Raw genomic sequence first — 69,421 nt, forward strand, 5'->3', positions numbered from 1 at the left:
TTGCAGACGTGTGTAGATAGAGCTGTTATGTGTAGACATGCTCTGTCCGTACATGCAGCAGCATCAGATTTGTTCTGCCAGAGAGGAGTGGAACGTCTGTGTGGGGCACGGTAGCTGGAGGGAACTGGTTTATTTCGGGCCTTTGGGGGTTGGCTGGAATGCCTGTGAGCAGAGAATTCCTTAAGGCTGTGCACTGAGACTGTTAGATGAGATGCCCTCCACATCCTCTTTGGGTTCTGAGCCTGGATGGCCGGAATGGGTGGCTAATGGGAGTTTTCAGCTTTTCCCTGGGGCATTCAGATTTCCTACTGCTTGTTTTCTCTTAGTGACCTTTTCCTCCCAAGGAAGGAAGTTTATATCTAGCGGAGTTGAGGCTCTTCACTTTGGCAATGCTCATGAATAGAAGATGGAAAAATCAAGGAGTTAGTGGCAGGTTGGTGGGATCCTGGGGCTGGAAGTAGTCTTGAAAGGTTATATCCATATCCTTGAGTTACGGACCTATGAATGTCTGAATTAGAGGGAAGCTGAACTAGTACTGGGGCCCCTACAGCCAGGGCGAGAGGGTCTTGGGCAGGCCTGAAGCTTAACCAGATCCTGGCCATTTTTCATCAGGCCTGGCCCTTCAGTTCACTGGAAGCCAGTTGGCTCTCACAGTGTCCGATCTTATGTCTCTGTCACCTTTTCTTAACCTGTGTGTGAGCCTCTCCTTGTATCCAGCGTGGTATCAAGCACAGAGTTCAGATGTTTGAACAGAAGAAAGTCAGGGAGAGGAAGGGGGAGCCAGGAATGCTAAAGAAACCAACAGGGGAAGAAACATGTATGGGGTCATAATATCATCTATTTGTAAGGCTGTTGATAAAACACTTTCACGTTCATCTTCAGAAAAGCCTGTGAGGCAAGCAGACCAGGTATTTACTTTACAGAATGAGAAAACTGGTGTAGGGTTGGGCTTCTGAGAGGTTGACAGACTGAGGCAGAGTCTTCTGGCTCCGAGTCCGGTGCTCCCTCTCCTCAAGCCCCCGCGTCCGCGTAGATGATGCCCCCTCTCCGCTCAGTGGCTCCTGCGGTCAGGAAAGCTGGGGCTGGCATCCCACTAGTGCACACAGTGGGTGGGGCTCATCCTCAGCACCTCTCACGTCCCTTTTTCCTCGTGAAGCCGCCTTCCCCTGGGATAGGTGGTGGTTGTCACTTGGTCAGATTGATGTAGAAATGACTCAGGGGGAACCAGGCTGGCAGCTGCTGTGTTGGCTTCCAGATTCAGCAGTCTGGGTTTTTCTTCCTTCATGAGTTTTTTCCCTTCAGATGTTAAAGGGTAAACAACCTTGCTTTGAGACTGGGAAACTGGACATTAGGAAAGAAGGAGCATTAAAAGTGTTGCAGGATGGTTTTTAAATTAACATGGGGGCTGCAGGCATTGGAGTAAAACAGATCTAGGTTTCAAACCATCTGCTATTGAATACCTGTGACTTTGGACAGGCCCGTTAGGCCCCTCTCAGCTTCAGTTTCCTCTTCCTTAAAATTGACTAGTGCCCTCGTTAGAGGACTGGGGAGTATCAGAGATGGGGCACGGGGAATGGCCTGCGTGCTACCCTGGGATGGATCCTGGGTTGTCTTCTGCTCTGGGGTGCTGGGAGCAGGAATCCCAGGCCTGGTTCTTGGGAAGCTCACCCCAGGGGCTATAGAATCTGATGCATTTGTCCTTTCCCAGGAGAAGGGGGAGGATGTCTTTAAACTTCTTGCTGGCTGCTGGGCCCTGGGACAAAGGGGAGACAAGCCCCAGGGCTGAGACAATCATGTCTTTATTATCTCAGATGTCTCAGGCCTGTCCCCCGCCTGGAGATATATGGCCAGGAAGGCTAGCTGCATGGCCTCGGCGCGATTCCAGGTTCTCGGAATGTCTGGCTGTTTTATAGCAAACAAGATCACGCACAACAGCCCAGCATCCAGACTTCTCCACCCCAGCAAGTTCTTTCTCTTCGCCAGCTTGTAAAACAGTGGGACCTACAGCAGTGTGACACAGACCCCATGCCTCTTGGGGTCCCAGCAGCCTGGTACAGGCAGTGGTGAACCCATCTAAGGCTCCAGGCACAGGGCCAGCAGTGCAGGCCTGGCCGTACCCAGGGACAGTCTTTCAGGCCAGACCCCGCCTGGCTCACTCCTCACTTGTAAACTCTGGGCTGCCCTGATTCTAGCCCACTTCTCTCCCTTTTGACCCCTGGGGAGCAGCTGTAGGGAGCCACTGAGAAGGCTTGTTTACAGATGCATTTGGCACGGGCTGGGGAGACCAGCAGTGATGAGTCCTTGAGTTCCAGCTTCCAGCTGCTCCCAGGTGCTGGGGAGCCTTGCGCTCTGGGCCCTGAAGAAAGAGTCCTCACTGTTGTGTTTGGCTGAGGCTTCGGGAACTTGGAGATGAGTAGACCAGGAGACAGTGGGTCAGATGGCCGTCAGGGCGTCATTTATAACAAAGCCATGTGGGCTGGCCCTTCGGGAGGCCTTGTGCAAGAACCAGGGCTTGGGGGGCCAGGCCGGGGCTTTTCTTGGGGGCCCTGAAAGGGGAGTGGGCTCCTGCAGTCCTGGGTACTGGTGGATGGAGATGCTTTAATCTGCTCTCTTGACTCCTTTGTGCTGGAGAAGGAATCGAGAGGAACAGCCATAAGTCTGTAGCTTTTCGGAGCTTCCAGGGGTTCAAACCCACTGCTCTGCTGCTGTTTATCAGGCCGGCAGCCCACTGTGCGACCTTCTAGGGCTTGGCAGATGTTTGCGTTGCATTTTCTTCTGGAATGCATGCCTCGGGTCACTTGACATTTATTCAGTGCTATCTGAAACCCTCCTGACCCATGCCACGTAAAATAGAAGATCCAGATTTCGGCCTGAATCAGGAGCTCACAGTCCGAGGGGGAGAATGTGAGCATTAGAAGCAACAGCGTGTGTGGCTCAGTGGATCTGCCAAAGGGGCACCCACCCGTTCTCTCCTGCAGTGTGTCCCCTGCCAGCTGAAGTCTGGGGTGTGCACCCTGATGCACCCCGCCCAGTGAGTCTCCACTGGGCGAGCACTCTCTGCCGTTGACAGCAGTCATGATGGCTCCTGGCTGAGCACCCGCTGTGTTGTGTGGCAAGCAACACACTAAGTGCTCCCCATGCTTCACCTTCCCAGTAGCTCAGTGGATACCTGAGGGGACAGGTGAAACGACTTACACAAGGCACACAGCTTTGACATGGTGGAGCTGGGCTTTATTTGACTCCATAGCTTTCGACCAGTAGACTTCCCTGGAGAGGAAGTATTAGAATAGCCAGGGGACAAGTGGTGTATGTAATGTGAAGTGCTTACTTAAGTCACAAGATTTATTTTGAAATGTCAGATAGAACTAACAAAGCAAGGGTGTTTTGTCGCTCAGAGGCAGGGGGTATAGGTTAAAGGTTGGGAGCCCCTTTCTTGCTAATGAGCTGAGCCCTCTCCTGGGTGAACTGGACAGAGCTCTTAGCCTTGAGGGCAAGTTGGAGGGGAGTCGCCTACCTTTCCTCTCGCCATGCTGGAGTCCTGCTATCAAGTGAAGCCTGTCAGGCTTGCAGACGGGTGCCTGAGCAGCCTGGAGCCCAGGAATCATATTCCGTATTGAGCTTCCCCTGGTGCGTAGAGGTGTGTGTGTGTGTGTGTGTGTGTGTGTGTGTGTGTGTAGAGGAGTGTGTGTGTGTGTGTGTAGAGGAGTGTGTGTGCGTAGAGGAGTGTGTGTGTGTGTGTGTAGAGGAGTGTGTGTGTGTGTGTAGAGGAGTGTGTGTGCGTAGAGGAGTGTGTGTGTGTGTGTGTAGAGGAGTGTGTGTGTGTGTGTAGAGGAGTGTGTGTGCGTAGAGGAGTGTGTGTGTGTGTGTGTGTGTGGCGGGGGGGAGGGTGACACCATCAACTATATGGCTTTGGTATTCCGTATTGAGCTTCCCCTGGTGCTGAGAGGAGAGGACTGTGTGTGTGTGTGTGTGTGTGGCGGGGGGAGGGTGACACCATCAACTATATGGCTTTGGAGTGTGGCAGAGAGCTCACTCACTGGACCCCCCACCTCCATCACGGTCCAGTTCAATAGGCTCTGAGACGGCACCCATGGGGAAGCTGAGACTCTGGGGCTAGCGCTCTGAGGCCACCCAGCTAGCGAGAGGGCTCGAAGACAGTCAGTCCCAGGCCCCGTCCACTGTGCCGTGCCTGTTCTCTTGAAGCATGATTCTAAAATCACCCTTCCTTACCCAATTCTGATTTGAATGAGCGCTCTGCCCCCCGTATCCTGGACCGAAGCAGCCTCAGTTCATCGCAGCAGCCCTGGGTCCTCCTGGTCACGTCTCTGGACCCAGTCCAGTTCTGTGATGAATCGGAGGCGCAGCAGCGCACCCTGTCCTGGCTGTGATAGCCATCAGCTATTCCTGAAACTTCCCAGGTGGCTCCAGCAGCAGTCCCAAGAAGTAAGGGGAGGAGGCCCAGGCTGCAGGAAGGTGCTGAAAGGCGGGAGGAGGAGGGATGGGGCGACTTCTCAGGAGAAGAGACACCCAGAGGATTCTTGTGTCATCTGAACCTGATGGCATCAGGAACCCACAATGCCATCCCCTGCACCCCAGCGAACGCCCTTCCTCATTCTTGAAGAAACAGCCAGGTTGCTGGCTGAGGAAGACCCTCAGTGTCCCTTGCTGCCCTTCCCAGTCCACAAAGTACTTCCCCACTCACTGCTTCCGAGAGCCACAGTGGTGTGGGCAGGGGGCGGGAGGCTGTGCAGGAAAGAGGCTTTGGAGTTGGCTGTGAGTTCAGTCCTGCTCTCTGCTACAGGTGAGATGGAGAGGTTACTAACTTGCTTCAGGTGCCACAGGCAGCCAGCCATGGAGCTGGAATGAGAGCCCCGTGTCCCAGGATCTAGAAGGAGGCTTCACGAGACTGGAAGGGAGAAGCAGCATCTATAGGACTCTGGTTCCGTGCTGGTTAAAGTCCTGTTTACGAATCTGCTCGTTTCTGTGTGCTTGTAATCTGTTTGTTTTCCTTCCATTTCCTAGTAAAAGATCTTTCTGAAAAATTCCTCCCTTTTTGGCTGAACTGAAGGAGGAAAGGGCTCATCTGTTCGTCTCTACCTTGGTGCAGGCCAGAAGCTCTAGAGCCAGGTGTTGGAGCAGCCCAAAGAGTTTAGCGCTGTTTGTGGTGGGCAGGATGCTGACAGCCTCTCTGGCAGGCCTGGAGCTGGGCCTAAAGTCTTCTGCCACACATGCCAGGGCAGGGGGTACTGGGCCAGGCTGCTGTTTCCAGCTGTGGCTTTGTCAGCCCTCGCAGAGTGACACCATTCTGTCCCCAGAGTGACACTTCATTGCAGAGAAATCGGTCTACAGAGCAAAGTGTAGGTTCCCAGCAGAGCAGCTGGGCTGAGCCCAGCTAGAGATGGATAGTGCTGTTTTGTGGGGAGGGGTCGCGCCAAAGGTGGATCTGGGCCAGCAGCGGGGTGAGGAAAGATGCAGAGGCTTGCGGGCGGAACCGGAGTGGGCCCGGTGACACACTGTGTCCTGCCTGGGAGCCTGGAGGTCTGGGCTCTGGCTGTGGGCACGTCTTCCCTTCTGTGGGCCTCAGTGTCCTTGTGTGTAAAGTGGGGGTAGATCCTGCACTTGCCTCCCCTCTGGCTTGTCCAACAGGAGGTATTCCTGTTCCGTTATTCGCTTGTGACTGTGACACGGTAGTGCCCGTAGGCTGTGTTAGGGGGGCCTGGCTCCGCAGCCGGTCAGTGTTCAGTCAGTGGCGACGGCGTTGGGTATTGGTGATAACGCAGAGTGTCCCAAGGGGCCTGGCCAGGCGGGAAGCCATGTCACTTCCCCAGGCTCTGAGGAGGCTGTGCTTTCTTGATGCTGCAAAGTCCCTGGGTTGCTGGGGGATGCAGAACCAAACTGAGGATAGAGGGGTTAGCTCAGAAAGGAGATGCTCCCAGGCTGCAGGATGGTGAAGGTGGGACTGGGCTGGAAAGAAGCAAGGCTGCAGGAGTAGGGGCTTGACTCCGGGCTCGCCCAGTGGCTGCTGGCTTGAACCAGGACCAGTCTGTGCCAAAACTTGTTCTGGATCCCTCCTGCCTCTCTTGGCGCCATCTCCCCATCTATCAATCTCTGGGCCTCAGGTGGCTTCTTCTGGGTCCCCATTTGCTTTTTCGGTTGTGGGGTTTTGCCATGGCCTTGCCAGGCTGGGGGAGTGGCCGATGGGGCTGGAGACTGGCCCTGCTCCAAGGTCACATGCAGTCTGTTCTCTAGCTAGACTGGGAGTCCCCTGAAGGCAGGGACCTGTGAATTGCCTCTGGGTGCCCATGTCCAGCGTGGAGCCTGTAATCCTCGCGTCCCGACCAGAGGGCCCAGCCCCTCCTGGCCTTGGTTGTTGGGCTGGCAGAGTTGGCCCTCCTCACAGGTGGCATGGGTGGGGTGGGGGTGGGCGCCGAATCAGAGTATATGGCTCCTTGTGTCCAGCTTCCTCTTCCTGGCTGGCCTAAGGCTTGGGAACAGTGGCTGCCTTTCTGGGGCAGCTGGGGCACCTGGCCAGAGTATGCTCTGTTGGGCACTGTCAGCTCTTCAGCAAGCCCCGGTCCTCCTCTTAACCTAGAGAAGGCCCCGGGTTATTGGTGTTGTTCTTGGCGGACCACTGGGCCCCTCAGCAAACAGGGAGGCGAGTGTGCACCCGGCCTGGGCCTGTTTGTGTTGGCCTCGCCAGGCGGGGGATTAGCTCAGCTGGGCTGCTAATTGCCTCCGAAGTGCCGGCCGGGATGCTGACAAGGGCTGGGCCTCCAGGCCCCTCCTCCCCAGCAGGCACGATGCCAGGCCTGGGGGCCTGGCCCAGAAGGGCCCCCTTCTCTCCCCTGTCAGCGCCTGCTTGGCCTGGACCCTTGGGATGCGGGCAGGGGGTCAGCAGGGCTGGCGGCTCAGGAAGGGATGGGGAGATGCCTATGAAGTCATCGCCTGGGCCAGGCCACCCTGCCCCCTCCCCCACATCCCGTAGACCTTGAGGCAGACGCCTCCTGGAGCTCAGCGTTTCCTCCTCTCCCGGGAAGCTGCTGGAGCCCTCTACGCAGATGCCTTCTGGCCGCTCAGCGCCCTCCGTGCTCCAGTGCCTTCTGTTCTCTGTGTCTGCCCTCCTGCCCGCTGCATTTTCCTCTCTCAGCCTCTCTTGGCTCCTCTCAGTTGCTCAGAACTCGACTTCCGTCTCCTCTTCATCTTCCTGTGTTCTCTGGCTCTTTCTTGACCCAAGATCCACTGTAAACCCTGCCTCTGGTCTCCCCAAGACTTTCTTGGGCCACTGGCCGTCGAGAAAGAGCTGAGACGGAAGTCTGCTTTAATCACAAGCTTTCCAGAACCCTTCAGGCCTGAGTCTGAGGACATCGTCAAGGATGGATCTGGACACAGCCTCTCTGCGAGCTGACCGGGCCTAGGCGTCCTGGAAAGCTTCCATCCTCACAGGCGGAGCTGCTGGGCCCCACTGCCTGAGCTTCTCGCAGCTCTGACATGCCCTGCTCCACTCCTGACTGCCCTCCTTCCCCCCGCTCCCCGTTCTAGTCCCGCGTCTCACCCTCGTTGGGACCTCGATCCAGCCTCTTTTCCTGGGGTCCAGGGGCAGCTTTGCCACTGCTTGGCTGCTCCAGGGTGTGTCGACCCCGCTTTCCTGCCTGGGGGTCTCTGACCTGAGCTGGCCGCCGGCTTCTGAGCTCTGAGCTCAGTCAGGGGTGGGGCCAAAGCAGGACCACGGCCATGGGACACCTGCCTTCAGTGCCTGGTCTGATCCACGGTCTGCTCTCCTCCTCGCCTCATCCTCTGACCCCCTCAATCTTAGAGCTACCTTAACTGCCCATGGCATTCCTGAAAAGGGAATGATGATATTTATAGTAGTCGCTGCCATTTGTTTAAATTCACATGGTTTATTTGACATCCCCAAGAAATAGGTTCTATCGTTATTTAGTCCTATATGATGAATGAAGTTGGGGCAGGGGGAACGCCCCATATTACAAATGAAGAAAATGAGTTCCAGAGAGGGACAGTGCGTTGTTGAAGGTTCCATGTAGTGAAAAAGTGGCAGTGCTGGGATTCCAACCCAGGTCACTTGGATGGCAAAACCTGGGTCCTTTTCCCACTACTAGAGAGTGGTTGGGCAGGGACATCTCCACCGCTTTGCTCCACCATCTTAGACCCTCTGTGTCACCAAGGATTTGACCCTGATTTGAGGATGTGTCCTGTTCTGGACCCAATCCCTTCCCCTAGTCCTTCACCAATTTGTGTGTAGCCCTTCTATCCTGAAAACACTTTGCTTTGGCCCTTTTATGCCCCACTAAATGTTTGGAAAGCCAAGCACATAGTAGCCTCACTGTTTTCCAGGCTGGTGTGGATTTGCTGCACAAATCCACACCAGGGTGGGATGGGGGTGGAGGACCATGGCCCCCTTGGTAAGGGTGAGAACTTCATCCACTGGACTTGGGCTCCTGAGAGGCCACCCTGGGCCTCGCCCACAGCTGTGACAGAGTTCTGTGGAGTTTTCCATCCAGACTCCTCATCCTGACTGGGCTCCACTCTTGGAATGTACTTTTAACTGCCGGCCTTGCATAATTGTGTCCTTAGGCAGGAACTAACTTCTTCTCCATTTGTCCCCCCGCTCCGCAATCCCCACCGCTTTACCAAACCCTCCTCTGTCCCTCGTATCTGTCCCTCCTTTTCACATCAATGCCCAAGAAGGGTTCTGAGACCTTGGACCAGGCCAAGGTTTGAACAGTTGACCATGGCTCAGTGAAATGCAGATACAGCCTCTGGGTGTTAAAGGTGAGTTCCAGATAGCAGGCAGGTAGGTCCTTAGAGCCATCCAACCACTTACTCAGGAGAGGGAGCAAAGAGGGCCGCCGTATCTAGAATTAGCTGCTGTGTATCTGCTTTTCCCACGCCCTTCCCCAAGTCTCTCTGTTCCCTCTTCTACAAAAAAAAAAAAAAAGTCACTGCCACAATTGCAAGATAAAGAAATAATCATTTTATCGTGCACCAGACTATTTCATGAGGATGTCACAAAGGCAAGGAGCCTAGTATAAAAGTCAGGGCATGGGGTGGGGACAGCAAGGGGTAGCAGCATCCAGAGCTGGGACTAGTCCAGCCCGAGGCCTCAGAGGACACCGTGCCTTGTGATCAGACTAGTGGGGAGGGCTTCGGGCAGGGCTGTACCCTCTGGCCAGCCTCTAGAGTGGGTGACTGTGTCAGTCCTGTGCTGATTCCTCTTTATTTGGATAGTTTGGAGCTGGGTGTGTCCAAGGAAGCTCCATTTTCCTGCAGCCGTGGAGCCCTTTGGGGTGCTGGTGGCAGCAGTGGTAGGGCTGGGCAGAAGTTGCTAGACTCTAGTCTGCTTCACTGAGGCTACACCCTTCCAGAGCACAGGAGGATCGGCTTTGAGGACCCCTGGTAGGTAGAAAGGTGAAGCCCGTGAACAAGCACAGACCCTGTGACTTCTTCCTGGGGCAGTGCCCCTCATACCAGCATCCAACCGGAATCTACGATTCCCCTGCCTCTGGGGACAGGACCTGGGGTGGGGGAGGGGTCTCCATCGCTTCCTTTGTGTGGGTCTGGCCCGTGCCAGTGAGGGATAGTGTTTTTCCCTGGCGCTGAGCAGACAGCTGAACAGAGCCCGCCAGAGGAGCAGTGAGCCCAGCTGGGCAGCTAACCATGGGGACACTGAATTGGCTCAGCTTTCATCCACATCAGAGCCGGCCTGCCCCAAGATCATCCCTACGTTTGAATGTGGGTCCAGCATCTCACTTGGTTTTGGCCTTCTTCTCGGATGGACACTGAGCAGAGAGCTTGGCTAGGGGCCAAGGGTGTTGACCTTGTCTTCGTGAGGGAGCCAAAACCAGGAGGCACAAACCTCAAGGCCCGGAGAATCGAGTCTAACAGGCCGGAGCCTGTATTGTGGATCTGGGGCTTTGAATTCAGATACTGTATCTTGGAGCCAACAACTGGGAGTCTGAGAACCTGCACGGGGGAATCCTGAACCTTAAGACGTCAAACCAGGAGCAGAAAGCCTCAGTGTAGGGGCAGCTTGGAGAGCAGGCTGGGACTGAGGTCCTTGGGGAGTCAGGAGCCCACCTGAGAAGCAGCTGGGTCAGGCCGGGGCTTGATGTGTGCAGGTCCTGCCCACAGAAGTCTGGGCTGGGCTCCTGATGGTCTGATGGGTGTACAGGGCCAGGCCTAGGCTGTGGGGCTGGCTCTGGGGGCGCTGCTTCAGTCCCCGCGGTACCTGGGGGCAGGGGTACCTCCATGCTGAGACCTCGCTTTGTTAGCCTGGCTGCTGGCCCCCACTTCCCTCCGAGCCGGCTCTGCCCTCCCTGGGGAACCACGTGGGCTCCAGCTCTGCCTGTGGTCTGCGGCTCCCGCTGCTGGAGTCCCGTCCCTGAGGCTCCGACCCAAGGGGGCCCTACAGTCTCTGGGACTTTGGGAACAGGCTCCCAGGAGGAGACTTGGCTGGAGGGCTCTTCTGGCTCCGTGTCCGCATCTATGGGTCCTGGACCCAGCCAAACTTTGCCCTTCGTCCTGTGAAACGAGCACAAGCGTGCGTCCCTGTCTGGTTGGCCTCCCAGGACTGCCGCGGTCATCCAGTGAGACGGCCCAGGACAGGGCCTAGAACAGTGTTTGCTCAACAGATTTGGTTAACAGAGTGAAATGAAAGCCGGGTGAGGGCTTTTGCACATGGCACTTTCCCGTGTATGACATTAACGTTCTTAGTTTCACGGAGGAGCAGCCCCGTGAAGAGTCACCGTGAAGGCCGAGCTGGGGTCTCTGATTCAGGCTGCAGCCACATTCCTGCCTGGGAGGGACCGGGAACTGGGGGGAAGGAGGACGTCTCCCTCTCTGAGGGTCGGGGTGCTGCAGCCTGCACTGGTCCTGGCCTCATCTACTGCTCTTGCCTAGAGGGTCCTACAGAGATTGAACCGCGGCTGCCCATGGAGACCTGGTGTGTCTACCCACTCCTTTTCCAGGGGGCTTGAGAGATGATGAGGCCGAAGCTTCCAGGGGCCCCCGCGTAAGTGTGGGGGTGCGGCTGCCATCAAGACGGCACTGTTCCCCTGCCACCCCTCTCCCTGGACGGCAGGGTCAGTTGGCACGGGTGGCTGGGGCAATCTTTGTTACCCACCTGAAGTCCGAAAGTAGAAAAATGGGTACAGATAACAAGTGAGTGGTCAGCAGTGGCCACATGTGGACAGCCAGAGGCGCGAGCAAAGTCCCTTTGGTCAGTGGCAGCCACAAAGGCCCCGGCTTCAGGGCGGCCCCAGAGTCGGTGCCCTTGGGGCCGCCTGCCCGTTTCGGGCAATAAATAACACGAGGGACCCAAAAACCAAACCAAAACAAAAAATAACAACCAGTATCTTTTGGGGCCGGTGGTGGCTGGCAGGGAGGGGGGACTGTTTAAATTATTGGCCTTCCCCGGGGCCATGAGGCGGTCGCTGGGTGCCGGGGCGCGGGCCGGGCGGCGGTCACCGGCACGTGTGCAGCTCCACCAGCCGCTGGCACTGCCGGCATTTGACGAAGCAGCACCAGTGAAACTTGCAGCTGCAGCGCTCGGCCAGCTCCACCTGCGCCGTGTGGAAGCCGCGGCCGCAGCACAGCAGCTCACAGCCGTCGATGGCCTTGGACGTCTTGTTGCACGTGCGGCCCCGCGTGCCCAGCACGCCGCTGCGCACGTCCTGCTCGCAGAAGTCCGGGCTGGGCTCCAGGTACACCAGGTCCTCATCCGTGTGCGGCTTGAACTGTGCGTTGCGCGGCACCAGGGCCCTGGAGGAGCCCACGCGGCGGGGCTCCACCTCCGTGGCGCCGTCAAACTTCTCCTTCAGGGCGTGGCCCACCTGGCGGAAGGGCGGCACGGCTCGCCAGCACGTCTTTACCTCGCAGGAGCCCGACACCCCGTGGCACTTGCACTCCACCCTCATGTGTGTCAGGATAGCCTGCGGGGGAGGGGGAGGGGAGAGGGGCCGTCAGGAGCTGTCGGAGGGGTGGGGTGGGGTGCGGGACTGGGGAGGGGCCGCTGGGGTCGGGGTGTGGACCGCAGAAGGGGGCGGGCAAGGTTGGGATGCTGCAGGATGGGAGAAAGATTTAGGGTGGCTCTTCTGTCTTCAGCCCCTTCTGTATGCCACAGGAGCTGCTCAGCTATGTGGGGAACAGTCCAAGATACTGTGCTTGGCGCCGGGGCCGCACGGAGTTGATGGAGGAGGGACCTTTCAAAGGGCAGTGTCATTGGAAACAGTGACAGCTGATGGAGGGGGAAGGACAGGGCTGCATTGCACCTGCCACTCAAGGAACCTTGAGGAGTGGGTATCGAGATGGCATACGGTGTCACAGTCAAGGCCATGGTCCTGGTAGGGATGCAGATCAAGTGGTGGGTGGTGTGTGTGTGACGGAGGGGTGGAGACACACACCTGTGTGCACACACGTGTGTGGATGGCCACTCACACCTCCGTGAGGCCCGCTCACCTGTCTGCCCTCTTGCCGCCCCCCCAGCCCCACAGGAGGGGCCTGGCAGGGAGCATTTGGGGCCCTTGCCGAGCCTGCCTTTTCCCGGCAGGGAGGGGGGCCAACACTACCTTCCTGCCGGCCTCGTTGTTGTGGAGGTTCATGAGGGCCCGGCTGGATGAGGCCCCCTTGCTCCTCTCGCGGACGTCCACGAATGACTGGGAGAAGGCCACCCCATAGGCGATGTTATCCGAGCATCCTGACCACTGGAAGCCTGGGTGGGTGGCGGGGTGAGGGGCACCCGAGAACACGGGTGAGTGAGGGCCCGACCCAGGCGCCCCACCCACCCACGCACGCCCTTCCCAGCACCCCACTTACCCTGCGGGCTGACCCCGTGCACGGTCCGGTCACAGCCACACTTCTCCAGCTCCCCGCTGCTGCACGCCCGCGTCACCGCAAAGGCCACACCTGCCGAAGAGATGGCGTACACGAAGGCCGCCTCCCGAGTCCCTGTGGGAGGCAGAGGGGGCAGGGCTGGGTCCCAGCGCTCCAACCCCCGGGCACCCTTCTTTATAGAGGAGGGGTAGATGGAACCCTCCTGGATGATGGTGGCCAGAGAGACAGCGAGGCAGCCACTCTGGAGCCATGAGTCACGCTGAGCTGACACTCTCAGCATACCGCCGACCGGACACAGCAACACCCACCAGGCACTGCTCCGCGGTCTTCACACATGCCGGTCATTTGTGCACCCCACACCCGTCAGGTAAGTATAACTGTCATCCCCATTTTCAGAGAGATGAGCCAACCTGTCCCAGGCCATGCAGCTTGTGGTTGAGCGGTGGCAGTCCAGCTTCAGTGCTCTGAGCTACCCCCAGATCCTGCTCTCATGGCCTTTTCGATAGATGAGTGATGCTAGCGTCCTTTTGTGAGTGACAAGGCAGGCTGGGAGAGGTGAATTAATGTACCAAGACTGCAGGAGTCCCAGGCCGGGCCTGTCTGCCTGGCTCTTCTTGCCTCTTCTAAAGTCTCCAAGGGGGTCCCCCGCCCTGTGAAGCTGCCCTAGCCCTTCCCTGCTGCAGCTGGGCCCATTTCTGAGACCACCTTGGTTCCTTAGCCCTTTCCAGGTAGACGGCAGTAACAACGGCCCCACCTCTTATGAGCCAGGAGCACTGCCAGTGAGGGGTGCCCTCTACCTCTGGAGAGCTGCCCATTTCACTGATGGCCCGGTGCGGGTTTGGGGAGGGGAAGTGGGTCCCAGTCGCTGGTCAGGAAGTGACGGAACCAGGACCCAAGCTCCGGTCAGCCCGCCTCCGCTCCCTGGCTCTTCCCGTCCGCCCCCTGACTTCTTGGTGGTCTATTTTGGTGTCTGCCCGGTCTCTCGCCTGAATGGGTGTTTTTATCCTCCTAGGAACTGTGCCTCGGGGTGTAGCTGCTGTGTAGGCTCTTTCTGGGGGTGTGGGTGGTGGGAGGGGGTATATTTTTGTGTGTGTGTGTGTGTGCACACGGCTGGCTGGGTGTGTGACCGGACAGACCCTGCACCTCCCCTGGGCCCTGTGAGGGCCTCTGTGTGCCCGTGACTGTCCCTCTGTCTCTTGTTGGAGTGTCCTTGTTCGAAGGAGTGGAGGGGGCAGGCTTTGGCCTCGCGGTTGGCAATTACCTCTGCGACACCCAGGCCTGTGCTCCCGGCTGCCCCGGGGAGCAGTCGCCGTGGTCAGGCGGAAACAATCACCTCCTGTGTGCCCGCGTCTGTGGGCAGGGGTGGGGGGCAGCCCCGGCCCCCGTGGCTCAGGACGCCCTGTTCTCGGTCCGGCCCGCCGCCCATTCCCCACGGCCTGCCTGCTACCGTGGTCTGGCCACTCTGGGCCGGCGTGAGGGGGCTTGGCCAGAGCCATGGGGGCCTTGACAGCCTGAGATGGAATCCTCTCCAAGTTAATCGAGGTTAATAGCAGGATCATGTTGGTTGGTTTTGTGCTGTGGCCGCCCAAAGAGAGACGACTTTAGTTTCTGGTATTTCTGGTATTTCCAGGCCTGAACCAGCACAATCTTTGCCCCAAAGACCAAGGGGGAAGGGAAGGCAGGAGATAGGGTGGAAGGGACTGGCAGGGTGGCCCCAGCTACTGGCCAGGCGCTGTCCTGTGTTCTCTGCTTCTCTGGGCCCTCAGGCAATCCCCAGCCCGCCTCAAGCTCTGGGTCTACCTCCTCCCCTGCGTGCTAGTCGCCTTGGGTGCAGGGCGCCCCGTGAGGTGCTCAGGGAGACCCCCGCCTCATCTCCAACCAACACCTATCTGCCAGAACTCCAGGCCCCCTTGTTCTGGCCTCGGGAGCAAGGGCACTATGGTCCTCTCCACTTGGGTGGAACATTAGAGGTTCTGGAATGAAGATAATAGCATGAGCTGAAGCTTAGCGAGAGCTCACTCTGTGCTGTGCAGTGTCTGAATGCAACATCCCTGTGAAGTAGAGACTTTCACTCCCATTTTACAGATGAGGAAACTGAGGCACCGAAGGGTGAAGCGACTGGTCCAAGGACACCCAGTCAGGAAGCAGGGGAGGCAGAATTCACACTCGGTCAGCCTGGCCAGCGTTTCAACCTTGACACGGTCCTGCCCCCCGGAGCCCAGAGTGCCAGGAATAGATAGACAGCCCATCTCCTCTCACCTCCGTGTACGAAGCCGTGAGCTGTGAGACCTGTCCAGTTCCTTTTATGGGTTCTTCCTGGGGGGATGGTGAGCAGTGCTCAGCACAGGAGCGCCCCCCCACCCTGCCCCCCAGGCCTGGACACTGTGACCGAGCCCCTGTGTTCTGAGAGCTGATGGCAGTGGCGGTGGCCTTTTCTGAGCGGCCCTGAGACCCTGTCCCTTGACTCCATCGCTGTGGCTCCTCTCAGCTCTCCCCTGTGTCCTGGCTGGACCCTTGCTCACCAGTGGGACACTGGGCAGAGACTGCTGAGACCCAGAAAAAGGACTGCGGTGCAGTGGTGAGGTCCACGGAGGGGAGTTCCCCAGCGGCCTGGTAGATAACCGCTCCCTGGTCTGAGGGTTTGTGCGTGCCAGCTGCACGGGGAGGACAGTCCTGGCTTTGTCCTCCTGGGACGGCAGAGCCAGCGAGGGGAAGGCAGAACACCCAAGAGGGCTAGCAGCTGCTCTGTAGCTCCTGCCATTTCCATAAATCTGTTTGCCCCATTCCACATCCAGCCCCTTTCTTCCTGCTCTTTCCTGTACCTTCTTCCCTGGATCCAACGGTCTAAATCCTGAGCGTCCTCTGGGTCCCACCTCACTGCCCTCTTTTCCAAGGAGCGAAGGCTGCCTGCAGCTGGGAAATTGAGAGTTGTCCTCGGGATCCAGGGATAACTACCCTTTCCGAGGGCCGCCCACGTGCTAGGGCCTGTCCATGTGCTCATGATGACCTGAGCCACCCAGCTCTCTCCAGCTCTGCTCCTGGAGGGAAAAACAAGGCTGGATGGCTTATCCAGGGTCCCTAAGTCAGCCAGTGGACAAGCAGGAACTGGGACCTGTGCTGTTCAAGCACATCACACACACTGTCTCCCCAGGTGTTGGAAGGAAGGACTTTTGAGCAGGAGGGAGTGTTTGCAAGAGAGGCTGAGTTGGGCTGGAATGGAAACCGTGGGCATGGGAATCCCCCGGGGCACCAGGCAGGTGTCCTGGTGGCACTGTCATTCCGAGCATAACTCACATGTTTCCAAAGCAGGCCCAGCGGGAGTCCTAGGGAGGAGGGGCAGGACAGGCTGGCCTCTGAGAGAGTCCTGACCCTGGTCACTCCCCATCCCTGCCCCTCGCCTGCCTGTCCAATTTCCTTTACTACCTTGTCGGCAAAAGCTGTTTTGTTTTTTTTCCTTGAAACCTCCTCCAGGAAGCCTCTTTGGATTTACAACACAATGTAGGACGGGGAAAGAGTAAAGGTGCTGGAGCTGGACAAAGCCGTGTTGTGCCCTTTTCCAGTTCTAACATGGGGAAGATAATGCTGCCCTGGGGGGCCAGGCCCTGATACTTCCTCCCACCTCCCATCATGGATTCCTGGGACCCCAGGTGCCTTAGCTGGCTGACTCTCCACTCTAACTGTTTCGGCTTCCAAGTGCCTTGTGTGGCTTGTCTGCAGCCAGACGGGAAGCTCCAGGGGCCACGCTATCCCTCACCTCCTCCCAGTACAGAGCTGGCAGTGACAGGCCTTTCCCAACTCCCTGGAAATGGAAAGGGGTTATCGGGAGGAGCGTGGATGCTCAGCCAGGCAGGCCTGAAGTCTGGTACCAGCTCGGTCACTTCCTAGATGTGAGATTTCGGTTTTCATGTCCAAAGAATGGGGCTGACAACGTCCTGACCTCTTCAGGTGGGTCTGGAAATCTACTGACGTCAAACACAGGAAATGCTTAGTCACTGGCCCACAGTAGGAGCTTGAGACAATAGCTACTGTGAATGTTACTGTTGGGTGAAATTAATGCTATTTTATCCATTCCCTAACAAATATTGGTTGGGCAGTTACACCCTGAGGGCTGCTTGTCCGCATATTGGCCATTGGACCAAAAGCTTCCTTAGGGTGGAGACACCTCCTCCTTCACCAGACGGTTACCTGCTGTGAGCCAGGCCCTATGCCAGCACCGGGGAGGCCCAGAGGAACCTGTACTCAAGGAACCCCTAGTGCGGAGTGTCTCTGGGGTACCCCCTCCCTAGGCCTGCTGTGACTTATCTGATGGCACCAAAGGCTGGCTCGAGAGGTCCCCAGGAGACAGGCATGTTGTCCCCTTCTCTGGTCCAACGTGATGTCAGCATCGAGGACAAAGGTGAGGGCACAGGTGTCAGTGAGTCAGCCCAGAGAAGCATCTGCTTCCCCGCTCCAGCCTGATGCTGCCTCCAGGAAGAGGCACCGGAACTTCCCTGGTGGTCCAGTGGCTAAGACTCCAGGCTCCCAGTGCAGGGAGCATGGGTTTGACCCCTCCAGTACTCTTGCCTAGAAAATCCCATGGATGGAGGAGCCTGGTAGGCTGCAGTCCATGGGGTCTCTAAGGGTCGGACACAACTGAGCGACTTCAGTTTCACTTTTCACTTTCACACACTGGAGAAGGAAATGGCAACCCGCTCCAGTGTTCTTGACGGGAGAATCCCAGGGACGGGAGAGCCTGGTGAGCTTCTGTCTATGGGGTCACACAGAGTCGGAAACGACTGAAGAGACTTAGCAGCAGCAGGGAACTAGATCCCATGTGATGCAGCTAAGACCCAGCACAGCCAGATAGATATTTAAAAAAAAATGATGCCCTGATGTTCGAACTCGGGGACTAGAAAGACAGCCTGGGCTGAATCTTCACTTGCCTACGACTCATGCGCGCCATCACCTGTGCAGGTGGCAGCCAGGGCCTGACGGGGCCTCAGAGCACAGGGAGTCCAGGGACAGGGGTGTGGTAGAGCTCAGAGTGAGAAGCAAACAGGCAGGGGGCCCAGGATCCTCCACAGAGGGAAGGAACGGGAGCCGAGGAGTTGGCGTCTCCCCACCTTTCTGCGTCCTGCTCAGGCTAGCCCCGCTTGGAGACCCCCGCCCATCCTGTTCACGGTGACCCTGAACTTTCACCAGACCACGCATCCTCTCCCTCCCTGCTCAAGCCCTGGGCATTCGTCATTCCTTCCACAAATGTTTATCAGTTACGTGTGCAGAGGCTGCCCCAGGCGTGGGGATCCGGCAGTGACCAGACTGCACAGAGGCCATCCTACATCTGGCCCTGAGTGCTTGCCCTGCCAAGAACCTCTGCCTACCCCATTCCTGCTGCCCCCCGCCCCCTGCCAACTTCACCAAACTTCTGGCATAGTCTCAGCCCAGAGCACGTGGTTTGGCCCTGCCTGCCTTCCACACTGTCCTCATGGGTCACCATTATGTCACCATCTGTCTTGCCTCTGTAGGCCAGGAGCGGAGGGGGTCCACTGCCCGGGGTTGGAGGGGGTGCAGGGTTAGAGCCGTGCCTCCTCAGGCAGCGCTGGCGGTAAGAGAGCCGTCCCCACCCCTGGGGGGTCCCTGGGAGTGATTCAGGCATTTGGAGACATCATCTCTGAATCCTGACTGGGGGTGAGGATTGCCCCCTCACCCCCTTTCCAAGGGATATGGTGCTGAAGCTCGGACAGGGGTGGACCTTGCCCAGGGCCTCCTGCCTGGATCAGGTCTGGATCCGGGTGGGTTATACCCTCTGCCTGCCGCACCTCCTTTCTCAGCTATAACGTGGGAATAATACTACACACTTGGAGTTGTCGTGAGGGTGGTTGGATGCGAGGCAGTGTCCTCCACAAATGGGGCTTCTTTTCTCCTCCTGACTCCTGGAGGGATCTGTGACCTATCACCTTTCCAGGTCTGAGGTCATGACCCCAGCCAGGCAGCTCATGAATCTGGGACTCGGCCAAGCCCCCTGACCCCAAAACCTGCGAGCTGTGAGAGAGGCCTGCCCAGGCCAGTTGCTGCCCCAAATCACAGCATCTGGTGACGACGATGGCTTTTCTGGGGCCGAGGTCCACCCTAGATGGTGACGCCCTACGCGTGAGTGTAGGGGAGGGTCCCACTGGCAGGTGAAGACACCGCGGCTCAGAGGGCGGTCCCTCCCCCGAGGTCATGCTGCCCATGCTCCTTCCCCAGCATCTCATTGGCTCTGGGAGAGACGAGTCCCTTCTCTTGTTCAGTGGGGCTAGAGTAAGACTTTCCCAGGAGGAGTTTGACTAGGGAAGAAAACGGAAAACGCAGCAGTGAGGAGATGGACGGGTGGGAAGAACTCCGACTGCTCCAAAACATGACGGCCCTTGCCTGGTGTGGCTGCCCGGTGTGATGGCCCGGTGTGGCTGCCCGGTGAGTGCCCGCCCTGACTCAGCCCCGAGGACACTGGACGCTTGACCGAGTCACTTGGACTTCTGGTCCCGAGCAGGCTCCAGCCAAACCTGGTCGGAGTCCCGGTGTCTCCCTGAGCTTGCCTGGGAGGGCTGGACGCCCTCCCTGGTCCCTGGCGTGGACACAGGCGAGGAAAGCACTTCTCAGCAGGGTCCCTCACCAGCTTCGGGCCGCACCGATCCATGCCTCCCTCCTCTGCCCCTTGAGTCCATGCCCTGACTTGCTCTCTACCATTGGATGGCATCCATCGACTGTATCCTCCATGCCAGGCTCGGCCATGTGCTGGGAAGCTGGTAAATGAGACATCTGTCTTGCCTTGAAAGAGGTCAAGGTTTAGGGGTTGGGGTGGGGGTGGGGTGGGGGAGAAAGCCAGCACGGGTCAGTGTGAAAGGTGTACTGCCAGCCATGCGGGCACACGCGGTTCAGACAAAAGTGTGTGTGTATCAGGAGCGAGAGAAAGAGAGAGAAACTGATGAGTCAAAGAGGTTAAAATGTAAACAGCTGGTGAGTCTAGGTAAAGAGGCTGTGGAGTTCTTCATAGGAAAAATAGAACTCACACACTCAGAGAACAAATTGTGGGGCCAGAGGCAGAAACAGAGGGTGGAGGTGGGCAAAACGGGTGAAGGGGGTCAAAAGGTACCAACTCCTAGTTATAAAAATACGTGCATCATGAGGACGTGATGTCCAGTGTAGTGACTGTAGATAGTAATACTGTACTTCATGTTTAAAAGTGAATAAGAAAGGAAATCTTAAAAGTTCTCACCACAAGAAAAAAATGTCTCCATCTGTGTAGTGATGGGTGTTGACTAGACTTTCTGTCGTGATCGCTTTGTAGTATATACATGTTATTGAATCATCTAACCCTGAAACTAATATAATGCATGTCAATTATTCCTCAGTTAAAAAAATTACAGGAAGCTGACTGAATAAGCCCATCATGTAGAAATCTCTTTATAAAGAGTGTATGGGGGGACTTCCCTGCTGGTCCAGTGGTTAAGACTTCAGCTTCCAGTGCGGGGGTCATAGGTTCCATCCTTGATCAGACAGCTAAGGTCCCACATGCCTCAGGGCAGCCCAAGATCCAAAACAGAAGCAATATTGTAATAAATTCAATGAAGACTTAAAAAATGGCCCATATCAGAAAAAAGTCATAAAAGGTATATGAGAATTCCTTGTACTATTGTTGCAAATTTTCTCTAAGTTTGAAATTATATCAAAAAGCAATTACCAAAAAAGGGAGAAAAACACCCCAGCATGAACAAAGAGCTCTGGAGCCCCAAGGAACAAAGCAGCCCCCCCTGCCTGCAGGAGCTGGGAAGACTGGAGGAGGGAGAAAGGGAAAGAGTGGCGGAGAAAGGGGACTGGGTGTCTGGATGGAGGGAACAGCACGTGCAAAGGCACGGGGGTATGAGAGGGCCTGGCACGTGAACCCCTGCCCATCTGTTCACCAACCCACCTGGGACACAGAACACCTATTGTGTGCCAGGGGCTGCCCAGGCCCAGGGTCTGCTGCTGAGCCTAGGATCTGGGCCTCAGCAGACAGACACCCTGATCCCAGGAGGGCCTCGGCTCCCTGTCTGTGCCCTCGGGCTCTGCTTCTTCCACAAAGCAGCAACTTTGAGTTGGGCCAGGCATGATCGTGCCTTTTTTGGCCCCGGCCAGCTCTCAGGAGAAAGGCTTCCAACTTTCTATCGCAGTTGGTTTCCAACAACATCTAAGCGGTTTGCCACAAGCCCGGCAGCCCCAGCCTTCCAGGATCACAGGTGCCAAGACAAAGGGTGGCCCAGGAACACCCTCCTGCTGCCCGGGCACATCACGGGGGCTGTGGACGGTCGGTGGCCCAGAGTGTCAGTTTCACGCTCAGGAAGTAGTAGAAAAAGAGGAAGCTGGTTCACAGCGCGCCCTGGAGGACAGCAGCTTGACCCGGTGCCCTCCTGGGGAGCCTTCCAGTTGCCTGGAATGTCCTCTATGCCCTGGCCCACCTTCCTCTGGCTTGAAGGCCTTCTCATACTCCTGGTGCCACATGAGGGCCCACCTCCTTGGGGAAGCTTTCCCCCTAAGCACCTGCCCTGGCTGGGGCAAGGTCCACTCTGGACTCCTGAGGCTCCTATGTCCCCTCACCGTGGGTAAGACAGAGCAAGACTTGGAGCTGGACCTCGTGGGCTCAAGGCCTGGCTCAGCTGCTTTTAGTTCTGTGACTATAAGCAAGTGACTTAACCTCTGGGTGCCGCAGTTTCTTCATTTGCAAGATGGAAGCCTATCTCAAAGGGGCCAGATGAGTTCCTATCACTTAAAACACTTCAACAGTTTGTCTGGCCCCTTGCTGGTGCTATGGGTGTGAGGGCCACTGCCGCAGCTGGGCTGTCAGCATTGCCTTGACCGTGAGCCCGGGAGGACAGGATCTGGGTGGTGTTCCTCCCGGGGTCTCAGAGCCGGGCGTGGTCAGGTTCCCAATAGGGTTTGTCAAAGGTATGGACGAACGAGGTGTCTTGCCTCTGGCAGGCTGAGAGCTAAGCTAAGAACAGCGTGGGGCTGGAGGGCTGGAGGCCCCCGGATCTGATTTTTGATTCTGCTGTTCACCCTCTGAGGAGCTCCAGGCAGCTACATCCTTTCTCCTCCCCGAGTCTTGAATTCTGACTCTGAAACGGGATGATGACCTTAGGACGGAAGATGCTGCCCGGGGTATTGCTCTACAGTGTCAGTGAACGAAGGCCCTCCTGCCTCCGATCCCCCGCCTCCGCTGCGTCCTGCTCACTCCCGGCCTCCACCTGCCATCCTGTGATGAGTGATGGGTGGCCGGTCAAGCCACTCCCAAGCACATGACTCCCCTGCCCGCCCCCCCCCCCCGAGGAGACGGCGCCCCCGCGAGCCCCGCCCTCACCTTGCGTCACCACCTTGCCGAAGACTGGCAGCGAGTCGAGCGTGGAGCAGTTCCAGCGCCGGTTCCGGAACTGGTACTGGCACTCCTCGATGGCGAGCTGAGCACCGCGGCGCACCGAGTCCATCACCTCCAGGTTCCGCTTGCACATCTGCACCTGCCTCTGGATCAGGCCCTTGAGCTTCTCGCACGTCTCCTCCTCGGAGATGCTGCCCACGGACGACAGCTTGGCCAGGTACCTGGGAGAGGGGGGTGGGGGGGGTGGGACACCAGGCAGATCGCATCCCCTCCTTCCGCGCCCAGGCTGAGGGCCCCCCGCCCTGTCCAGGGCTCTGGGAGCCAGTTTGTCCCAGCGATGAGTCAGTCCCTGGCTTCTCTCTGGATCCAGGAACCGCCCTCCTGCCTGGGCCGTGGGGAACGGAAGTGGGGAAGTGCTGTCTTGTACAAGGCCTCCATCTCCGCTGGAGTTAAAGGAAGCCCTAGGAGAGCCGCTGACAGAGCCTCCGTGGGATCCCTCCCTGTCTGGGGGGCCCCTGGGCCATGGGTATCTGGCCCCCAATGTTACACCAGACCTTGTCCACTCCAAGCCCTGCATGTCGAGATGCCCTCTGTCTGGGAGCCTTGGAGCCACTGTCTGGTCTGCTGTATCTCTTTTCCTCATCCCTAGGCAAGGACCCTCGCGACCTAAGCCCACCTTCTGGCTAACAAAGGCCGCGGTCCTCCTTGCCAGCCATTTCCCAGTCCCCCAGGCAGAGACCAGCATCACAGCAGTAGCACTTGGGACAATGTGTGCAGTGAGGACTGGGGGCTGGGGACGGCGATGAGGGAGTGTGAGCTTTGAAAAAGAAGTGCGCCAGGCTGCCCACCCAGCCTCGGGATCCTTCGCCACCCAGGGATAAGGCACCAGCACTTGCCCCACCTCACAGGGTTGGAAGGGGATCCCAGGCCAGGTAACACCGCCTTCTGTCAAGGCGCTCTGGGACCGGGCGCCTGTGAGAGGGGGCTTCATTGCATCCATTTCAGCGGAGGACAGACAGAGCATGACTGTTTTCACTTTGTAATCTTTTGACCACACCACATGGGGCATAGGACCTTAGTTCCCCAACCAGGGATCAAACCCACTTCACCCCCAATCTATGAGTTGACAATTATTGTGCCCATTTCATGGACTCCAACATAAAGGCTAAGAGAGTGACATGCCCCAGGGGATCCAGGTAGCGAGTGACAGAACCAAGCTTCAGACTCCTCCGACCCCATGGGCCTTTCCCCTGCCTGTCCTCCTCCGTAAGGGCCCAGAGGGCTCTACCCTGTCTGATGACGATGGCTTTGTGATCTGGGCCAGGATGCAAGGGGCCCCGGAGCAAGATACAAGAACGCTCAAGGGGTGAGAGCGGAGCTGGGGAAAGACCCTGTGAGGAGGAAAAGTGGTTTCTCCCTCAAGGGAAGAGTGTGCACTGACTGAGCACCTACTGAGAGGCAGGTAGTATTTCAAGCAGGGAGGTGGCCATCGGAGTCACCCAGCTTGTAAGGAAGAGCAGACCTGCATCGGCGTCTGGGTCTGGATGCCCCCGAGGCTTGTGCTCCAAGCTCTGCCCCTCAACCTGTCCCTACCCACCCATCCCAGCATCCTTGGCCGAGGCCAGTGCACATAGTGGGTGCACAAGTAGCAGTCTCCTGGTGGAAGGAGAGCTGAGTGGCGACTCTGGAAGGCTTCCTTTTCTTCCCCTGCCTTCCTTTCTGCCTCTTCAGTGGGAGGCGCACCTGCCACCTCCTAGGGCAGGGCTGCCAGGCACTGCCTCCCAGGTTCCTGGAGGTGCAGCAGAACGCACAGAGTCACAGCCTTCAGGAATGAGACAGATGGTCTGGTCCAGACTCCTTATCTTACTGGTAAGCACAGAGAAGGAAAGGGGCCTTCCCACCAACTTCCCACAGGAGACTCAGACCCCAGCTCTACCTACCCTCAGCCTCAGCCCCAACCCCACAGATCAGGGGCTCTGAATATAAAGAGAGGAGGTGTCCCGCTGCACCAGACTGCACAGTGAACCAGCCCAGCAACCCAGGCCTCCTCAATGCGGGAGCAATGGTTCTCCGGGGGTGGAGGGGAAGATGCTGGTGCGTCTCACGAGGGAAACTGTACAGATTTTTATCAGAAGAAGGATAAAGGGTGAAGGTCACTGCTCTGGGACTCAGTTTTCCCACCTGTAATGTGAGGCGGTGACCACCAGTTGTGGCCAAGTCAAGGAACCATTGTCAGGTGACTACAGGGATCCTGTATGTGAAAGATGGTCTGAGCCGGGGCCTCAGACGATGGGGTGTGAACTTGATATCTGTTTGCTGAGTGAAGGAATTAATAAATGCATGGTGTCCAAATAGAAAATCATATAGAAATCCTAGTAAGACAAGGGAGATTTTTATGACAATGGCAATAAGAATAACTAATTTGAAGGCTGACCGCTGAAGAATGGATGATTTTGAGTTGTGGTGCTGGAGAAGACTCTTGAGAGTCTCTTGGACTGCAAGAAGATCAAACCAGTCCATCCTAAAGAAAATCAACCCTGAATATTCATTGGAAGGACTGATGCTGAAGCCGAAGCTCCAATACTTTGACCACCTGATGTGAAGAGCTGACTCATTGGAAAAGACCCTGATGCTGGGAAAGATGGAGGGCAGGAGGAGAAGGGGGCGACAGAGGATGAAATGGTTGGATGGCATCACCGACTCTCTGGACATGAGTTTGAGCAAACTCTGGAAGATAGTGAAGGACAGGGAAGCCTAACGTGCTGGGATCGCAAAGAGTCAGACACAATTTAGTGACTAAATAACAATGGCCTTTAATCAGTAAAGCCTAACCCTTTACTTACATGATTGCATTTAATCCTCAGCAAGCCAGTGAACTCCCATTTTACAGAGGTTAAAACTGAGGCACAAATACTTTGCCTTGTGTGCAATGTCACAGAGCCAGAGGCAGAGCCAGAACTTGACCCTGGTTTTGCCTGACTTCAAAGCCTTTGGTAGAGACAATATTCTTTTAAGTGGCTCAAGGACTTGAATGTCACTGGTGGGCAGAGGCTGCTGGGAGCTGGGTTCGTTGGCCCTAAGGACACGGGCCAGGTGTAGATAGATGGCGGGCTACCTGTGGGTGGCCGAGGTCTCCCCACTGGCAATGTACCATCAGCAGCTGGATTCTTTTTGTCGGGCATGGGGGCTGGACCAGAGTGATGGTTCTCAAATCTGACTGTGCAGCAAAATATTTGCGGGGTTTGCCGAAAGTGTGGGTGTCTGGGCCCCACTCCAAGCGGGGCTTGGTGGGTGTATGGGCTTTTTAACACATTCCCTGCAGCAGCTGTGAAGCCAGCTGGCACCCACCTGGAGGGGGCTTTAGGGGAAGCCCATGGGTGACCACTGGTGGTGTTCCCAGTCCCCCGGGAACCTGTTCTGGCGCCCTCTCTCCTCCTCACGGCCGCAGTGGCCCCCTGCTTGCCAGGCCTCCCTGCATCTGGCTTTCCTGATCCGGGAAGTGGAGGTAATGATTTTGATCCCCAGGCCGCTGGGAGACACGGCTGCTGCATCTTGCTCTCAGCTGATTTTTGGGTGCGCCGCAACGCTGAGGCTCTCACCCGTCCCTGGCAGCTTGGGAGGTGGAGGTGGATGATCTTGGGAAGCGGCAGTCCCCCCCCAGCCCACTGCCTGCCTCCTGGGAGGCTCCGTCTTTGTTACCGGGTCCTGCCCAGTGGAGGCACAGAAGCTTGGTAGCATCCCTGTGAGGCCTGGGCAAGACGCCTGAGCATCTCAGAATGGAGATGGGGGTGGAAAGATGGCTGAGGGTCCGTGGGAGGGTGCCTCTGCCAGGGGAGGGGGCCCCGGGAGCCCACGGTACCCCCGGCCTAGCTGGGAAGCTGGCACCACTTGGTGCTCTTGGCCTGCAGGGGGCGCCAAGAGCCTGGCTACTGGCCGTGGGCCAGGTCCACGTTGGGAGGCCACGGGGTGATGGGGGGACTAGGAGTTGGGCCTACAGGTTCGATCCTTTCCTTCTCAGATGCCAGGGCTGGCTTCTAGGAGAAGGTGGGGGGCGGTGACATGGGGCACAGAGCTGGCCGGCCTCCACCTCCCCTCTGCCCCCGTCTTGTGTCTTGCCGAGGGGCTGGGGGAAGGGGAGGGCAGGTGGTGCGGAAGCTTGGCTTCTGTATCCAAGGCGGGGGTTCTCCGGGCAGGGCGAGCAAGCTGGGGAGCCACCCGCCTACGGTGCGACCTTGGACCAGCCCCTGTCCCGTTGGAGCCTGTCTCTTCAAGGTACTACTGCAGACGGAAGGGTCAGAGCCTGCGGGATGGAGGGGTTTAAGCCGCAGAGGCCCCTGGCCCCATCCCATGCAGGCTGATAGATGGAGCCCCTGCCATTGAAGACGGGGGACACGGGCCAGAGGAGCCCCCTACCCTCCGCCTGCCCTCCACCTGCCCCTGCCGCCGCTCAGAACTCAACGAGGGACACAGGCTGAAATAACAGTAGAAGGGATTTAGGGGTGAGTGCCGGCCTGCCATGGCCGTGAGTCACTGGGACGGCTTCCAGGAAGAAGCTGAGAAAGCTCTTCCACCGAGGAATGTCCCTGCCCCCCCAAGGCTGGCACCAATGCCCACCACCCCCAGCCCCTGCTTTTGTCTGGCCCCTCAGCTGACCTCTCCCCTGGTGTGAGCAGCACAGCCCTAACCCCCTCTGATTCTCTCTTGCCTGGAAAGGGCTGGACGTCAGAACTGGAAATGGAACTGGGACTGGAGAAGGGGCGGGGGGCTTAGGACCCCAAGCCTCACGGGCCCTGGCCCGCACTGCTTCTTCAGTTAGGACGCCTGGCTTCGTTTTACAGATGAGCAAACTGGGGCCCAGAGAGGAGGCGTGACGCCCCAGAGCCACACAGCTAGTGAGCAGCGAAGCTGGAATGCAGACCCAGCTCCCACTGGGCCCTTTTCTCTCCTGCACCCCGGTCGTGGGTCTGCCTCGTCGACAGCTGCAGGGCATCATGCCCCGCTCAGTGCTGTCCAGCCTGTGGCCTCCCCGATGTCCAGCACAGGCCGTGACCGTAGAAGGCGCTCAGTGAATGCTTGCAGCGTAGATGGAGGGCCCTGTGCTCATGAGGTCCCTTCAGCAGAGGGGAGCGCGGGGGTGACCAAAGAACCTGGGGGATCCTTGGCCGTTGGGCCTGCAGAGGACTTAGAGAGCCCAGGGGGCAAGGCCCAGCTGGCCCCAGGGGCCTCAGGAATGCCCTCCCTACACCCTCAGGTGGCTCAACCTTTCCCCCAGAGACACGCGTGCTGCTCTCTGACCTGGGGCAGGGCCCGGCTCAGATGTCAAGCGCACAGGCCATTGCTGGGGAAGACGTGGAGCATGGAGCCAGCCGGCGGAGGGCCTCGGCCACCCCTGCCTCTTCCCTTGTTGGGGTTGCATCGCCCCCGTTTAGGCTGCTTCCGGCTGCTGCTGAGCACAGGCTTAGCCATTTGCCACCCGCTGCCCAGGGCCACCCAGGACTCCAGCCACAGCAGTGCCATCGATCAGGTTACCCCCACCCCCCCACTCCGGGCTGCCCCGCTGCCAGCCAGCGCGTGCCCGTCTCCTCCCGCAGGGGCTCGGGGTCCGCCAGGCTCCTCCCAGGAGGCCCTCCCTGCGGCCCGTGCCTGCCGCCTGCGAGGCCGGAGGGCTCTTGGCCCTGCCAGGGAGATCAGATCCTCTCAGCCACCTGCTGTTTTCATTAGAAACTAAAATTAGCTGGGCTTGTCCCAAGCTTTTCCAGGTTTGCTGGCTTTTTAAAAAAAAAATAAAAAATATATATATATACAAATTCCTAGAGGAAAATCCACACCTCTCTGCCTCCTGCCCCGGCTCTGGCTCTGCACAGTCAGGAGGACAGGGGACGGGAAATCGCTGGAGCGTTTGGGAGGCCGGCGGATCAGTGCCGTGGGTCCCGGCCCGCGGCAGGCAGGTGGGGGCTGGGAGGCCGGCCCAGGCCTCTCTCTGCCCCCTCCTCCCTCGGGCCTCCCTGCTGCCCAGGCCGCATTTAGAGCCTCCCGAGGAGCGGTCGTGCCTGCCGGGCGACACCAGGAAGGAAGGAGGCCAAGAGACTGGGAGGAGGAGCCGGAAGGAACCGAGTGCCTGCTGATCGGAGAGCCACCGCCTGGGGAGATGCGGCCGGGTGAGGGAGAGGGGGTCTGCCACCCGTCTGGGCCTCCCCTGCTGCCCCCCGGCACTCCTGGCAGGTGGGGAGGCCCTGGTTTCCCAGGAGCCATCCACATCCCCATCTGTTTTCGGGCCTTGGGGGGCTTCAGTACCCGCGGTCTCAGGAGCCGCAGTGGCCCTGTCCCGAGACTCATCCCTTCCCGTGGCGGGCGGCGCGAGGCACTGCCCAAGAGAGAGGGACAGACTGGGTCAGCATCCTGTCTGCTTGTCCTGGCGGCAAGAGGGGCTGTGAGCCTCCGTGTCTTCCCCTCGAGGATGGGGAGAAGAAGAATTCGGATCTCCGGAGGCTGAGGTGGGTTAAACAGGCACAGAGCAGGCACTCCTCTCCTGTTGGCAGCACGACTGTATTATCGGTTTTCCTTATCACTAGTGTGTCCATCCGCAGCGTCAGCATCCGTGCCCCCCAAAGCCCCTCCTTAGTCCGTTGAGCTGCAGCATCTTCCGGGGGACCCCAGGCTGGTGCGGCTCATTTGTCGTCTTTGGCTTGGCTCCATCTGCTGCTCCCTTCCACCTGGGTTCCCAGCCCTTCTTTCAACTGAGCATCCCAGAGGGCAGGACACAGGCCCTTTGGGGACAGTGGATCACTTCAGCCTCGATCCCAACTGTTGATGGTTGACGGAGTCTCCCGATGGAGTCTTCAGACAGAGAGGGTGTGTTGCCAGTGGTTCTGACCCATCAGATGGGTCCTCTAGGAATGGGTGGTCTGAGGACTCGGGGGATGGTGCTGATAAGAGATTTGGAGCTGGGGACCCTGGCGTGAGGATGGCAGGGATAGTGGTGTGCCCAGGGGACCTGGGAACCATTCTTGGGACTAGATGACGGGAAGAGGGACCTTACATCCCTTGTCACTTCGCTCCTCAAACAACAGTCACGTGCTCCACTATATCCTTACATGGATGCGTGCATGCTGAGTCACTCAGTCGTGTCCGACTCTTTGTGACCCTGTGGGCCGTAGCCCGCCAGGCTCCTCTGTCCATGGGATTCTCCAGCAAGAGCACTGCAGAGGGTTCCCGAGCCCTCCTCCAGGGCGTCGTCCTGATGCAGGGATCAAGCCTGTGTCTCCTGTGGTTTCTGCATTGCAGGTGGCTTCTTTACCACTGAGCCCCCGGGTAAGCCACCTTACATGGATATAGAGCCATAAATTCACGCAGGATTCTCCAGGTGGGTCTCATCCCCTCCGTTTTACAGATGAGGAAACTGAGGTTCAGAGACGTGCGTATTCAAGGCTGTGCAGCCATTCAGGGGTGGTCAAGACTTGAAAACAGGTCCTTCTGGCTTCTAAACCTGGGCTGGCTCATCAGGCTCCAGCGATGGCCCAGGGCCCAGAGGACTTGGTGGTTTGGCATCAGTGGGCACTGGTCTGAGGAAGGTGGTCTTATTCTTCCATTGATAGGTCTTTCTGGAGACCCCGTGTCTTTCCTGCCTGACAGTGAAGGCATCTTTCAGGGGCGAGGAGTGCTGGAGAGGACGATGCCTCGGAGGTTACGTGGCCGCCTGGACAGTGTCTGGGTCCGTGACCTCTGCAGCTTCTCAGGCGGTGGAAGGAGTTGCGGCCATCGGCCTGAAAGCCCTGCACGGGTAGCCAGCAAGGAGGGGCTGGCCCTGGAGATGCTCGCAGGGGCTGTGGGGTGGTGGGTGCTGCCTCCATGCCACTCTTCTCCCAGACGGAGCGCAGCTCCATGAGCTCTCAGTGCCCACGTCAAGTTCTCTTTGCCCCAAGCGCTGTTCCTCAGTTGTGAGCAGAATGACAGCCTCCCTGCAGCCCAAGGCCCCGCTCCGGTACCCTAGGGTGCTGTCCGCGCCCCCCCCCCCGCCGTCTCTGGGGATCCTTGGCTCCCTTTACCCCCCATCCCTAGAAGCCCCAGCACCCCGATCTTCTGTCTCTATTTTTTATAATGTGTTCAAGAAACATCTATTGAGCACGGGATCACAGTGCGCACACAGAGCGGGTGGTCAGGCTGAGCGTGTGACGAGTCAGCCCTGAAGTAGTTCGCATGTTCCTTCATCTCTACCTCAGTGAAGAAAAGACGGGTTATCGCTGCAGCGTTACAGTCCCGAGCTGTCTCTTCCTCCGCTTCGACATCTTATTCCTAGCCCCATGTTGCCCCACTTCCCTACCTGCTATTCCTGGCACGCCCCCCCTCCCATTTCTTATTTCCCATCTCACAGGATTTGTTCCCGGGGGAGCTGGTGGCTGACTCAGGGCCAGCAAATAGCAGCTCAGACCTGAACCTGGCTGGTTCCCGAGCTGTGCCAGGTGGGGAGAAGTTTCCTTCTCTCTCTGGGGGAAGGTGTGGCTGTGGGCCCAGTGGGCATTGAATTTAAGGCACTTCCTGACCGTGGCTCGCCCCCGAATTTGCCAGCAGAGAGAGTCTCCCTTTCGAAGACCCATCCGACCCTCCTCCCTGGAGTGCCTTGCCTGCCTTGGAGCCATCAATCTGTTGAGTGGTCCTCCCCAGCTGGGCTGGGGGAGTTCTGGGGGAGGGTGCCAGGAGGGGTGGGGAGCCGCGTGAGCTGTCCAGGGGGCAGTGCGGGCTCCCTGGAGTGAGGCTCGCGCCCTGCGTCTTTAGGTGTCTAGCGAGTTCCTTGGCCTTGGTGCACCCTTGCTCAAGGCCCAGGCCTGGGGGAGCCGGCGGCTAAGCCCACACTTGCACCCCAACAGGGCTGGCGGGAAAACCTGGGCTCCTCCCTTGTTGCTTGTCACCTCCAGCAGGGATGGAAGGCAGTCTGAGAAGGTCTGGAAGGCAGTCAGAGACCTCAAGTGGGATTCCGGCTCTACCACTGCTGTGCCCTGTGACCCCCAGGTGCCTAGCACGGTGCCTGATGGAGAAGCTGTCTGGACAAGGAAGTGCTCGCCGTCATCAAACAGGGCTCGCCAGGCACTCGCCCTTCTGCTTGGAGGCTCGGTGTCCCTGGACGAGGCTGACTTGAGCACTTCCAAGAACGTCTGACTCTGATGGCTGAGATTTCGTCCTCTCAGCCCCAGGGTGCCAGGACAGCCAGGCATCCCTGACTCAAGGAGAGTACTCTGCAGTCTCCAGTCCTTGGAGAGGAGTTCCTGAGATCCAGTTCTGCGATGAATTGTGTGTGAGCACAGTGGGAAACGGTCCGAGAGGACCCTTCGGAGTCACAGCGGCAAAGAGGCCCCTCTGGTCTCGTCGGCGGTTTCATGCTGCTCCTAAGGGGCCTCTCCAAGTTCCCGTGTGAGCCGAGAGCTGTCGGTGGAGGGGCGGTTTCCTCCCTCCTTATACTCCCCGCCACCCCCCGTCCTTCGCCTCTTTTCTCAGACCAGGTCCCCTCTGCTGCGGGGGTTCTGACTTGGCCAGGGAACTAACAGAGTTTAGTTTCGAGTTTGCCAGGAGATGGGGGAGGCGGAGAGGGGTTGGGAGGGGGAAAGGGGGAGCTGGGGGTCACGGCAGGGAGCGAGCCTTCTCCCAGCTTTGGCTGGATCACAGAAGATGCAGCTCAGGACTCAGAGATAAAACCTGGCAACTCCTGTGGAAATCTGGACAGCAACCATGGGGTCACAGCTCCGCCTCCCAGCTGAGTCCGCCGAGTGGCTCTTGCAGGCTTGTTTGGAGTGGGGGAGATGGGGTGGGCAACTGTCACCCCCCACCCCCATCGGCAGCTCCCTGGCCAACTCCATGTCCGGTTGGCTCAGGTCAAGCCTTTCTTCCCAGAGTGGGGGACGAGAGGATGAGGGTTGGTGCAAACGCTCAGCTCTCCCAAGGCACCCACAGGGCCCAAGCTGGGCGAGTTTCAACAGGTTTGGGGAGCACTGTCTTGTCAGATGCTGAGTTGCTCAATTGCTAATCCAGGGTTGAGGGAAGAAAGTCAAGCCACGGCAGACAGCTGGGCCGTGATTGCTGCTTGAGCAAACCCCTCGGGCAGAGCCTGGTCCCGGGGCCCTGAGAGGAGGGTGAGGGGAGAAAGTGCTCTCAGCCTGGCTCTGAACGGGTGCCCTGGCCCAGAGCTGCGGGCCAGAGCCGTGCATCTGCTGGGTAACAGCCACGCATCCTGACACCCACTTTGGCACATCTGAGCATCACCCGTGGCTTGGGGCAGTAGGGCAGAGCCTCCCTCCCACTCCGAGCGGGAGGGCCCACATAAGATGGGGCCTGATGTGACAGCAACTTACAACCCTCAGGAGTGAACAGGCCTGTCCTTCCTTTGTTCAGGAAATGTTGACTGAGAAGCTACTACAGGCCAGGCATATGCCAGGCACTGAGGCTGCTGCAAGGTGTTTATGCCACAGCCTCGGCCTCTGGAGGTTTCTAACCTTGCAGAAGGAGCCACGTTATTTGGAAATGGCAGTGCACTCCCGTATCCTTGCCTGGAGAATTCCATGGACAGAGGAGCCTGGTGGGCTACATACAGTCCATGGGGGTCACAAAGAGTGGGACGTGACTGAAAGACTAAACAACAATATATGATAGGAAACAGTTCTCTAAGGAGAGAATGGAAAACCATGAGATCTGGACATCTGAGAGCATGTCAAGCACTGCTTCTGGCATGTAGGATGTCCCTTGGGGAAGTCACTGCACCTCTGGGCCTTTGAAGTGGGGTTGAATGTGGACTCCCTCCTCTGAAGGGGAAGGCGCAAAGGTTATGTGGTTCTTATAAGGAAATGGGTGTGAAAATGCTTTGTAAGCCATTGATTCTCAACCAGGCATGATTCTGCCCTCCAGGGACATTTGACAACGTCTGGGGACATTTCTGGTGGTTCCCAGGCTGGCGGGAGGGGCGGCGGGAGGGGGGCAGGGCACTACAGGTGTCTGGTGGGTAGAGAGGCCAGGGATGCTGCTAAACATTCAGCAATGCACAGCACAGGTCCCAAGTACCAACGGTGAGAAATCCTAGTGTAAACTGTAAAGCGCTATGGGCGTGTCAGTGATTGTAATTTAACGCCCAGAGCCATAGGAGGTGACCCAAGGGGGTGCGCTTTTGCTCTTTCGAAGGGAGCGGGGTTTTAGCCAGAGACTAGGGGACACTTCCGGGGGCAGACAGACCGCGTCTTTAGCTGTGGGGCCGGCACTGCACATCTTGGCTGGGCGTCACTCCGCTCGTGGGCAGGGGAGTGGCACCGCACCCCAACCCCTGCTGGGTGAGCTGGCCCACGGGAACTCGGCCGGACAATGGGGAGGCACACTTGTGGGGATCGGATCCAGCGTGGAGCGATATGCCCTCCCCGGGGGTAGCAAAGGGAGCTCCTAGCAGCACTCCCTCCAGCCACAGGGTTTGCCCAGGAGCCGGGTGCCTTCCTGGCTCGGCGAGGCTCTTGCAGGGGCCCTGGCTGAAAACCGGGGAGGCAGCAGCCTGGGATCCCCCTGTGTGATCACGGTCACAGGATGTGGATGGCAGTTTCCTGCAGGCCCTTTCTCTGCATCATCCTCGTCCACGGCTGCCTGTCCCATCGCTGGCTCTGTGCTCAGCGTGCCGTGTGCACGGGCTCTCTGTAGCCTCATCACCCTCGTGTGTGGGTCCCATTTTACAGATGAAGGACCCGAGGCTCAGAGAGGGTAAGCACCTTGTCCGAGGTCACCCCTCTGGTCAGGGGCAGACCTGGGGTGGAACTGTGTGCCATCTGCCCTCGCCACCCTGCTGGACGACCTGTGAGTGTAGCACAGGCCCCCTGGCCGTGCCCACTGGGCCTCCAAGTGGGCCCCAGCTCAGCACATCACCGCCTTGCTTCAGAAATCCACCACGATAAAACCTTAGTTTATCTATTCTTAGTTTATCTATCTAACTCTTCCAGTACTTCCATCTGGGGTTCAGAACAATCTGCTGAGGACTGTGGCCCAGAGGGAAAAAGAGGCCATCCCAGGCCACCCAGCTCTGGGGACCAAGTCTCCTGACTTCCAGCATGGCCCCAGTGCTGGGGGAAACACTCAGAGACATTTACAAGCCCAGGTCTGTGGGAGATCCAGGCCTTCCACTGATGGACTGTTTCATCCATCCCTCCCTGTCTCCCTCCCTCAGTGGTGGGGGCTGCCACAAGCTGTCAACTCACTCCTGGTGCCAGACACAAGTCTAATCAACAGCTTCTAGCTTCTCGGCTTGCCCAGGCCGCAGGCTACAGAGCCCTCCCAGCTCCAAGCTCCATCCTGCCCAACAGCTGCACGCAGCGGGACACCTGGCCTCTCTGCCAGGCCACCCTCCCTATGGAGACAACAGACAGCATCAGCTCTTGCAACTGGACAGCCAGCCGGCCCTGGCTGGAAGCCCGATTCCAGGTACTGGAAGGGGAGTGGACACCCTGGCCTTGCCCCTCTGAGAGTGCTGCCAGCCATCCTCTTGGGGCCAGACCTCCAGCATGGCTGGAAAAGACACAGTGCCAGCCATCACGCCTGGATGGACATCTGCCTGCCATAAACTCTTCCTTTTACTGGCAGCTTTTGGATGAGATGCCTCTGCCATTTACCAGCCAGGTGACTCGGGGCCGTTACCTCCGTGATCCTCGGTTTTCTCATCTATAAAATGGGATTCCGATGTTGTCAGGATGTAGCAGCACAGGAGGACCTATTTTAATCATTACGGTCAGAATTCTACAACCTTCAGGCCAAGTCCCCTCCGTGGCAGCTCGAGCTCACACTCATCTCTTTCGTCCGATAGCTACACATATGCACGGCCTCACGCATCTGTGGTCTGCTTTTACCTTGTCTTCCTCCAAGCTCCTTGGAGGCCCAGCTGTGACATCTATTTCCCCCAGAGCTGGCCCAGTCCCTCGCCTGGGGATGGACCCAGTCTTGGAATATGCCCAGAGATCTCTTCTCCATCACAGCCTTTCTGGATTGGCGGGGGTCCCGGGAAGCCCCTTGTTTCTCCTACCTTGGGCTGAGCAGAGACCCTTGGCTTGAAGCCCGGGGTGGAGCAGGAGCGAACTGGGTCATCCGGAGACCTGCTGCATGGCAACCTGAACCATCGAGGCTGCAGAGAACAGGTTTGCCAACCTCTCTTCTCCTTCTAGGCCGCCCCTCTTCACCCCACCCCCCAGAGCGCAGCACAAGAACTGAGCTGTTGGAATTCCCCACGGTTTGCATAACCCAAAGCTGGGGTGGCCTCCCTGGTTGGGATTTGGGGCTTGGATGTGGCTGAAGGTGGGTAGTGACACTACCCGGGCCACACTGGCTTAAGTTTGGGACAGCTTCAGGGAAGGAGGTATGTCACTGACTGGAACTGAGAGCATCTGCTGTGAGATGAGCAAGTAGCTTCCCCTCCTGGGGCCTCAGTTTCCTCATCTGTAAAATGGGCCCAAACACTAGATGCTCTTGAAGAACTCCACTGTGGATATCTCGCTCTTCCCGGAAGGCCTGGGTCAGACCCTTGAATTGTTGCTTCTTCCTCTGCCTTTTTGTAGCCCTCAGCCTTGAGCCAGTCATACCCAGTTCTTGCTCCTGCTGGCTTTGGAGGCCCTGGCTCTGAACCCATGCTTTCCAGGGACCAAGTCTTGATCAGCCCCCCCCCCCCTTGGCTCTGTGACCCCCAGGCCCCACTTGGCGGCAGTGGGGGTGGGTGGGTGGCCTGCCGAGATGTAGCAGGAGGAGGTGGTGGTACCCTGGTCTCTGTACACTTTGCCACTGCCCCTGAAGTGTTAATCAAATTAAGTCTCCAAGAAAAACAAAAGCTCCGCAGCCACTTCGGGCTGCCTTGGAGTCGCTCACTTTCGCTCTCAGAACAGCTGGGAGAATTCCACATCACCTCCGTCCCCCAAGCCCTGGGTGGCTCTGACCCCAGCGAACGCACTCCTTCCAGCCTGCAGGGCCCCAGTGGCCGCAATGACCTCATAGCAACAGCCATTGGACACTCGGGGCAATTTCATGGGAGATATTTGTTCTTTGGTCTTGATGCAGAGAGAATTTTTTCCTCTCCCACTGTCTCCATGGAAACCCTAGCTACACTGTTGGCTATCCCCCTTCCCACCTCATGCTTTTCAGATCAATATTGGAGCTTGGCTCCCCACTGACTGCCCACGGCGCCCGATGGGGGCAGAGTTCTGGGCAGAAGCAATGGGGACCAGGGTGAAGCCTGGGGCGGGGGTGAGCACCATCCCTAAGGGGCTGAAGAAGGGGTCCAGGGCCCTCTTGCTTCCTTGCTCACCCACTCATGGAAGCTCATCCCTTTAGAATCGACCGCTGCTCCCAGCGCACCTTCAGCCCCTTCCCAGGGAGTCCCAGAGGCCAGGCCCAATCAGGGAGAAACAGACAGGTCACCAGCGGTCACTGCCCCTCCTTCTTAGGTGAGACTTAGGGGGCTGGGGGCTGCTGCCTTCTTAAAGCTCTGGACGGAGTTTCTTCCTGTCCCAGGGAGAACCAAGGCCGGCCAGCGCCAGCTGCTGGAGGCCGGCCGGCCGGTCTCTTCCCTGCTTCTATCCCGGCTCCCAGGCCCCCAAGCAGGACAGGTCCCTGCACGCCTCCGGCCCAGCCAGCCGGCAGCGGCAGCGCCGAGCAGGGCAGCTCGGCGCGGGGAGCTCACTCCTGGACTTCGGGGGTGGGGATTAACCTGCTATTAGCAGCCAGGGTCCTCGCCCGTCATGCGCTTCCTCGGCGACCTGTCAGCCCAGCCCGGGCTGCGCCCCGCACCCGGCACCCCGCCCCTGCCGCCGTCCCGCGCTCGCGCCCCTTGTGCTCCCGGGCTCCCCAGGCCGCCTCGGGGTGCGGGCGGTCGCCGCCACCCCTGCCGCCCCTGAGCTGGGAGCCGGACGCGGGCAGAGGGGTGTTCAGAGGGAGGCCGGGGCAGTGGCGGCGGCGGCGGCGGCGGCGCACAGGGCGGTCGAGCCTCGCGTCCCGCGACCGAGACACCTGCCGGGCGCCCCCGCGCCCGCTGCCCCCCGCGCCGCCTGGCACCGGCCGCGGCCCCCGGGGCCCGCCCCGCCCCGGCCCCCGCCCGGCCCCGCCGGCTCCGGACTTACAGCCAGTTGCTCGCGGCGGCCGAGAAGACGGCGAAGACCAGGAGGCGCAGTGAACGCAGGCACCAGCGGGGACTCATGGTGCCGCGGCGGGCGCCCGGCCCCGGGCAGCGGCTGCGGCCGCGGGGGCGGGTGTGGGGGGACCTCCCGTCCGGGCGGCAGGTGGGCGCCCCGCAGGCGGGCTGGGGCGCGGCGCCGGGCGCGGGCCGGGGCGCGCGCGGCGGGGCTCTGCCTCCGTGCCTGCCGGCAGCCCTGCCCGCTGCTGCGCCCGCTGCCCGGCGCGGACCAGACTGTCAGCGCCGCCCCAGAGCCGGGATGCGGCGGCAGCGGCGGCGGCGACGGAGGCGGGCGGCCGGGGGGGCGGGCCGGGGGCGGGCCGAGGATGGGGTTACCTGGGCGGGCCCAGCGGCCCGGGACACCCCCCCCCCCAACCCCCGGGGGCGGGCCGGAGCGGCGGCGCCCGTGGACGCCCTGGCCCGCGGGACTGGCTTCTCCCGGGGCCTCCCCGGCCGGGTGCCCGGGAGTCCTTGGGGCCGGAGCCCGCTCCAGGCACGCCTGGCTGCGCGTCGCCTGGCTTGGCCGGGCGAGGGAGCGGCGCCCCGGCTGCCCGGTCCCCGACCGAGCCTGGGGGACAGGCGGGCACAGCTCCCCCAGCCCGCCGCTGCGGGCACTGCAGCGCCGCCCACCGCCGCACCCCTCTGCGGGAACTTGGGAGCCCGACCCCGGCCCGAGCGCGGCTGTCGCTCGCGCGCGCCTAAGCCGCTGGCGCTCCGGGCGCCCGGGGCCGAGCACCCAGGCTGCGCACCCGGGAGGTGGGTGCCGCGCGACTCCCCCCACCACCTCCACACCCGCCGCCAGGCCCCTCCCTGCCTCCCGCCGGCGAGTCCTCTGGCCGGGCCCCTCCCTGCCCTTACCTCCCTCCAGCCTTCCGGGAGCTGGCCGGGGCCTCCCCATGCTTCGGGCAGCTTGGGACAGTGGCCGGAGACTGCCGGAATCTGAAACCTCGCTTCTGGCTGGCCGCAAGATCTGGCCGCGCCCTAAGCGGCAGGGTGTTGACCTAGCCCCTTACCTCTCCGGTCCTCGGTTTTCTCATCCGAGAAATGGACGGGAGAGTGGAGGGTTGCAAGGATGGAGGAGATTAGAGAAGGGCTCTTTTTAGCACACTGGCCAGTCTTTTGCTTCCCTTTCGGTTTTCTGTGTGCCTGTTTGATCCTCCCAGGTCCGGCAGATCAGCCCCTAGCTGGCACAGCGTGGGTGGCTGCAGTGTTTGTGGAGTGAATGGAGGAGGTGAAAGGGACTGCGGTCTGTGACCTGCTGGGGCAAAGTGCTCAGTCCCACACCTTGGTGACCGAGAGAGTTATCTGCGATCTCCAGGCCACGCCCTGCCCAGGTCCCTGATCTAATTGTGCGCTTCCTCACCCTGCTTCAGCCTGCGTACCAGGGCCTTTGAAATCTGTTGTCTAAATGGGGACACTGAGACCCAGAGAGGGCCAGGAAGCTGCCTGCCTCACTAGGGTTGGTTCACGCCCTCTCCCCCCCCCCCCCCCCCCCCCGCAACACACGCACACCGTGCTCTTCACTGGTTTAGGAGTGCCAGGTGTGCTCCCACGTAGATGGTCACATTAGGGTGCCGGGAGCGTGCCCTTCATCCCATGGAGTCCCCTGGGCTCAGCGCGGAGGAGGGGCTCAGTAAACATTTGGCGTTGAGAGTGGGCAGGAGGTGGCAGGGATTTGTGGGGCCCAGGGAGAGTGCAGATGGAGGCTCACATACCATATGTCTAAATATTTGCAAGTTATAAATCAAGCTAACAAAATGTGAAATAAAATATGTTCTATTCTCCTACCTTGACAAGCACACTTTCATAGCAACCTGGAAGGCCAGCTCTGAATGCAGACTCCTTAGACTCCTCAGTGCCCTCACTGGAGCGTGGTGGGGCAGGGGCCCCTGCGCACACGTGTGTGGCCATCTCAGCCCGCACAGGCCAGCTGGGCGCACACCGCCCCAATCCAAAGAGCTGCCCCCGCCACCCCTCCACCACCGAGCTGGGCGTGTCAGTGGTGCCATCTGACCTCTGAGGTTGGACCTGCAGAAGAGATCCTCCCAGGTCCTCCTAGTATTGGGCTTGGGGCCACCTGGGCACCCAGAGTGATCTCCAGGGGGCACAGGCTCCAGGTGGCACATCACCTTGGCCCCAGGGTCTCATCTCCCTGCTGTGAGAGCTCAGCTGGAGGACTAGAGTTTGAGGCCCCTAGGGCAGGGTTCACGTTCACCCAAGCGAGATACTGAATTACTGAACTGTCCTGAGTCAACGTATTTGATTCTTAGAGTCTCAGTGTGGTATGGTGGAAAACAATAATAGTAATAATAATAATAATTTAAACAGCTACAGGCACTTATTTTAGAGTGGCCAAATAATGTTTTTTCCAAACCGAGATATTTTTGAGAGTGACCAGGGTCTCCAACTGGAAGATTTGCTGGGAGTCAGGCATAAAGCAGGACTATGCCAGGCAAACCAGCGTCTCTCATTTTGCTAAGGTATTGAGCCCTCATGTGCTAGGTGTTGCTTTCAGGGTTGTCACGCGTTCAGTCCTCACAAGACACCCGGGAAGGCCTTTTCTCTCCCTTTGGCAGATGAGGCCGTGAGGGTTTGAGGCGTGACTTGCCCAAGGGAATTGGTGGTCCTGGGACAGCAGAGCCATAGCCTTGGTGCCTGCCGCTGCTGCCCGGGGCCTGGGCTCTGGTGTTCGGGCTCCTGTCCCATGGCACATGGCCCTGACCTCTGGGGGGCCACTGCACCATCAGGTGGGGACAGTGTTACCCGACCCACCTTCTGGGGCTGCTGGGAGACACACACGAAGCGGTGGGTGTGAGTCCTGTGAGCTGGGGAGAGAGGAGCAGGGCAGGAGGATGGAGGGGGGGACTGAGGCCCCAGCCAGAAAGGCCCGCCCGGTCGTGATAAGGCCGGGGGAGGAGTCCTCCGGTCTGAGTCAGTGGAAAGTCTTCATGCTAAAATCTCTTTGAGAAAATGCTCTTCCAGCTCTCAAGATTCAGTTGTGAAGATACAAATAGGAGTCAATCAAAAGTTCAATCATTTAGCTTTTTCACCTGTAATCACATACAAGGATGGCAACTGCGTTGCGAATGACTTTCTATGTGCCAGCCACGGGTCCAGATGATTTGCTTACATGAACTTATTTCATCCTGTCCACGGCCTTGGGAAGTGTGTGTGTGTGTGTGTGTGTGTGTTAGTTGTTGAGTTGTATCTGATTCTTTGTGACCCCATGGATTGTAACCCGCCAGGCTCCTCTGTCCGTGAAATTCTCCAGGCAAGAATACTGGAGTGGGTGGCTATTCCCTTCTTCAGGGGAATCTTCTCGACCCTGGGATCGAACCTGGGTCACCTGCATTGCAGGTGGATTCTTTACCATCTGAACCACTAAGGCAGCCCAGGAAGTACATAGATGCTATTGTTATTCCCGTTTAGAGGCGGTGAAACCAGGTGCTGCTCTAACGTGCTGTGAGATAGATCCACGAACCTCTGGCGTTGGTACTAGTGTTACTCCCATTTTACATGCTGAGAAACCGAGGCACAGAGGGCGTGCTTAAACTCATGCTGCAGGTAAGTAGCACAGCCAAGGTCTGGACACAGGTGTTCTGGGTGCTGAGTCACCCACTACACTGTTTAGTAGACAAGAGTCCTCTGCATGTAAGATTGAATCCGGGCCCAGAAGAGGAAGGTTATGGGGTTTCTCTAGGCTCCTCCTGGCGGTTACTAGAAATCTCCCCGGACTGAGGTGGGGGTCTCCCCCTCCATATCTCCTCTCTGTGCCCACTGTTTTGAGTGCCCCACACAAACGGAATCTGAACAAGCATTAGTTGTTTCGATCCTTGGTTGAAGAAAACAATTCCTTAACTTTTGGAGTGTCCACTTTTCTTCTTTTAATTGAAGTACAGTTGATTTTAAATGTTGTGTTAGTTTCTGCTGCACAGCAAAGTGACTCAGATATGTGTAATTATGCATGTTCTTTTTTCATGTTTTTCTGATTACGGTTTATTGTAGGATATTGAGTGTAGTTCCCTGTGCTGTACGTTAGGACCTTGTTGTTTCTCTGTTTTATATATAGTAGTGTGTATCTGGAGAAGGAAATGGCAACCCACTCCAGTGCTCTTGCCTGGAGAATCCCAGGGATGGGGAAGCCTGGTGGGCTGCCGTCTATAGGGTCGCACAGAGTCGGACACGACTGAAGTGACTTAGCAGCAGCAGCAGCAGTGTGCATCTGCTAAACCCAAACTGCTAATTTATCCTACCCCCACCCTCTTTCCCCTTTGGTGACTGTAAGTTTGTTTTCTGTGTCTGGGAGTCTGTTTCTATTTTGTAAATAAGTTCATTTGTGGCTTATTTTAGATTCCACATGGAGTCATCTCTTACGATATTTGTCTTCCTCTCTCTGACTTCGCTTTAGCGTGAGAATCTCCAGGCCCATCCACGTTACGGCAAATGGCGTGAGTTCATTCTTTTTTACGGCCGAGCAGTATGCCACTGCATGTATGTGCCACTCTTCATCCACTTGTCTATTGATGGGCATTTAGGCTGCCCCCATGTCTTGGCTATTATACACAGTGTTGCTGTGGACATTGGAGTATCTTTTCGAATTATAGTTTTCTCCAGATACATGCCCGGGAGTGGGATTGCTGGAGCATATGGTAGCTCTAGTTTTAGTTTTTAAAGGAACCTCCATACTGTCTTCCATAGTGGCTGCCCCAATTTACGATCCCACCAAGAATGTAGGAGGGTTCCCTTTTCTCCTGGAGTGGCTCCTTTTTCTGGAGTGAGTTCTCCTTTACTGCTATAACAATGAAAATTCGCCAAGGATGGGAAACATGGCCAGGTTTTTAATCAGAGAGAATCACAGACTGTGTGTCTAAATTATCACCAGCTCGTGGCAAATGAGTCCAAAGCGATGTGATTGGCTGCGTTTCCAGCCCAGGCTTAGACGCACCGAGTAACAGAGCATACGGTCAGCTGGTGAGCGGGCTCTCCTGTCCAACTTCCCGGATTTTTGAGATGGAGAAACCGAGGGCTTAGGCTTGTGGTCTAGAACATTCTTAAGCCTATCCATACGTTGTTCAAGGAGATAAAATTAGAAGGCGCCTTTCCTCTGCCACCATCTCAGGCTTGGCTGGCTGGATCTCACAGTCACCTTCTCCAGGGCAGTCCAGTCTGGGGTTCTGTTCCAGAAGGCCAAAGGAAACCTGCTGGGTCTCTGCCAGCCCAGTGTGTTTGTGTGGCCATGGGCAGTGCCCTGCCTCTCTCTGGGTCTGCCATTTGTTCCCAAAAGACACTTCCGGGAACCTGGAGAGGGGGGCAGAGCAGAACTTCGAGTTTTCAAGACCTACATTTGCTTCCAGCCCTGCCGGACCTCTTGGCCAATCTGAGCCTCAGTTTCCTCATCTGTGCAGTGGGGATCGTAAGGGAGACTGTGAGGAACCAGTGCTATTCTGTGTGTAAAGCCTTCTTCTACACACAGGGCTCAGCGTCAATGCAGGTTAGCTCTTTACTTGTTCTATGGTTTAACCAGCAGTCACACTCCAGTGGTCTGCAGGTGTGTTTTGCTTGGCCCGCCCAATGTTTTTAAATATATGAATTTGTTGACAACATTTCAAGATTGGGAGATTTCACATAAGAAGCGGGATCCCCAGCTTCTCTTGAAAAATGGGAAGATTTGGCAACAGGGCACCCACATTCTCTGGCACAGAAAGTGACCTCTACACATCTTGAACGACTCACACATGTCCCTGCAGCAGCCCCGCAGAGCCCTGGGGGAGGGGAGGAAGCCAGGATTTCCCGAGCATCCTACTGTGTGTCAGGAGCCAGGCCTACAAACTGCAATTTAATTCTCACCGCGGGCCATTCCTACCCTTGTTTTGCCAATGAGGAAACTGGAGCTCAGAGAGTTGGGATGAGTTGCCCACTCTGTCAACAGATGGTACAACCCAGGACTTCCAATCAGACCCCACGTCGCTCTTCTCTTTTGGGGGCTCTCCTTCCACCCTCAGCCTAGCCGAGGGTCCATGGAGACGTCTTGGTTATGACCTGTTGATGGATTGATAGATGGATTTAGGCGTGTGAGGTCAATGCCTGTGGTTCCCATTCTTTATCTTCAGACCCCTGGGGGCTGTGGAGTTAGGGTAGGAGTCCAGGAATCAGTGCATACCTACAAGCATTGGAATAAAGCTCTCTCACTTATATCAGATGATGCTTTAGTTTTAAACGTTTTATTTTGATAATATTCAAATATTCACAGTAGGAGAAAGTCGTACTTTAATAAACTCCCATGTATCCATCACCCAGATGCAGTCATTGTTAACGTTTTGTTCCATTTGCTTCATTTCCCCTCTTTTTTTGGTCTGTTTTCTCTTTTTTCTTTAGGGCATTACTTCAACACATAGTCCAGATATCTTGTCGTGTCTGCTGCACATAACTTCAGCGTAGATCTCTAAAACCAGTGGCGCGTTGGAGCCAGCTGGTCCTGGCTGCTGAGGGCTGGCTGATTGTGTGGCTTCTTCTTGCCATTCCATGATGTCAAGCTGGTTGCTTGAAATCAGCTGGGGTGGGAGTATTTACACCATGGAAATGGACAGACGCTACAAACCAGCGCTCCCTTCACCCCTGCCCCCGGGAGTTGGTTGTTAAACATGTACCAATGCACCGCTGTGGAAAACACACAACACCCGGGAGTTGGTTGTTAAACATGTACCAATGCACCGCTGTGGAAAACACACAACGCAGACATTTTCTTACATAATCACCATGCTATTATCTTCCCTAATGAAATTAACACTCACATCCTAACCAAAGATCCCCAGTAGTTTCAAAAATGTCTTTTTACAGATGGTTTGTCTAGTGAGGACTCAAGACAAGGTCAAATATCTACCTGTGATGTTTGTTTTTTTCTTATTAGTTTTGGAAGTAATTTACTTGGCTGCACTGGGTCTCAGTTGCAACACGTGGGATCTAGTTTTTCTGACCAGAGACCAAATCAGGGCACCCTGCACTGGGAGCATGGAGTACTCAGCCACTGTACTCCACCAGTGAAGTTCTACCGACGATATTTAGTTGCTACATTTCTTAATTTTTCTTAGTCCAGAGCCCGCTGCTTTATTCCCCACCTGAGTTTTCTGGTTTTGTTTTATGGCCTTGATTGTTACAGACATCAGGCTGATTGATCTGTAGAGGGTCCCCATTCTGTGCTGGCTGTATATCCTGTCAGTTCATGTGTTAAGAGATTCAACTCAAGTTTTTGGTTGGTTCATTGTCTTTTTGGAGGGAAGGAAGCCAGAAGACTTCATCGTTGGTGCTGGACTGTTTGATAAACTGTTCAATGCTTATAGATAAGTTTGTGATGAATGAAATGCAAAGTCACGGAAGAGCATTAAAACATTCATGGTGCGTGCTAAGTTGCTTCAGTCGTGTCTGACTCTTTGTGACCCTAAGGACTGTCTGCTGCCTGGCTCCTCTGTCCATGGAAATCTCCAGGCAAGAATACTGGAATGGGTTGCCATTTCCTCCTCCAGGGGATCTTCCTGATGCAGGGATTGAATCCGCATCTCCTGCGGCTCCTGCACTGCAGGTGGATCCTTTACAGATGATTCTGTGATGAATGAAATGTAAAGTCATGGAAAAGCATTAAAACATTTATGATAGCTTCTCACTATGCCACCATCAATTAGATGATGAGTACACCCACTGTGGAATCTTTGGCTCTGAAGGAGGGGTCGTCAGACTCAGGAAAGCTGGGCCCCTCTGACTGGGCCTCACGAGTCTGGGCAGGTCTTTCTACATTCCTCTCTCAGGGGTGAAGAACTGCCGTCGGGAGTTCATTCCAGGATGCTGTCACTCGGAGGGTCAGCCATTCCTATTTCACGTCTAACTGCGATCTCTCCTGCTTTAGGTCAAGCCCATTTTCTCTACTTGGAACCCTGGAATTTCTTAATCTCTCTGCTTTCAAGTGTCTTCTTGAGAGCTGAGGAGAAAACAAACCCCAAAGACCATGTGATTCTGGGAATCTAAATCCTACGCTTAAAGTGGTAGTTATTTCAGCCTGGAGCGGTTCTAACTTTGCTGTGCCCTCCACCCCTGCTCAGGACAAGTTGTGCATACGTTTTCCACTCACCTGCAGGAGGGGGTCCTCAGAGGTCAGGACAGGGGATGTTTTCCTTTGCCCATCAGTCTGGGGTCTCCTTGCACTCTCTGGCTGGCAGACCTAGGATCCTGTCCACTGACCCAGCCTTAGGTTGTGTTTCTGGTCCCCAACAGGGCTCTTGTTTGTCTGCTCTTCCCATCTGGACTGATAGAAGCTGATTCCTCACCATCTTCATCCTCTGGTCTGCTCCTTCAGGCCCCAACCCCACCTTACTGAGTCAGCAGGAAGCTTGCTGTTTCTTTCCAGAAGCAGGGCTGGGGTGAAGACACTTCTTGTGGCTGAGCCTTCTGCTAGACTCTGGAAGATGGCATGAGCAAGAAGTGATTCTGGTCCTTTAGGGAAGCAAGTGGCACCTGGGGAACGTGGAGGCTTCATTAAGCACCCTGCTTTGAGCCAGAAGTTTGAATCTGAGCCAGGATGGAAGCTGCTGTTAGAACTCAACCCAAGAAACAAACCCTTCAGGGGTGGGACGGCCCTGACTGACCCCTCCCTTCCACCGTGTGGAATTTCAAAGCAGTTCATTGGCCTGAAGGGAACTTGGGGGTGGGCAATATGAACTTGACTTTTTCTCAATTCACATTACCAACGAGTCCTTGGACACCTGTAACCCTGGAGTTTTAGAAAAAAAAAAAGGTCTGATTTGTAGAGAATTATCCAAGGTAAGTTAGAAGAGCCATTCTGTGAAGGTCACGGTAACCAGGGGTGTCACCGACAGCTAAGGATGATTTCACTGGGTGCCAAGTTGCTCTTGAACGTTTACTTTTCCTGCCTTGCTTTTACCAGGACTGAAATGGATGGCTGAGATGTTTTCATCGAGGACTTAATTTTCTCAAACCTTCTCTAGTAAAATGTGTGTGTGTGCAGTCGCTCAGTCGTGTCTGATTCTTTGCAACCCTATTGACTGTAGCCTGCCAGGCTCCTCAGTCCATGGAATATTCTAGGTAAGAACACTGTGAGTGGTTGCCATTTCCTCCTCCAAGGGAACTTCCCAATCCAGGGATTGAGCCTGCGTTTCCTGGATTGCAGGATTCTTTACCGCCGCGCCGCCTGAGAAGCGTCTCTAGTAGTAGAAGTGATATTAATCTGTTTGTCATGTTTCTCTCTGAAATCTGATGTTCTGGACAAGGAAGTAGTAAGGAGGCAGCCCCTGTGCTGTTTTCCTTCAGCAGCAATCTGCCCTCATGCTTGGGGAGGCATTAGCAAAGGCCCTGGGGCTGACTCATCTTGGGATCTGACCTAGGCCTGTCCCTTACTGGCTGTGTGGCTTCCAGCAAACCATCTATTTTGCCCCTCCTTCTCCCCTCCAGGCCTTTGCATGTGCCATTTTGGTGGCTGGAATGCTCCTCAACTTGCCTTTTACTGGGCTAATTCCTTTTAGGTCTCGGCTTACATGTCATGTCCGAGAAGGCTTCCTTGGTCTCCTGGTTACATATTTTCTCTCAGCCCTTTGGACTTTTCCTTTGAAGCCCTATCCATCTAATCACAATGGTTATTGAATAGTTCTGTGTAAGATTATCTGTGTAATGTGTCTCCCAGCAGATATGATCTCCAAGAGGGTGGGGATCACGCCTGCCATGTTCCTAGTGCCACTGTATGCCTGGTGCGTGGTGAGAGCTCAGTCAGTAAGTGCACGTCCCCGAGGCTCCGTTTCTTCATTCAAAAAAATGGGCCAATGAGTATCTTTTATTTGTTTACATTTCAAACCCACATCCCCTGCATTGCAAGGTGGATTCTCAACCATTGGACCACCAGGGGAGTCCCTATCTTTCTTTTAAATGGGAAACCCAGGTCTCCTGCATTGTAGGCAGATTCTTTACCATCTGAGTCACCAGGGAAGCCCAAGAATACTGGAGTGGGTAGGCTGTCCCTTCTCCAGTGGATCTTCCAGACCCAGGAGTCAAACCGGGGTCTCCTGCATGGCAGGCGGATTCTTTACCAGCTGAGCTACGAAGGAAGCCCTTTAAATGGGAATAGATACACCAGACAAACATCAATTCCTTTTCTGTTCTCACTGCATGCAAAAAAAAAAAAAAAAACAACCTCAGAAGAAATAAATGATCTTTTAAATTATTTGCCTGAAAAACCCACAGCTTAAGTTTCATAAAGTTAGAACTGTAATTCTGTACTCATTTTTTTTTTTTTTTGACTTTACCATTCAGCTTAAGATTCCTTGGTGGCACAGACGGTAGAGTCTTTCTGCAGTGCAAGAGACCTGGGTTCGATCCCTGGGTCGGGAAGATCTCATGAGAAGGGAATGGCGACCCACTCCAGTACTCTTGTCTGGAAAACCCCGTGGATGGAGGAGCCCGGTGGGTTACCTACGGTCCGTGTGGTCGCGGAGTCGGACATGATTGAGTAACTTCACCACCACCATGCAGCCTGTGGGGTTTTACTTCCTCAACTAGGAATTGAGCCCAGGCCCTGGCAGTGAAAGTGTGGAGTCCAAACCCCTGGACCACCAGAAAACTCCCTGGATGGTAACTCTGTAATGACGGAGGCCTCTCTGGTTTCTGCCACAGGGCTTGGACGAAATGACTCTCTCGGATCCCGAGGTGAAGGAACTTTTTCTCCTGGGGATGAAAGAGCTGGTTTGCCTGTGTGTGCTCCCCTGCGCTGGTCCCCTCCTGGCCGAGACGATGTCTAAGTTCAGGCTTGGAGGGTGAGGAAGGTTAGCTCAGCCCAGGGTGAGAGGATGACTGCTCTCGACTGAGGGGGCAGTGGATGCAGAAGTCTGGAGGGGAGAGGGCATGGCGCGTCTGAAGAATGGAAGCAGCTCCGCGTGGCACGTGAGCAGAGGTGGGTCCTGTGAGGAAGGTGGAAGCAGTCAGCGCAGGTCAGGGTGAGAGCAGAAAGAGGAGACCCCCCCAACACGTGAGGGATGCCCTGGAGGCGACTGCAGCTTGCAGGACGTGCTATGCGTGTGTGAGCGTGTGCCTGTGGGCACCCGCGTGTGTGTGTGTGTGAGTCTGCAACGGGACAGTTGAAGGGGGCCAGGGCAGCCCCCGTGACCTCCAGCCAGGAGCCCTGCACGCGGAAGCCCAGTCAGCATCCCCTCCACATGCAGACACCCTGGCACTGGAGTGTCGGAAACCCGCCGGGGCAGGAGCAGCTGCTTCTAAATCAAGGCCAGAGAGGCAGCCGAGGGGCTGGACTGGGTCTGGTTGGCTCTGCCCTGAGGGCTGATGTGGGGGCTGGGGCAGCAGGGGGCTCTCCATGAGGGATTCTGGGCCAGAGTGAGCCCGGCTGGTTTGGGGGAAGTTTATTTTGGAAGCTGGGATGATGCAAAATTAAGTGGGGAGCAAAAAATAGATGAGGCGGCGGTGAGGGTCTGTCTGTGGCCGGCGGGGCTGAAAGTGTCCAGCTAGCAGAGCGTTGTTGGGTAAACAGATGGGGGTGGCAGCTTCGCTGCGAGTCCGCTATAAATACCCGGCAGCTCGGCCTCCCCGCTGGGGTTTCCTGGCATCGTGGGTGTGTTGATCAAGGTGCAGACACAGGGCACTTCCGGGAGCAGCAGAGGGTGGCCAGGGCCCAGCCCAGATCCGAGTCCCTGGGGGGGTGGGTGGAGGGCTGAGGTTGAGGCCCTCCGCAGGGGCGGGAGGTGCTGCTCAGGAGGTGCTGGCTGTGTACCTCAGGCAAGCCCCACGACCTTTGCATTTCCTCCCCATTAAGACGGGGTGAGAAAATGCGGCAAAGGCAAGTGTTGCTCCCGGCGGTGACCGGCCTCCTGCAGACCCTCAGGAAATGCCTGCTCCCAGGGTCAGATCTCTGTAGGTGCTACGTGACCTGGGAGAAATCTCTCATTGAGTTGACCCTCAGTTGTCTCATTGAAAAGATGAGAAGAACCATGGTCTGGGAGGCAGAAATGGCCTTGCGAGTGCAGCAGCGGACTGCAATGTGAGTGGTCTCTCAGGGCTAACTGTGGGTGGGGCTGGAGCGCCCCCCCAGCCCTCTGAGCCCCGGAACAATCGCTCTTACCTCTACCATAGTAAAGCCCTTAGTAAAAATCATAGCGGTGATGCCAACAGCCATGCCTACTGCAGGCTTGTGATATGCAGGAACTTTGCAGACTAAGGTCTGTGTTTCCTGAATTTGTTTCCCCAAACTCCCATCTTACAGATGAGGAACCTGAGGCTCAAGAGAAGGGACTGCCAGGAGGAACAGATCTGGGATCCATAAGATCCTCTCTATTTGGTCAATATACAGTGAAGATAATCCACAGGCGAGGTGCTGGAGATCTAGAGGGTCTGCGTGTCCATGGAGCTCACAGCCTGGTGGGGGAGATGGGCTATGAATCAGTGAACAAGTGACGCACAGGTAAGCCTCCAGCATCCAGATGACCTGGGACCTCCTGTTCTCCTGCATCTTTAGCGGATGTGTTTGGACTCCTCCCAGGACCGAGGGGCTTTGTCATCCAGTCACCGAGTGCTGGCCCTGGAGTCGGCAGGTACCTGCTGAAACGAACCAAGAACAAATCAACTCAATTCATGCAAACATTGCCTGAACTCTATTCTGGGCAGGACTTGTGCTGGCAGCTGGGGATCCAGGAATGACGGGCCATTTGGGGAGATGACGAGGATGAAAGCGGTGCCTTGTACACATCCGTGTGACATGTCATGATGAAAGAAACGTTTCCGTACTTCTGAGAGCTCAGTGAAAGGGCAGGGCTGTTCATCATTTCACAAAGGAGGAAAAGAAGGTTCAGGGAGGTAAAGGGACCCATCCAAGGACCTTCATTTGAGATATGGCCACACAGGACCTGGAACCCAGGACTGTCCAACTTCAAGTCCAGTGTTCCTTCCTTTGCAGATGGGAAGGGGCTCAAGGGCCTCCCAGGCCTGAGCACCATATTTGCATGCAAGTTCAGCAGTGGGACTCTGGCCTGGGGAAGGGCAGGCATTTCACCCTTGCTCCTTGTATCCCATTTTGAAGATGCCTGCCTGCAGATGGAGGGAGGAAGGAACTCTGGAGAGAGTGTCTGAAGACCCAGCTTTGCTCTTCACATGCTGGGCCATGGGAACCCGGCTCACCCTCCCTCAGGCTCAGTTTCTCTCTGTGGATGAAAATGTTGGAGTAGAGAACCTCCAGGGAGCATGAGGGCTTCCCTTGTGGCTCAGCTGGTAAAGAATCCGCCTGCAGTGTGGGGGACCTGGGTTTGATCCCTGGGTTGGGAAGCTCCCCTGGAGAAGGGAAAGGCACCCACTCCAGTACTCTGGCCTGGAGAATTCCGTGGACTGTATAGTCCGTGGGGTCACAAAGGGTCGGACACAACTGAGTGGCTTTGACTTTCATTTTCAGGGACCGTTTCAGCTCATCGTTGCTGTTCAGTCACGTCCGACTGTGTCTGACTAAGTCGTGTCCGACTCTTTGTGACCTGGCAGCACACCAAGTTTCCCTATTCTTCACCATCCCCGGGAGCTTGCTCAAACTCATGTCTATTGAGTCAGTGAAGCCATCCAACCATCTCGTCCTCTGTCGTCCCCTTCTCCTCCCACCTTCTATCTTTCCCAGCATCAGGGTCTTTTCCAATGAGTCGGCTCTTTGAATCAGGTGGTCAAAGTATTGAAGCTTCAGCTTGGATGCCCTGTATTCCTCTCCCAGAAGCCCCATGGCCCCCACAAGGGCATAATTGGGAATGAAGGTCCCAGGACATTCATTTGAAACTGGACCAGGAAGGATTTATACTCCAGCCTCTAAAGCAGACATGGGCTCACAGCTGATTCTGAAGTCTCCCCCCACAGCAGGCAGGGCCAAGGGACTGGGGAATGAAGATGCTCAGGGAGATGCTGCCAGGGCCCTTGTTCTCTTTCCCCCTGCCCTACCTGGTCTCCATCCCACTAACCCTGGCAACAGTGTTCCCGGGCAGCTGGAGCAGGGCACAGCACGTGTGGTGGCCTTAGGCTGTTCACAAACATCCAGGGTTCCCTCTTCCTAGATCTGCAGTGGGGATGCCCTGTCCATTCCTTTGAAGTTAGGCATAACGATGTGTCAGGCTTTGGCCCATGAGACAGGACAGCCCCCAGCGACCAGCCGGACGGTAGTGGCTTGCGACATGAGTGAAGACCACGTGGAGTGGCGCTCCCACCAACCCACAAGCATGTAGTGTGAACAGGAACTAAACCTTCATCATTCAGAGTCATTAAGGTTTTGGAGTTGTTTGCTGCCGTGACATAACCCGTGTATCTTGCTGGGTGGATGCTGGAGTGGGGGAAGCGATGGGACAGCAAGAGAGACTGCAGCCTTGAGATGAGCTGATTGATCCTTCTTCCTCCTTCTTTTATTTCTCTAGCCCTTCTTCTGTCTGTCCGTCCATCTGCCAGTTCACTAACCGACCCATCCACCCACCCATGTGTGTATCCGGTCCCTCCATCGCTTCACCCACCCATCCGTCCGTCTAAGGATTCAGACTCAGGTCTGCTTGGCCATGAAGACTGACCTTGTCCTTCGGGCTAGGGTGCCCCTTTGGAGGAGACGTACCCTTCTCTCTAACTGCCCCAATCCTCTCTGTCCACCCTCCCTCCTCCAATAAGCCTTCCCCGACCTGCTCCCAGGCCCAGCTAGGGTGTCCAGGGGGCTGAAGTGGCTACACGGCCTTGATCACCATGACTGGCCCACACATGCTGTCAACTGAATCACAGCCTGGAGGCGTAACTGCATCTTCCCAGAGAGGCCTGGAGCATCCCAGGAGGTTGGCTGTACTGGCTCCAGGACCCCAAGACCCACAATGCCTCAAATGAAGGGAGACCCCTGTCCTCAGCAGGCTTCGTGTGTCCCTTTTGAATTTGGCAAATGTGATCACTCTAGAAATGTGCCCCCCATGACAGCTCCATTCTCAGCCCCTCCAGGCTTCAGAGTGGGCTTGGGATCCACATAGGTCTTTTTTTTAGAAAAAAAAAAAATTGTGTGTGGGGTAGTCCTTGATGGAGGGAAATTGACTTTTAGTGAAACTGTCACACGCTGATTTGTTAGGGGAAACACTCAGGCCTTGCAATCTCCTGCGGAGTTTCCCCAGCTCCTCTTGCTGCAGCAATGAGAGAGAGGAGGCTTCCCTCCACATGGAAGGCAGAGTAGCCTCACAGTAGAGGCCTGGGCTTTGCAGGCGGACTGTGGGTTTGGGCTCCTTTCCATCTCCTCGTGGTCCCCGAGGAGAAACCGCTCACTGGAGCCTCGGTTTCCACATCTGCTGTTGTCGTTCAGCTGCCCAGTCGTGTCCGACCCTTTGTGACACATGAACTGCTCGCCAGGCTTCCCTGTCCTTCGCCATCTCCTGGGACTCGCTCAAACTCCTGTTCATTGGGTTGGTGATGCCATCCAATCATCTCATCCTCAATTGTCCCCTTCTCCTTCTGCCTTCAATCTTTCCCAGCATCAGGGTCTTTTCCAATGAGTCAGCTCTTCGCATCCGGTGGCCAAAGTATTGGAGCTTCAGCATCAGCATCGGTCCTTCCAATGAATATTCAGGACTGATCTCCTTTGGGATGGACTGGTTGGATCTCCTTGCAGTTCAAAGGACTCTCAATAGTCTTCTCCAGCACCACAGTTCAAAAGCATCAATTCTTCGGCGATCAGGTTTCTTCACAGTCCAACTCTCACATCCATACATGACCACTGAAAAGACCATAGCTTTGACTATATGGACCTTTGTTGGCAAAGTAATGTCTCTACTTTTTAATTCACTGTCTAGGTTTGTCATAACTTTCCTTCCAAGGAGCAAGCGTCTTTTAATTTCATGGCTGCAGTCACCATCTGCAGTGATTTTGGAGCCCAAGAAAATAAAGTCTGTCACTATTTCCATTGTTTCCCCATCTATTTCCCATGAAGTGATGGGACCCGATGCCATGATCTTAGTTTTTTGAATGTTGAATTTTAAGCCAACTTTTTCACTCTCCTCTTTCACCTTCATTAAGAGGCTTTTTAGTTCCTCTTCACTTTCTGCCATAAGGGTGATGTCATCTGCATATCTGAGGTTATTGATATTTCTCCCAGCAATCTTGATTCCAGCTTGTGATTCATCCAGCTTGGCATTTCTCATGATGGACTCTGCACATAAGTTAAATAAGCAAGGTGACAGTATACACCCGTGATGCACTCCTTTCCCAGTTTGGAACCAGGCTGTGGTTCCATGTTTGGGTCTAACTGTTGCTTCTTGACCTGCATACAGATTTCTGAGGAGTCAGGTCAGGTGGTCTGGGATTCCCATCTCTTTAAGAATTTTCCACAGTTTGTTGTGAGCCATACAGTCAAAGGCTTTAGTGTAGTCAATGAAGCAGAAATAGATGTTTTTCTTGAATTCTCTTGCTTTTTCTATGAGCCAACAGATATAAAACGGGCTTTCACATCTGTAAAATGGGCTTTTCCTCGGTTTGAGGAAGGGTTGTTCTGAAAATGATGGGACGGTGACAGAAGTGCCTGGCACATAGTAGGTGTGCCACAAATGGTAGTCACTATTGATGACTGGAGAGGACCTTACTCGGTAGCAAATGTGCAGAGACTTGTAGCAGAAATGAGGGTGATGGTGGTGATTTATTTTTGAACTAAGTCCAGTTTCTCTTGTGGAGGAAGCTTAGTCCCTGGGGTTAAATGTTAAGAACCAGGATCACGGGCACAATTCAACTTCTATTTATGAAGAGAAGGGAATGTTTCTTTTCTAAAACTCCTGCTGGACTTCCCTGGTGATCCAGTGGTTAAGGATCCGCCTGCCAATGCAGGGGACGTGAGTTCAGTCCCGGGTCCCGGAGGATCCCACATCCCACAGGGCAGCTAGGCCGAGGAACCACGACTGCTGAGTCGGCACTTGACGGTCTACGAGCTGCAACTACTGAAGCCTAAGAGCCTGGAACCTGTGCTCCGCAAGCAGAGTGCTGCAATGAGATGCCTAGCTCTGCAACTAGAGGCCAGCCCCACTTGCCGCAGCTAGAGAAAGCCGCCTGGAGCAACACAGTCAAAAAATAAGGCACCCTGTACCCTGGGTGCCCAGGCAAGCAGAGTAGGTGCGTGACTTCTTGGGAGCCTTGCATGGCTTTAAGGGGGATTAGACCCACTCTACAGATGATGCAACTGAGGCTCTGAGGCCAAAGATTGGTTAAGGCCACAGAGTGAATAGAAGATGGGGGTCGATTCCAGCCCCGGTCCCGTCCTGTGCTCCTTCTTGCATAAACAGTATCCAGGCCCCTGGGCTGGTCCCTCTGTCCACTGCCAGTCAAGGTCGTGTAATGGCCCCGGCAGCTTTGCCTAAGCCTCTCATTATCCCCACAGGAGGCCGCGTGTCCTGGGGCTTGGCTTTGGCGGCCACCCCAGTGGGAATGTGGGCTCAGCTCTGCCCTGGGTCAAGCTCCCTGGGGGCCCGTGGGCAGGAAGGGGGCAGGAAGTGGGCGGCTGGGCAGCAGGTGGCTGCGGTGCTGAGCAGTCCATGCTTCCCGACACTTCGCTCCCAGGGTCCTTCCCTCTGCTCAGGGCCACCACCACCACCTGCATTCTGGAGCCCACGTCCTTCCCCCTGGTCAGGGGAGAGAGTCAGCCTGGGGCCCTGGCACTTGATTCAGGCCACGGTCCCCACCCACTGTGAGCAAACTGAGGCTCAGGGACAGGAAGAGAGACTAACCCCAGTGGCAGAGGCAGAGTTAAGAGAACTTGGGCTCCAGGAGCCCTGCCTAGGGCTCCTTCTCCTATGGAACTCCCCCCTCGCCACCCCCCGGGATTCTCCAGGCAAGAATACTGGAGTTGGTGGCCTTTTCCTTCCCCAGGGGAATCTTCCTGACCCAGGGATCGAACCTGCATCTCTTGTGCCTCCTGCATTGGTAGGCGAATGCTTTACCACTGTGCCACCCGGGAAGCCCCAGGAAGATCCTCCCGTCCGAACAAGTCACAAGCTAGTTCCCATGGGAAACAGGAACAAATGATCTGACATCAGAATAATCATGGAAAATCTGAGACACGAGTCAGCACAACTAAACTCTCGAGCCTCTCCTCTTGCACGGTACCCCCCCCCCCACCGCCCCCTCCACTCTCAGGGACTAAATGCATGGCTTCTTCCAGGAGTCAGTGTGCAGGGCAATGCTTAACCCAAATCCCCAGCTTCTCATGGTGAGATTTCAGGCAAGGTGGCACACCTGGGCAGGGCAGAGATTTTAGGGCTTGGGGACATTTCTAGCTGCCCTCTCTCTAACTCCATGCGGCATTTGGGAAACCTGACAAGAGCCCTTGCGCCAGAGCCCAGGCCTCCTCAGAAGCCCGTTTCTGTGTCTTCCTGTTGCGGTTTTGACTTTGGAGAAATGCTCTGGCCTTGAACTCATCAGGGGCAGGCCCCATGTGAAGCTCGAAGTTTGTTCAGCCGTTTTGGGCTCCTGGTGGCAAGCGAGCTCGGCCTTAAGCACAGTCCAAGCTGACCGCAGGTTTCCAGGGTGACTCTGGAGCGGACGGACCTATTTATCTGTGGTGGGCATTTGTCACCACTTCCCTCCACGCGGAGTTTGTGAAGGTTTCTCTCTTGGGGTGAAGCGTGCTCTTCTTTCCACCATCGTTCTTGCCTTTCCTGGCTTCTCAGAGTTGGGAGGCCCACCAGCCAAGGGAGACAGTGCAGCAAAGTGGAGAGGGTGAGGATGCAGAAAGACTTTAGGTCTCACTTCAGATGTCACCTCCTCCAGGAAGCCTTCCCTGCTGTTTCGGCCCCTGTTTTACTGTTCTCACAGTATTTACCACCATCTGGATGATCACATCGTACCTTGATTCGTCTTACTGTCTCCCCCACAGGGTTGCAGCTCCAAGGTCAGGGGCTGTGTCCATTCACAAATTTATCCTCAGGACCTAAGGCAGTGTTGGGCCCCTTGGAGGTGCTCTGTCAAAGAATTCTGAATCGGTGTAGGAATGGGGTGTGTTCCCTCCAACAGTGGATCCCAAATGTCAAGGCGCATCAGAGCTCCAGAGCTCTTCCTCACCGTGATGACTTGGGTCCTGCCCCAGAGAATGGGATTTGGTCGGTCTTGACAGGCATCAGCAGCAGGTCTCGGGGTCACCATGCTTTGGGAAACACTGGCCCCGAGCAGAGGGCCCAGAGCACGGCAGGATGTGTGCTGAGCTGTGGGTGTGGTCCCGTGCTTCCCATCCTGAGGGGGGTCTCGGAGGGCAGCTGTGTAGCAGGAGCAGCCTTGGACCCTCAGAATGGGCAGCAAGACTCTGCCTGCAATGCAGGAGCCCTGGTTTGATCCCTGGGTTGGGAAGATCCTGTGGAGAACGACATGGCAACCCACTCCTGTATTCTTGCCTGGAGAATCCCCATGGACAAAACAGCCTGGTGGGCTACAGTCCAAAGGGTTGCAAAGAGCTGGACACGACTGAGCGACTAAGCAGCAGCAGCAGCAGCAGGGGGAGCAGAGGATGGACCCTTCTCCCTCCAGGTGAAACCAGGCTCCCTCTTCCCTCAGGCATCTGTATCATGGATCTTTTCTTATTTTTGTTTTGTTTTTGGCCACACAATGCGTTTTTCCATGCAATGCGTGGAACTTCCCCGACCAGGGATTGAACCCACAACGCTCGTAGTGGAAGCACGGAGTCTTAACCATTGGACCACCAGATAATGGATCCCACTTTCTAATTGTTCCTTGCTTAATGTCTGTTCTCTCTGCTAGACTATAAGTGTCCCGAGGGCAGGGATTGAGTCAGGTTTTAACTGCCCATAGACCTAGGTTAGCCAAGTCCTGACCTGGCTCCTGCTCTGGTCCTCTGCTGTCCACACTCCATCCCGCAGAGCGAGGGGCCAAAGGGAATGTGCCCACTCAGAGCTCACACTCTACCCCTTGGTGGACCGTCCTCTGCATGCTGGAATGCCTGCCCGGCTTGATGAGCCCTGAGCCTGCTCTCGCAGTCTCTGGGGGCCCCTTCCCCGGGACCTGTTCTCCCGAGGATGGACTGCACTGCAGCTATGAGCCCTGCTAGGCTGAGACGGCCACAGAGTGGATGTCTGGTGGTGGGGGGCATGGACAGAATTTGGATGTACCGGCTGGGGTGTCCACCCTGAGCCCAGGGTGGGAAGAGAAGGGGCCAGGCTGGGCAGGCAAGTTGCAGAGCTTCATCTTGTGCCCACTTGGGTTCCAGGGCCGCTCCGGGCCTGGCCACTGCTTCCTTCACTTCTCCCTTCTCCCCAGCTTCTCTGGTTTAAGCCTGCGTCCTTAGACGGCAAGCAAGGGAAGGGTGGCAGGACGAAAATGTGTCATTTCCTTGCCACGTATGTTCATGGTTTCTGTAGGGCCTGCCGTGTCCAGAGCTTCTTTAAGTTTCCGTGTTTAATCCTCAGGGTGTCCAGGGCTTAGGTAATGTTTCCCGTCGTATGACGCTCAGAGAGGCGAGGGGGCTCATCCAGGGCCACACAGTAGAACGCCCGTGCTTGCTGGCTCCAAAACCAGGGTTCACAGGTCAGGGAACAGATTTGTTAGGAAAGGGCAGGACTCTGGGGAAATCGGGTGTGTGCGTCTGGTGTTTCTGGAGTGGTGACAGGAGGTGGGTATGACTCTGAAGATCCTGAAAGGGCAAGGATGGGGCCCAAGCACAGAGGCGGCCGTCAGCAGTGTCCTGGGGCAACTTGGGGGCTCTTCAGACCCCCATCCCACCATTAGACGTCCCAGAGCCTCCCCCCAGATAACACAGGCGGAGTTAATACAGGGTCCTGGCTACACAGATGAGGCTCCAGCTCAAACTCGCAGGTTCCCTTCCAACCAGGTGTGTGCGTGCGTGCTGAGTCACTTCAGTTGTATTTGACTCTTTGCAACCCTGGTGGAAAATCCCACCAGGCTCCTCCGTCAATGGGATTTTCCAGGCAAGAATACTGGGGCGGGTGGCCATTTCCTCCTCCAGGGGATCTTCCCCACCCAGGGATCGAACCCTCATCTCTCATGTCTCCCGCACGGGCAGGTGGCTTCTTTACCCCTGGCGCCACCAGGGAAGCCCTCCTCCGACTAGGTGGCCACTCCCAAAAGCGAGATTTACCGCAGGATGAGACAGGACCTGCCCAGCACGCGTTCCCCGCCTCCCAGGAAAGGACTGACTCTCACCGTCCCTCCAGGAAAGGGCTGAGCCCCTGGGCCAGGGCCCCTCCAGTCCGTCAGTGTCAAGTTGTGTGCCAGGCACTTTGCCAATTTCATTGTCACGACAGCTCAAAAGGGGTGGTTGCGCCTAGCATCCTAGCGCTACGCAGGGAGAAACGGAGGCTCGGGAAGGAGGGGCGCCGGGCTCGAGGTCACAGAGTGGCAGGTGGAGAGGAGATTGCGACCCAGGTCTCTGTGCCTCTGGAGCTCAAGGACTTGACCTCCGCCATCCGCCTGGTGTTTGCCGACGCCTCGGGCGGTGTGACTGAAGGAGCAGGAAGAGGTGAGTTCTGACTGTCTCTCCCCTTGGCTCCCAGACAGGCCAGACTGTGAGTGTGTGATGCTCTGGGAGCTGTGGGGAGCCGGCGGGGACAGGAGCGGTGGTGGGTGGGGGAAGGCGGTGTGTGGACGGATAGGAAACCCAGCCTGGCAATGCCAACCTCAGCAGGAAACACCTTTGCTTGTTCGGCCAGGCTGCGGGCAGAGGGCAGCTGTGTTGGGTGCCCACTGCCGCAAGCCAGAGATGGTTTCTAAGGGCAGAGGGTAAACAGTCGCCATGGCTACTTGGGTGTGCACCTGGGTGACAGGTCAGTTCTGGAATATTCCGGGAACTGAAGGAGGGAAACGAGAGGCCTCGGGTTCCGAGAGCGAGGGGGGTGGGCGCGAGCAGGAGGGCCCAAAGGGAGTCTGCTGTCACAGAGGCTGGCCCAGCGGGGCTGGGAGGGTCTCCTCCCCCTGGGAGGAGGGCCCTGGAGTTGGGACACTAACCTGGCTGCATCAGTGAGATGGGAGAGGATGAGGACGCTCACCTTTCTTTTTTCTTCTTTTTAAAAATTTTTATTAAAGTCTAGTTGACTTACAATGTTGTGTTAGTTTCAGGTGGATAGCACAGTGATTCAGTTATATACATATATATATAAAGTTGGAACTTTATATATCCATATATAAAGTTATATATATATATATAAATATATAAAAATCTTTCTCAGATTCTTTCCCCTTATAGGTTAATTACAATATATTGAGAGTAGTTTGCTGTGCTACACAGCAGGCCCACACACACACATATATATATGTGCGTGCGTGCATGCTAAATTGCTTCAGTCTTGTCTGACTCTTTGAGACCCCATGGACTGTAGCCCGCCAGGCTCCTCTGTCCATAGGGATTCTCCAGGCAAGAATACTGAGTGGGTTGCCATGCCCTCCTCCAGGGAACCCTCCAGACCCAGGGATGGAACCCGAGTTTCTTATGTCTCTGCACTAGCAGGTGGCCTGCTTGCCAGGGTAAGTCTGTATATATCTGGCTGAGCCTGGTCCTAGGTGCAGCGCGGGGAATCTTCGCTCTGTTGCAGCCTGCTAGAGGTTTAGTTGCAGCACATGAGATCTTAGTTTCCTGACCAGGGATTGATCCCACATCCCCTGCATTGGAAGGTGGATTCTTAACCACTGAGCCTCAGCAAAGTTCCTGGACCCACTTCTGTGACCACTGGTGGTGTGTGTGGGGAGGCGGTATTCTCTTGAGGAAGAGGCAAAAATACTTGTTCGTGACTGAGAAAACAGACATTCAAGGACCAGTTCAGTTGTAATGGTGATTAGTGCCACAAGGTACAGGGTGAAGTCAATAAATGAGGGAGTCTGATCAGGTCTGAGAAATCAAGGAAAGCTCCCCGGAGGAATTGGCCTTTGAATAGGGGTTTGACACAGAAGTAGGAGTTAGCCAGCTGTGAATGGGAAGAGGGTCACGGGCAGAAGGAGCAGAAGGCTGTGAAGCTGGGTGCAGAGTGCTCTGGGGAGGGTAGCTGACAGGGTCAGTCCGCACGGCCTCTGTATGGAGGCAACAGTGAGGATTTTTGTGCCTCCTTGAGAGCAATAGGAAGCTGTTGGAGAGTTCTAGCCGGGGGTGATATCACTGAATACGTGTTCTACCAGGATCTCTCTGGCTACCCTGTGGAGAATGACTGAAGGGGACAAGTAGGTACTGAAAGATGGTTGGCGGCTGCAGGGGCTGACGGTGGCTCAGATGAAGGAGGTGACAGGAGACAGGATGAATGTGAAACGCACTTTGGAGATGAAATGAACAAAAGTTGGGACTCGACTGAGTAGGCGGGGAGCGGGAGGAGACAAACATTTGAAGGACGGCTTCCAGATTTCTGGCTGACACAGAAACCCATGGAGTGGGGATTATCAGCTCTCATTTAACTGCTCTGGAAACGGAGGCTCAGAGACAAGAGGTGACTTGCCCACGGTCACACAGCACAAGCGCTATCGAGCCTGGATTCAAAGTCTGCCTGTCTTCAAAAGCCGTGTTCGTTTTCTCCATGGTCTTTCCAGGCAATGATCTCTTCCATGAAGGCTTTGAGAAATGGGGAGCAGGTTTATAGACGCTTGGGGAGCTTAGCTCCCTCCTGGTGCAGCACCTGCAATGAATTGCCTGTAGCTTCTAGAACGTCCATAGCCAGGAGCTCAAGTCAGAGGGCTAGACCGAGAGAAGCCTAGAGGAGGTGATTCCGGATGAACACAGCCTCCTCCACCCATGACAGCCAGGATATGTACAGCCTGGGGACTGTCAGAATCTCAGGATGAGCAAGTGTCCTGGAGCCAGGCCTGGGGATTGTATTCCAGCCCCCATAACTTCTGAGCTCTGTCTCTAGGACTCAGTTTCTTTGCTTGTAAAGTGATGTCTACATTCCTTCCCATGCTTGCCTTGCAGGGAGATTCCAAGACAGATGAAGAAGATGAAGGCTTGGTACTGAGAAGGAGTATAAATCGTTGCTATTAAAGTTCTCTTATGCCGACCCTGGGGGTTGAGCAATATCAAGAGAGTCATACAGGCTTTCCTATTTGGATTTTTAGGATGGGGATTCCCTGAGGTGGGAATATTGCAAAGACAATTCCCCAGGGCACATGGGGGAAGTGGCTGGCACCAGTGGCCAGCCCACGCACCTTGAGTTTGTACCCTGACTCTCCCTGCTCTGCAAAATTTGTTTCTCTCCAGCCCACCCCAATCCACAGCACATCTCCCATCCTCCAGGTCATGAATTCTCAGTGAACCTGTACCTGATATGGCTTTCTTCTTGCTGATCTGACCTCTGCAGGTAACCCCTCAGCTTCCAGAAAGTGAGACCAGGTAGAGTTGCCCAGCCAGTTGAGTGACCTGGAATGGCTTAAACTTACTGTCCATTTGTTAACTCAGGAATCCAGAAACAAGAGGACCGTCTTCCCCAGAGTGTATTTACGGATTCAGTGAGATAATGTATTGAAGTGCCCATCACAGCAAAATATAGTGCTTCTCACTGGGTTGTGTTTATTGGTTTGTGTCTGTGTCCCTTTCTAGGCCATGAGCCTCACAAAGAAAGTAGGGATCCTACCTCACTGACCTCTGAGTACTCAGAGTCTGGCAGGATGCCTGATGCATTGTAGGTCTCAGTTAAGTCCTGTTAGATAAATATACCCCTTTTTTGGAGTCCCCAGAAGTGCCCAGACCATTATTAAGAGGCAGGGTGGCGTACTGGAGAATGGATTTTGGGATCAGATAGATTTTTGAGTTCATATCTTGTCTTTGGGCTGGATGAAGCACAGGCTGGAATCAAGATAGCTGGGAGAAATAGCAATAACCTCAGATATGCAGATGATACCACTCTAATGTGAGAAAGCGAAGAGGAACTAAAGAGCCTCTTGATGAGGGTGAAAGAGGAGAGTGAAAAGCTGGCTCAAAACTCAACATTCAGAAAACTAAGATCATGGCATCTGGCCACATCACTTCATGGAATAGAAGGGGAAAAAGTGGAAGCAGTGACAGATTTTATTTTCTTGGGCTTCAAAATCACTATGGACAGTGACTGCAGCCATAAAATTAAAATACACTTGCTCTTTGGAAGGAAAGGTATGACAAACCCAAACGGCATATTTAAAAGCAGAGACATCACTTTGCTGACAGAGGTCCATATAGTCAAAGCTATGATTTTTTCAGTAGTCATGTATGAATGTGAGAGTTGGACCATAAAGAAGGCTGAGCGCTGAAGAATTGATGCTTTTGAACTGTGGTGTTGGAGAAGACTCTTGAGAGTCCCTGGGACTTCAAGGAGATCTAATCAGTCAATCCTAAAGAAAATCAACCCTGAGTGTTCATTGGAAGGACTGATGCTGAAGCTGAAACTTCAATACTTTGGCTATTTGATGGGAAGGACCAACTCATTGGAAAAGACTCTGATGCTGAGAAAGATTGAGGACAGGAGGAGAAGGGGACGACGAAGGATGAGATGGTTGGATGGCATCACTGATTCAATGGACATGAATTTGAGCAAACTCTGGGAGATCGTGAAGGACAAGGAAGCCTGGTGTGCTACAGTTCATGGGGTCGCAAAGAGACACGACTCAGTGACTGAACAACAGCAAAACAACAATGTCAACCACAATCTTGTCTCTGACTCATAACAGCCATGATATTTCAAGTCACTTCATTTAACCTGCGTCCTTCTCTGCAAAATAGAATGAAAAAGCCACCTCCCAGGGTTCAGTGATGATCTGTTAAATCGCATAACTCATGCATGTGAAGTGCTTAATGCAGTTCGTGACGGGAGCTGCAATTATGATGATTAATCAACTCACTTTCATGTATGTGGCTGCTCAGTGCAGCGGGCCCATTTGTATGGCTTTCCCAGAACTCCTCTGCTCTCTGAGATAGCCTTGATTTTGGTTTCGGGAGCCGTGTAATTGCACAGACTGATTCCACTTCTGGTGCCAGGCTGGAGCAGGGCTAGGTCAGTAAGTGAATTTCAAACACCCGTTTCAGTGACTTGTTCAGTGTTGGGCATGTGATCTAGACCTGTCCCTTCAGAGTGACTCTTAGGACTTTTCCTGGGAATTCTGGAACAAAGATGCTTCTCTGATACCCTCCTGATCACGCATGAGGCAATCTTTTTCTTGGGAACTGCTGGGAGGTGTCTTGGGACTGTAAGGGAAGCTAATCTTGAAAAAGGCAAATTGAGTACGAGAAAGTAACTGGGTCCTTGTTAGCACTGTTAAGCTGCTGGATCAAGCCTGTCCTGAAGGACTTTTCAAAAAATGCGAGCCACTAGATTGCCTTTATTATTTGTGGCTGTTTGAACTGACTCTTCTGTCCCTGGTGACCAGAGTCACCCACATGGACACAGCACAGCTCCACCTTGTGCAGCTGTCACTTCCTTTCTGTGGGCGTGGCGACATCGGCTCAGGCCACATTTCCTCCATGAGCGCATGGACTCTGTGAGAACCAGCTGACGCCGCTGCCTGTCGGAAACCAGACCACCCAGGAGCCGACAGATTATGGAAACATAAAGAAAACCAGAGCAGGGAAAAATCCAAATGAATGCTTCCAGAATAACCAAAAAGAAAAAAAAAAAAAAAGAAAAGTGGTGGCAACTCTAATAGCAAAATAATTGACTGCCATACTCCTGGTTGAGGAGGGTGTATCCCAATCCACACCACCTGAAGGGTGTGTCATCCCTGGGGGAGTGCTCCTCGCTTCTGGCTGTCAGCATCTCCTCCCCTGCAGGCCAGCACTCTGGTTTCCTTTCCTGGAATTATGGCAGGGATCCCACCTTTTCCCGAGCCAAAGGTGGGCTAAACACAAGCTCCTTTACTGAGATCAAATCTTGAACGGAAGAGGCTGACCCACCATCTCTGTGTTGGGGTCCTCACCTTAGTATTCTAGTTGTGAATGTGATATTCCTTTTGCTATTTAACGTCCACGGTATCCTTGGTTCTCAAGCCTGGGACTCTGGCCCCTGATGGATGGTGTGAGCTCCCAGGAGCTGTTCTTCCAATATTTTTTTCCTTTTGCTGAAGCTAACAAGATTCATTTCTGCTGTCTACCACCAAAGACTCCTCAGTGATACACCTGCCAAAGAGGCTGCAACAAAGTGGGAGAGGGGTCTGTCATTCATTGAGAAGCCTTCTCAAATGCAGAGCTGGGTGAGTCCCCACAAGGCTCTGTAGGTGCGCTGTACAGGTTCATTCTTGGAAAGGCACGCTGGTAATTGTGAAGGGTGTCCTCAAAGTCACAGTGCCTTGTCAAGCATCAAGCATTGTCTGCAGGCTGAATACATACATATATAATGATGCTGAAGTGATTAATAAAATACAAGTTTGTTTCAAGTCATTTCTGAATTTACATTTTAAAAAAACATTGGGTGGTGTAACCAGTACAAAGTGTAAATGCTGGAAAAATATTTACGTGGCAGTGACGTGCTCCTCTTGAAACTGTTAGAATCACAGTTGTGGGGGTGTGATGAGCAGAGGGTGTGCACTGCGGGACTTTGGTGGTCACCTGCCCTCCCTGCCCGCCAGACCTCACTTTTTCTTCCTGCGGGACTAGGCCCTTATAGAGCTCTGGGAGACTGGCTCCTCCCACTGACTCCAGAGATGGCGCGTGACTCAGATCTGGCCAATCAGAACATTGGATTTCCCTGGAAACACTGATAGGCTCAGGGATGGGGAAGTGACCCCCCCACCCCCTTAGAGCCAATGAGATACAGTGGGTATCTCCTTGAGGCTTCTGGGAAAGAGCTGCCCACTATGACTTGAAGGATTTAAATCTGAAGGCGCAGCAGTCTTCAGTGATGCGTTCAGAAGGGAAACTTGTATGTGAGTGGGGCCAGCATGCGGGAGAGGGGAGCTGAGCTGGAGAGAGAGGCGCTTTCAGAGCTGGGTTTGAGCCTCTGCTGGGGCCTCATAGAGCCAGCTCATCCCTGGATTCCTCAACCACTGGAACCAAAGAATTCCCCCACTCTTAAGCTGTTCAAGCGTCCTAATGGACACACAGGAGAGGCGGTTCTGGGATTCTGACACAGCCAGTTGTTATCACCCCAGAGAGACCAGCTTCTCCAAAAAGGCACATTCAGTGTAATTCAACTGAGATGTATCAAGGGATTTGCTTTCCTGGAGGAGTGAGAATTCCAACTGGGACCCTCCTCACCCAGGGGACTCATTTTAGAGCTATCAGGTTTAACACATAAAAATGCAGGACAGCTCCTTAAATTTGAATTTCAGATAAGCAGCAACTACTTTTTGTTTGTTTGTTTGTTTTAGTATATCTCATGCACCATTCAGAAAACTAAGATCATGGCATCTGGTCCCATCACTTCATGGCAAATAAATGGGGAAGCAATGGAAACAGTGATAGACTTTATTTCTTTGGGCTCCAAAATCACTGCAGATGGTGACTGCAGCCGTGAAATTAAAAGACGCTTGCTCCTTGGATGGAAAGTTACGACCAATCTAGACAGCATATTAAAAAGCAGAGACATTACTTTGCCAACAAAGGTCCATCTAGTCAAAGCTATGGTTTTTCCAGTGGTCATGTATGCATGTGAGAGTTGGACTATAAAGAAAGCTGAGGGCCGAAGAATTGATGCTTTTGAACTGTGGTGTTGGAGAAGACTCTCTAGAGTCCCTTGGACAGCAAGGAGCTCCAACCAGTCCATCCTAAAGGAAATCAGTCCTGAATATTCATTGGAAGGACTGATGCTGAGGCTGAAACTTCAATACTTTGGCCACTTGATGTGAAGACCTGACTCACTGGAAAAGACCCTGATGCAGAGAAGATTGAAGGTGGGAGGAGAAGGGATCGACAGAGGATGAGATGGTTGGATGGCATCCCTGACTCAATGGACATGAGTTTGAGTAAGCTCTGGGAGTTGGTGATGGACAGAGAGGCCTGGTGTGCTGCAGTCCATGGGGTCACAAAGAGTTGGACATGACTGAGCAGCTGAACTGAACTGATGCACCATTTGGGACCTAATTTTACTAAATAATTCTTGTGTATCTGAACCTCAAATTTAACTGAGCATCTTGTATTTAACCTGGCAAGCCTACCCCAGACTTCCTCTGAAGTTGCTCTGAACGGATTCTTTCACAAGGTGGGGAGGAGGAGATAGGCATGGTGCATGGTGAGCTGTCAGTGGATGGGTAGGGAGCCTGGAGATGTGAGAGGTGACTGGGGAGATTGAAAGTGGGGGACAGAAGAGAGCAGAGAGGAGTGGAGTCACTGAGGGTGTCAGCAGATGGGCCCCGGATGCCCTGCGGGGACGTATACTCAGCATGGCCATCACTGCACCTGCAGTGGTCACGACTCCAGGAAGAGGAAGCTCTCCCATCCTCACCCCTGCTCAAGGAGCTCATGTTTTCACCCCATGACCCTCCAGCCACAGTGATTTGGACAAGAATGAACCCAGAGTCAAAGGCAGTCAATCCAGGGCCAGTCTTTCGCTGTGACTTGATAAGAGGAGCTGAACTGACCTGAGCAGATCCCACACTTGAGCTCTGAGATGAGCAGAGGCCAGGGCAACCAGGAGAGGGATCTGAAGCTGGAGGAAATAGAGAGAGGCTGAGAGGCCGTGAGGGGCTGTGCAAAGGGGAGTCATGAGGGAGGGAAGCTGTGTGAATGAAGAGGATGAGAGTTCAGGAAACTGGGTCCTAGGCTAGCTTCGGGGGCTCCGGAGAGAACCTCACTCTTGAGGCCTCCCATTAGATCCCAGTCTAGTGGGATCAGACCCTAAGGAATGAAGACTGGGCCTCAGTGTGCAGAGAGGGAGATGAACAATATGCTTCTGGGACTGCGAAGAAGACTTCAACTCAACCTGACAAACTGAGGAGGGTTACCTAGAGGAGGTGGCATTTGAGCAGGGCCGTGAAGGATGAATAGGAGTTTGCTGGGAGAGAAGGCAGGAAAGGCATTAAAGGTGAAGGCACTGAAAAGCAAGCGTTTGTGGGGTGTTCCTGATGTGATGAGGTTGGACTAGAGATGAGGACCTGGAAGTTGCCTGTCTTGAGGTGACGTGTGGAATGTGTCTGGCCGTGGAGAGGGCACAGACCAGGGCCACAGGCTGCTGCCTTTGGGGGTCAGGCTGGCACATGAGTGAGCCAAGTTGGTCAGATGTGAGAGTGATTTTTTTCTAAGAGTTGATTTCAGCCCATTTATTTATTTAAAAAATGTTGGCTGTGCTAGGTGTTTGTTCCCGCACTTGGGCTTCTCTGGTCGTGGCCGGCGCCCTGTGGACTCCAGAGTTGGCGGGTTCAGTAGCTGTGGCCTGTGGCCTTAGTTGCCCTGCGGTACATGGGATCTTAGTTCCCCGACCAGGGATCGAACGCGTGGCCCCTGCATTTGAAGGCAGATTCTTAACCACCGGACCACCAGGGAAGTCCCTGAGAGGAAACTTATGGCTTTGTGGGTCTGCTGCTATTTCCCATTTTTAAAAGGGCAGGGATCCAATAATTGCTCTCCAATTATTAATAAAACAAACCACGGTGAAATTATGAAGCGCAAATGTCCCCATGGCCAACTGGAAAGTCCACGGTCTGCCTAAAACAAATGAGGCTACCCACCAGAATCACCAGGGGCATTTTACAACATAGGATTCCTGGACCCCATCCCTGAAGAATCTGACTTAATTGGCCCAGGGTGGGGCCTGGACAGCAAAATATTTTAGCAGCTGCCCAGGTGAGTCTATGGTTCTAACGTATAGCCAGCAGGGAGAACCACTGGTCCAGTAGGAATGCCAGTTGGTGCCTTGCAGGAATGTATCTTCCCATATTTTTGATTTTTCAAGAAAAGTCAGAAATCTGGATTTTTCTGTGAAATGTCCTTAATTTAAACTGCTGGCTTAACCTAAAAAGGCACAGTTTGGTGGTACTCACTGTGGGTTGCTCCAGGCTCCTTTTCCTTACAGTTCCGTGAGGCGTCTGCCTCTGCTTTGGCCGATGAGGAAGCAGGTACAGAGAGGCTGTATAGCTCATCCGGGGACAGGCAGCTAAGCAGGGCCGGAGCAAGATGCCTACTCTGGCCAGTCTGTTTCCGGAGTCCCTGTGTTTATCTACAGCACCCAACTGTGGGCTGGACCTGGCCCCTGACTCAGCAGTTTGTGACCCCTGGTGGGTGAGCAAGGGAGGAAGCGGCCTGGAGCTGATGAGAAAGCAGGTGGAGGGGGCAGAGCGTGGGGTGAGCTGCACAGTGACTGCCGTCAGACCCTCCCTGAGCGGAGGGGGGATGGAGCCCTTTGCTGTCTGTGATGGCCTCCAGCATCTCTAAAGTCGGGTGGCCCTGCCCAGGGAGTGGAGCCCCGCGGTTCTGCTTCCTGCGAGGCCTGGCAGGTTCAGACTTTAGTCTTCATCAAGTGCCCTGCCGGCCCTGGCAGTGTGGGCAGCCCTGGCTCTGCCGAGATGCTGCAGGTAAACAGACTCGCCTGGTGGTGGGGAAGCTGCAGGCTCTGCTGTGTCTGTGACTCAGGGTAGGTCATCTCTGGCGGCAGCCTCAGCACCTCATGCTGTGGGCTCCAGGCGGGGGGGCACCTTCTGAGGCTGGTTGGACCCACTCAGCGAGCCTCCTCTAGGAGTCATCGTATGAGGGGCTGGGATCTCCCACTGGCTTTGAGGATGGGGCCTGGGAGGGAGTGGGGTGGGCATTGGGGGTAAGACGAGAAAATTCAACCAACCAGTGGGGCTGATTAAGGAAAGAAAAGTGGCCATTTCCTGGGGATCTACTATGTGTGTTGGACTTCCTGGGTGGCTCAGTGGGTAAAGAATCCACCTGACAATGCAAAAGACACGGGTTTGATCCCTGGGTCTGGAAGATCCCCTGGAGAAGGAAACGGCAACCCACTCCAGTATTCTTGCCTGGGGAATCCCACAGGCAGAAGAGCCTGGTGGGCTACAGTCCATGGGGTCGCAAAGAGTCGGACAGAACTGAGTGACTAAGCACACGGGGATTGAACCAGCATCCTCTGCATTGCAAGGCAGATTAAAAAAAAAAATTGTACTTACTTATTTTTGCTTGTGATGGGTCT

At 55.6% G+C, this 69,421-nt stretch overlaps 1 protein-coding gene across 3 annotated transcripts; it reads right to left on the minus strand.

Moving 5' to 3' along the window:
- Positions 1–11,354: 11,354 nt before the first annotated feature.
- WNT4 (Wnt family member 4) lies at positions 11,355–37,608 on the minus strand. Of its 3 annotated transcripts, none has more exons than XM_088843421.1 (5): positions 37,327–37,608; positions 22,202–22,437; positions 12,832–12,921; positions 12,585–12,727; positions 11,355–11,948 (listed from the first exon to the last, which is right to left on the minus strand). In XM_088843421.1, exons 1-5 carry the CDS (start codon positions 37,401–37,403, stop codon positions 11,481–11,483), a joined length of 1,014 nt encoding a protein of 337 aa, XP_088699547.1. In that variant the 5' UTR covers positions 37,404–37,608; the 3' UTR covers positions 11,355–11,480. The 3 variants fall into 3 exon arrangements, with proteins under 3 accessions (XP_088699547.1, XP_088699551.1, XP_055253682.1); XM_088843425.1 differs by having other exon boundaries at positions 11,355–11,849; positions 12,832–12,963; XM_055397707.2 differs by having other exon boundaries at positions 12,832–12,963.
- Between the last annotated feature and the right edge of the window lie 31,813 nt (positions 37,609–69,421).

Source organism: Moschus berezovskii, chromosome 2 (assembly GCF_049115385.1).
Source record: "Moschus berezovskii isolate FMDL1 chromosome 2, NW_MosBer_1.0, whole genome shotgun sequence".
In the NCBI taxonomy this organism is placed as follows: domain Eukaryota; kingdom Metazoa; phylum Chordata; class Mammalia; order Artiodactyla; family Moschidae; genus Moschus; species Moschus berezovskii.

What these genes read in the sequence shown, in the direction of transcription:
- WNT4 (XM_055397707.2), bottom strand. Translation starts at nt 37,403, where the DNA reads ATGAGTCCCCGCTGGTGCCTGCGTTCACTGCGCCTCCTGGTCTTCGCC. An exon ending in GCCGCCGCGAGCAACTGGCT is followed by an intron (nt 22,438 to 37,326) that starts GTAAGTCCGGAG and finishes CCCCTCTCCCAG; the next exon opens with GTACCTGGCCAAGCTGTCGT. An exon ending in ACAACGAGGCCGGCAGGAAG is followed by an intron (nt 11,949 to 12,584) that starts GTAGTGTTGGCC and finishes CCTCCCCCGCAG; the next exon opens with GCTATCCTGACACACATGAG.